Raw genomic sequence first — 72,089 nt, forward strand, 5'->3', positions numbered from 1 at the left:
AGGTGCAGGACCCTGCCCTTGCCTTGGCTGCATTTCAGGAGGTTCCTCAGTGCCCGTCTCTCCAGGCTGCTGAGGTCCTTCTGAAGGGCTGCACAGCCCTCTGGGCTCTCGGCTGCTCCTCCCAGCTTCGTGTTGTCAGTGAAATTGCTGAGGAGGCCTCTGCCCCTTCAGCCAAGTCATTGTGGATAAATTAAACAAGACTGGTGGGAGACACCACGAGTGACAAGCCTCCAACTAGAGTCTGTGCAACTGATTGTGACTCTGGGATCTGCTGTTCTCAATCCACCTCCCTCTCCTCCCATTCAGTCCACTCTTCCTGAGTTTGTCTATGAGAGACAGTGTCAAAAGCCTTGAAGTTGAGGTAGACAAGATCTGCTGCTCTCCCCTCATCCATCCAGGTAGTCGTTTCATTGTAAAAGGCAAATCAGGCTGGTCAAGCATGATTTACTTTTAGTGAATCCATGCTAACCATCCTGGTCACCTTCTCCTGTGGACAGAAGTGGCCTCCAGAACGAGGGATTGGGGTGTGGCTAATTGGCCAGTAATTTCCTAGGCTTCCTTTTTTTCCTTTTGAAACTGGGGGAACATTTGCTTTCTTTGATCTGCAGGCACCTCTCCATGACCTTTCAAACGTGATCATGAGCAGCCTCAGGTATGGCGTCCACCAAGTCTCTAAGCATTTGTGGATACATCCCATCAGGGTCCATGGACTTGTGATGTCTAGGTGTTCTCCAACACTTTCCCCTTCTTGACCAAGGGAAAGTCTCCCTTCCAACATTCCTTTACCCTGATCTCCTGTGTCAGAGATCCCTGAGGGCTGGTGTTGCCAGAGAAGACCATTGCAAAGGCAGTGTTCAGTAATTCTGCCTTCTCTAAGTCCTCTGTTACCCGGGTCCCTCCTTCATTTACTAACAGGCCCATATTATCCTTCCTTTTCCTTTTGCTATTGATATATTTGCATACATCCTTCTTGTTGTCCTTAATGTCCTTGGCCAGATTTAATTCCAGTTGGGCCCTGGCCTCCCTCGTGATAATATTGAGGCTATCACAGTAAGCACACACACACCAATGCTTATCCCCTAACCAGACAAGCAAAGGTTGCTTACATGCTCTTCTAAGTCAAGGGTACCAGAGATGCTGCCTCACTGCTGCTGGACATCAGCACAAACCATCCTAACACAGTGGTAATCAACAACTTAGGCAGCATGTAGAGTCAAAAAGCCATAGGAAATGCTTCTTTTGACCTCTCATTTCAAAACCCAGAAGTGCTGGTCTTCTTTCTTCTGAGATCTGTGTTGAGACTGAATTACCGCACTGATGTGAAGCACCACTTCTAAGTGCTGCTTGCAGCACAGTACATGTGACTGGCCTCCTCAGAGCAAAGGGGTGGGCTGGGCAGGGGAGGAGAGGTGGGAAACAGAGATCTTCTGCCCCACAAAGACCAGCTGATACCCATCCCCTCACTGCAGAACAGGAAAGAAAATGTAGGGAACTATGTCAGATACTGCAATAGCTCTCACTGGGAAGTGTTGAGATGAGTACCAGTGAGGAGAAAGAGAAATCAGACTTCACTAGTGGTCATCTCCATGGCTGAGCTCTCACCTGGCACTTTGAGAGAGGTCCTTGGCACAGAATGCTCACGCTCCAGCACATACTAAGCACTGCTGCACGAGTCCTCAGTGGGAAAACAGTAAAGAAATCCCAGAGCAACAGTAGCCTTGCAAAACTATTTTTCACTGTATCACACTAAAAGCACTGCTGTGAAAAGGCAAGGCAGTACAAAGAGCAATCAGATGTCTGGCCTCATCTAGAAACTGGGCAGCTGTCTTTTCTGTCTTCACCTGAAATCTCTCTGTGCTTCTATCTCCTTCACCAACAAGTCAGATATGCCATGGCACTGAAAGTCACAGACATAGCTTGCAGTCACTTCAGAGTCATAATTTGGCCTCAAGACCCAAAGCCAAGTTACAAAAGGAGGGCTCTAGAATATGAACAACTGCTTGTGCCTACCAATCCCCTGAGAGACAGTGGATGGTAAATGGAAGACTGTAGAACTGGTGGCTACACTACCATGGAGTGTCAGACACAGGAAACCAGACTTTTTACCAGCCTTGCTACATGTGGAAAAAAAAAAAAGAGATCACAGCCAGGTTGTGTCACCTGAATAAAGCTTCCTGGGAGGACATATTTATTATAGTGGAAATCTCTGCCCTTAGGCTTTTCAGTGCCACATCTGCTACCTATTTCATCCCCAAAACATACCTTGAGTAAGGCTTAAGTGAGGTGCAGACACTCTGCCACCTCCCTCTCACACAGGAACATTTCATCCTAGGAACACAGAAAAAAAAAGTTTATAGGTGCTAGGTGGGTTACTTATATTTCTATTTGCTACCTTTCTTTCACCTCTTCTTTGGAATTAGTGATAATTAAAGTGATGATTGCACAGTTGCAGATCTAAAGAATTTGAAGGATATGCAGGAATGTGAAGAAATACAGACAAACAAGCATAATGAAACAAAACAATTAAAAATTGCAAAACAAGAAAGCCTCTCCAAAGGCTGTTTGGTCCAACACCCAGAGGAAGTCAGCCATGGTTGTCTCTTTCATTGACTTCAGCAAGCACTCAATTACCCCAGCAGACTTTCTAAAGCCTCACCACAGCCCTAGCACATCCTTGTGGAACTTAAACTAAGTTTATTTACTTGAAAAGTACTGTTCCTAACTTTAAGTCTCAAGAATTATAACTGCTCACTGAAATAGTGAGTTAGTGTTTTTCCCATACTTGTAGTAGAACAACTACATTACAAAGCAGAACAGTAGAACTTGTTATTTCAAGGCTTTAAGGTCCAAATTCTGCGCCCTCTGATTCACGTGTACATTTTCCATCATCTGCAATGGAAACAGATGATGTGTAGCTAAGTTAAATTTGTATTCCATCACTTAAAACTATCCAGCTTTTTACCTCTCTGTAGAATTTCTTTAAAAATTTAGGTAGAAATATCATTACACTCTCTATTGTTTTGTGGATTTCCAATGATGGCTTAAGACGTAGTTGATGCCATTTTTCTATACAGCTGGGATAAGACTGCAGATTATTCTGCACTGTTGGTTTTCCCAGAATACTGAAAGAGTGCCCTATGTCAACAGATTTTACATTACATACACACACTGATAAAATACTAACAACCTATGCTTAAAGAAGTAAAATTATGTGTGACAATGGTTTTGCCATTATACTTTTGCATATTGTTGAAAACAATACTTTTTAGCCTAAACACCAGCAACATTTTGATCCCAGGAAGTTAACATACCCAAAAGTTAAAAATGGCATTTAGCTGACTTCAGGATTTTTGTAGCGTAAATGAGCCTCAGGAAACAAAATAAAAACAGACAAAAAATGCTGTAAATGGTATTGTGAACTTACATTGATGTATTTCTTATTTCTTGGTCTTGCTGATCAAGAATGAGCTAGCAGGTAAGAAACAGCGGTCAATGTTAAGTTTGTCGTCTCCACTGTGGGAGGTCATGTTACAATACTAAGTTGAAAAAATGCCTTAGAACAGAATTGCTACGTAAGCCTCCCTGGGGATTTACACTCATTAATGTGTGCATGTTAAAAATGGTATTTTCAGTCTATCTTGTGTTGCCTGAGAACCATTTCTATCCTTTTGAAATCTGCATTCGTATTATAACCGATAAGTACCTTTCATTTTTGCATTAACACTATAAATACTGTTAGTATTACTAAACTATTTCTGTTGACTTATTTGTAGAAAGAAAAATATATTATATGTTTATATATTCTTATAAAATGAATTAACACTGGAGAGAGGGCTGAGAGGGGGAATAGTGTACAATCACACAGCTGATGTGTATTATTGAGCACAAATTCAATGCTTGAAACAAAAAGGAAAAGAAAAAAGTGTTCAGTGTTCTTTCAAGCCGTGTCAGATGATGAGTCATAGGATGCTGACACTATGAAGTTGCCAGTATTGGAGTGGCTTGCCATGGACTGGGCAGCCTGCTGGCTCAAGTTATTGCAGATTAGCACCAGCTGGTTGCTCTGAGCTTCTGAGAGGGTGCTGCAGCTCTGGTAGACACTGAAGTTGGTCTTGCGGCCAGGGATGTTCCCTTTCTCACACATTGTCTTCACCATCTTGGCAAGCTTGTTTTTCCCCAGGGCTTGGCAATTGTACCAGTGAAGTGCAGCCAAGTTGACAACGGGTTTGATGGACAGGTAAAAAGGCGCATCTTCGTAGCGCATGGCTGGAGGGCGCCGCTGGGCGTACTCCTTGTAGTCCTGCACGGGGCAGGTCTGCGGGGAGTGCTGGGTGGCGTACACCCGCGAGTCCGTCCCGCCTCTCTTGCTCTTGGTACTCACATCCCCGTTGTCTGGCCCCATCCACTCCAGGTACTCCAATCCAGTCTCTGTCACCCGCAGCCGGATGTCTCCCCACTTGAGGGTGGACCCATGGAAACCCGTGCAGTGTCCAAATGCCTTAGTGTTGTTCAGCCACACTAAGTTCAGAAGCCCTTCAGGATTGTACCTGCTCAATAAGCCTCTTTTGCGCAGGATAAGCTCATCAGCAAAGGTGAGCTTCATGGATTTGTGTGGCTTGTTTCCTTTGCCTTTACACCTCAGCTCTATCTGCTTTTGCTTTAGAGCTTCCTGGGACCTCTTGAACTCCTTATCCCTTGTAATACTGTATCCATACCTGTGCTCTTTGAGATACCGCTCCAGTCCACACTGATAGTTGGCCAGACTGTTTGGCTCATATTCAGACCCATCCTTCTGTCTGGCGTCCACAAAGAAGGATGCAAGATAGTCATCAAGCTCTTTGCAGGGGATGACATAGATCTCACGGGTCTCAGAGGGGTACTTGGAAATGAGGAATTCTCGGAAATTGCGGAGAGCCGTCTGTGTGCTGCGAATGGTCTTCTCATTCTGCTCCCTGCTGAGCTCTGCTGCTCTCTCATCCTGGTCTAGAAGAGGAAGAATGGGACAGAAAAGAGAAGGTAGAAGCAGTGAGTTTATGTGATACACTTTTTCCTAAAACAAATTTCCTCAAAAGGAAAGAACTTAAAATCAAGTTCACACAGAGCACTGGTAAACATCTTTACATACCTGTCACAGGACTGAAAAGCCAACTTCAGTATAACAAATTATATACTATATGATACAAAACTAAGTGAGCTCCTCATGACACTGGGGCAGAGTTTTGTGCATGGAGATTTATGAAAAGCATTGAGATTAAAGGCAATAGACTTTTTACAACAAAGTCAAAATGGAAGGTTTTTCTGTGAATCCCAAAGTTATGTGCAAGGCCCAGACTCAGGAATAAACCCACTCTGAATTTTTTCATTCGTGAAACCAGAGGTTGTGCTAGCAATATTTTTTTTCCTACCAAAAAAAAAAAAAAAGAGCTAAAGCATCATATTTATGACTGTAGTATTTTTCTTTAATCAGACACATTTTTAAAGAGTGAAATAAGTATAGTCAGAATGTACAGTACAAAATAAGGCAGCACATCCAAGAGAAATGACAGGTAAAATTACTACAGAACAATGTACAATTTACAAATGTACAAGAATAAAGAAAATGCAGTCAATATGTTCACATCAGAAAAGAAGGGAAAAACCCATGATTACACAGCCTCTCTGTGTCATCAAACTGTGCCTTGACATAACAAGTACAATTGTCTCTTCATTTTGCAGAAAAATCAAATTCTAGAAACAATTTTATATTTAACAGGCTATCCTCATAGATCCTTATAATCAATGACATATCAAAACACAATATTCAGATGCTACTACTATTATAGCTGTTACTGACAGCTGATTTTCTGGCTGATCGTAAGAGAAGCATAAAAAGGAAAAGCTTTATAAGCTATGTGTGTTTTTAAGGACTGTTTTCTTGGCATGCGCAAACTATTTGTTTGATCAAGAATGCAGCTTAAAGCATATAGGTGGAACTGTTATCCTGAATGTGATAAATCTTAATGGTTTTAGAAAACTAAAAACAAATGCAAAGAAGGAAAAATTCAATTATTTAAATGTTTTCTGGAATTTTATGTGGAACACTTTTGTCCCTCTTCCACTTAACAAGCAGAAGAGGGGGGAAAAAACCCCCAAGCTCTTTTCTATTTGGTCTCATTGCAAAACCTTTACATTCTGCCATCCTTTTAGCAGTGCCATAGCAACCCTCGCTAGGTGTCTCCCACCTGAGATACACACACAAAATGATGAGAGACCAGGTGAAGTTCCTGTTGCCTCTCTGCCAATCAGGTCAAGCTTATGTCAGGCTGTGTAGTGCAACTATGGCTTTGCACCAGTGTTCAGACACTTGCTCCTCTCTTCCCTGCAAGCCTATTAGCAGGGGAGAGGGCAGCAGGGAAAGGAAGGCTCCTTCCCTACCCCACCTGCAGTGTTCCATGTGGTGCAGAAACACTGGAGCAGAGTTGGGCAGCTCCTCCTTCCACCAATCTACAGAGTGCCTCTCAAGAAAGTTCACCCCATCACCTCCATACCACATCTGCAGACAGAGGCATGGAGAATGACTTGCCTCAGGACTTCCCAGCAGCTTATAACCCTCATGACCAGGTCCCATGCCATCAGAGAGAAGCATCCTGCATCCACACCACTCACCCATTCAGAGGGGTTTCTCAAATCTTCTGCAAAGCACAGAGAAGTGGGCATCTGCAACTGAGGCCTTTGGGGGCTTCTGCAGGCAGGAAAAAATGCTGCCACAAAGCATTGAGGTTTGTTTAAACTATGCTCCAGGGGAGAAAGAAAGGTCACCTGACTGATTCAGAAACTGATTTTAATACTGATGTCAGTATTAAAGAGCTCCTCAAAGCCTGCAGTGAAGCCTCATGCTCTAGGCAATGTACATAATAGATCCTTTTAGTGTAGCTAGATGCACGCTGAAAAAAAAGACAGCCCTGTTCAAAGCTCCAAAACAAACATTTACTCTGGTATTTTGTTCATTGCAACCACCACCACTTGTTATAGAACTGTGTAAGTAATCATTGCTTTGACTGACAGCCCACATCCTAAGTTCTATTTCAATATAAACAGCACATATAATGGCTCAGTTTTATAAATGTCATCAATCACTTCTTCTTAGAGGATAACCTGTCACAACACAGCAATGACACCCAGTCAGTCATTTATGTTACAGCATCTTTCCTTAATCTGCAAAGGAAATTGCCCTATCTGCAGCTAACAGTTATAAAACCCATGCTGAATTAAAGATTCTCCCAACAATTACAAAAACAGTACCCCAGAAACACTGCATTCCTGCATTGGTTTGTTGTGTGCTATTTCACAAGGAAGGTGGGAAATGTTAAAAAAGAATGGGTCAGGTTTTCCTGCAGCAACATCAGGAGAGTTACCTCTACTTTGGCTGTGAATCCAGGCTGAAGTAGTAGTAATGGATTATTCTCTTCATACGAGACCACTCAAATATTGGTGGTGTATCACATAGCATGGCATAAATGCTGGGAGTTTCCCATGAAACAGTTCCCAGATGTTTGCTTTGTCTCACTTGGCTGATCTTGCTGAATAGGGACCAAAGCTCTTTTTAATGTTCTGTGGAGCTGGTAGGAACTACTGGAAACACTGGTGGGGATCTACATTAGTTCCCTGACTACTGCAAACATAAGCCTATTTGCTCTTGAACCTCCATTACTCAGTGTATCATCTACTCTCCAGTATCCACGGATTCCAAAATTGGGTAAAGGCACAGAAAAAAAAGCCACCAAGTCCTCCTAGAAAACATCTATATCAGAACATCCCCAAGCTCCAAACTGATGCAGGATAGAAGAATGAGGAGGTGTTACATATGCCTTCACCTTTCTTGTAGTCTTCTGTATGTCCCTGTTGTTAGGCTTGAGGAATACAAATACACTTGTGCTACAGTTTAATTTCTCTCAGCTGATTGGTCAGAACCAATCAACCAAAAATTATTGTCATCATTGATCTATGAAGCCAAGCTACCCTTAGTGTCTTTTCCTTGTCATAATGCAGTCTTTGGAACTAGTAGTGCTGTTACTCCTGTTTTACAGATCACAAGTAGAAGCATAAAAAAATGAATTGGAGATACATTTCCTGAGGTCCTGCCCCCTCAGCTGCATCACTGCACAAAGGACCTGGTTATAGGTCTTGTGTTTCTTACCATATCTCACACCACAGTTTCATTTCCAAGAAAACCAGAGTGTGGCAGAAAAAGACAATAAAACCCACCTTTCTGGGGGGTCCAGGGTAAATTCCCAACTATGAGTTTGAAAAGGTGATGAATACTTAAGATGTTCTAGTTCAAATGAAGTGAAAGAGATAAAGTGACCAGGCAGAGATTAAACAGACAACCTAGTGGGAGCAGATGTCCCAGGCTAGCCCACGACCATCAGATGATCTCTCCCACAGAGGAACAGCTGTTTTCTGATCTTTTAATAATCTGATCTTAACACAGCCAAGACCTAATATTATCAGCAGAGTTATCAAACTCAGGCTTGTTTTAATTTCAGCTCACACACATACACACACTTGGACTCCCTGAAAAGGATGTAACCTCTGTAATTACATATTACAGGAGGAAAGGCGCTTGCTTTCATGACAGACAGATACCGATTGTTAATGTTCAGAGAGCATTTGCACATCAGTGGGAGTCACAAACCTGACTTATTATTTCAAGAAGTCTTAAACTCTGCATATGGTAAGCAGTGAGATCTCACAGATGTACATTAAAAGTGAGGTGGGTTTTCTTGGTGGTAATGACGTCACCAGTTAAATCTTCTCTGCCAAATTTTTGTCCTGCCTAGGAAAATGCCTCTGCAGCAGGCCTGCTTCCACCAATATGCTTGCATTCAAGTGAAAAAGCATCGTTAACCACACACAAAGCATCACATATCTCTATTCTGGAGTGAAGTGCCCTCTCTCCATTCCCCAGCACCTTGTAGGTTGGCTCTTGCCCCTGTTTTGCAGTTACTGAAAAGCAGTAATATCCAACCTTTGGGCCGTGGCAATATGAAGCCTATTAAAACCAGTCAAGTAAACCACAGCCTGCTCCTGCCTTTTTCTCCTGTCCCGACCTGTTTCAAGAAGGTATCTACAGGCAAACAACACTCTCAAATCTACAGTCTCGGTGAGCGGAAGTCACACTGTTGTACAAGGCAGTTATGGTCAAGTCACAATGGGGAACAGCCGCATGAGCCTCTGACAAATGTGCCCCCCTGGAAGCTACTGCTGCCCTGTCAGAACCAGCTGAACGCCACTGTCATACCACGGCATCCCAGAATATTAGCACTTGTTCTGCATGCCAAACTTAGAAAGCTGACAGCTGGTTTTCACCATATCACAAGAATAAACCAGTGAATACCATTCTTATGTCTTGCTGCCAAAAATGAAGGTGAGGGTAAGAGCAGAAGGTGAACACAGCAGAAGTGCCTCTAAACATTTGCAGAAACATCCTGAGATTAAGTAGAAGTAATTGCTTCTGTATTTTTTACTGAATTTCTGCCCTACTCATCTGATGATGTTACTAAATTCTGTTTAACAGTTAAAGTTCCCTGTTCCCACTACATTAAGTTAAACTCCATTTTAACATCTAAAATGTCAAACACTATTTTAACATTTTCAGAAAAGGCTTTCATTGGCATGTAAAATCTGTCATATTAGAGAATTAATTAATATCCACTTATGAAAGACACTATGTTTTTGGCAAAAAAAATTATACTTCTACTCAGTTAACCTGCTCCAATGAAATTATCTGCAAAATGTTATAGGATTCTAAAATTATAAAGCTTTAGATAATATCAAAGGAAAAAGGACATAGACTGCAAACAAATGAGTATGGGAATATTTATTCATTGGCATCTCCATGAAGTAAAGTCACTAAAATAGACTTTAGTCACCTGTACATTTTCTGCAAAGTATAGAGTGGCCTGATAATGAATGCTTACTCAGACACTAGAGCTGATTTCCAGTTTGTGCTCTCTTTCACTACTTTCTCGCAATAGCTTCAAAAGATTTGAGATGCAGTTTGACTGCTGGCAAAGCCAGCAACAAAATACAGACCGATATTACTGGGACTTCTGCACAATCCTTAGATGTCAGAAAACCTGTGCTATGACAAGGGATTAAGAAGTTATGTTCCCCTATGACTGCCCATCTCACCAGTTTTGTTTTGGGTTTTTTTTGCAGTGGATAGAGCAATTGCTAATGAACCGCACAAAACAGCACCACCCTGGGAACTCCAATTTTTACAAGGCTACCTTCCTTCTCTACCTGATGCATGTGACATCTGAGCCATTCCAGTACAAAGGTTCTAAAAATGCATTTTCTAAATAAAATTGTTCCTATTGGTTCACTTCATCTATTCAACTATGCTCCTATCACTTCACTTTATCTGTCTGCTTTTGATTTCATCATGGTAGTGGAAAAGAGAACTGCTGCATTTCAGTTTTACCTCGCATTTCCCTACTTCCACTGAACAATTTCAATGGCATTTTGAGGTATGAGGCCATACAGTTTCCTATCTCCTTTTGAAGCTGTTCTGAGATGCACTGTCATGAACTGCTGCCATGCAAAATGGGATGCATTTCCTCTGTACCCACAGTGGGATATTTACCCAGATCCAACCTCAATTTGACAGGAAGAAGTATACCAACTCCAGTTCTCCCAGGCTTGCCCAACACTGCAACGATGCACAGCAGGATACTATAGCTTGGACACAACATGGAGAACAGCAGAAACAGAAAATATTTTGAGAAACCCATATATCCGGTATTTAGGTGATGTACAGGCAAAATATACTCAGCCGGCAGCTGGAGTGGAATCTGCTATTTTATCTGGCCCATCCAAGTCAGTCACCTGGCCTGTAACTAACCCTGCAACCATTTCCAGGTCTACCTGCCATGCGTCATCCCACTTTTATTTCCATAGCTACTATATTTACAGGAGGTCTGTAAAAATAAATTATTTGGACCTTTATATAATTGACATTTAGGGACTCAACTCTTCATAGAGGTGGAGGATATAAAAGTCACATTTAGAATCTTCAATACTGCAAACTCAAAACCATTAGAAAATGTTTTAAAAAATGTGAAACTCCATTCCTTTCAAAACAACTGCTAGACTTCCTTCAACAATATTCAGCTCTAAGATGTAACTTCTACTCTTTCAGAGCTGAGGTTTAATAAATCAGGTAGTTTGGTAAAATTGGAATGCTGCTGAAGTAGGTAAGTAGGAAAACATTACCTATAATGTGAAGCTGCTGTCAGCTGTATGTTGAGCATGCATCTTTGTATTCAGCCATATAATATTCTAATAATTTCCAAACAGTTAATGACTAACACCATTAGAAAACTCCAGGTACTGGTTTCAGTTTAAAAATAAAGAGACACTTTTTGACAATTATTTTCTTCAGATTAAATATTTAACTTTGGAAAACAGATTTTTTTTTTTTTAACCCAGGACTTCTTAGCAACCTAAAGAAAAGTTGCCCTTTTAAAGTATGCTGGTTACTTAATGCTTTGTGGCAGAAACAATTAAAGGAATGATAGTAATGCTCTACACTACCCTGAGAACTGGAAGTTGGGTGCAGAAGGGATGCACTCATTTTCAAAGAGGACCTGGCTCAGTACGACTGGAAAGTGTTGGATTCATATACTCAGCAGGGTATAAGTTTTTCTCCCAAGTAAGTTTCTAATTCCACAAAGCATATTTTAAGTGTGTTCTGGATTGATGTCCCTATACTTAAGTATTTGCTTATATAGAAATCAACTGTTGTTAACTGTATAGAAGGTGGAACTGAATAATATTTATATGTATATAGTGACTTGATTCAAAAGCTGAAAAGAGGAAAGAAAAGAAGAAACAAACAAAAATGAGGAGAGTAAAACCTTAAAGACCTGAGACACACTTCTTTTATTGAATTCAGTTTATAGTTTGAAAATTGTACTGTTCTCATGGCAAAAGATCCATTTCTGGCATAACAAAACTAAGAGTCTACATTTTTGTTGTCTTCCATCTTTCCATGCTCCTACAGAAAAAGCCAGATTTATAGATGGGCAAGCAGATATCAGAAGCAGTGATTGCTTAGCCAGAATTTTAACTACTGGGCTGGTTTGCACAAAATCACAGGTATAAATTTATATAGCGTTTTGGAATATTTGGCACACTGGAATTTTGAGCCTCTCTGCAGTTGAGAGCCCTGGGGAAAAAGAATGGGAAACAGGGTCCTTTCAGTTCAGTTTTCTCTAAGAAGAACTTTAATGTAAAACATGCAAAACATGCCACCTCATTTCACCAGAGGCTTAGCATGTTCTCAGCTACAGTGTACCACCAGTTTTAATGTCATCACATTTAAGAAAAGCCTTTAATAAGTATAGCTGAGAAAGCAATGCAAGAGGTCTGGAAAGAATGAGCCAGGGCTATGAAGTCTGCCTGCTTTTGGTTCACTCTAGACAGGAACTGAGAAGCAGAACTGGGAAATATGGGAGAGAAATAAAGCTGAGGGGGAGAGAAGAGAGAGTAAGAACAAAGGATATGAGAAAAAACACAACACCAAAGAGAGAGATTAAAACCAGATGAGAATCCTCATCATCTGAAATCTAATTTATATCACTGTTTCAAAATGAGTCAGTCTAACTGGGGCAGCAAGCAGAGAAACAAAGAAAAGGAGAATGTAATAAATATTTTATTACATTAATCATAATAAGCTGCACTTTAAGTCTTGGCCAAAGCATATTCTTAAATCAAGCTGGGAATGTGAGCAGTTTCAGACTTAAGAGCATGAGGCCCACATGACTGTAATTAACATAATAAATCATACTGTGAAACTCTCTACGCAAGCTGACAGCGCTTGGTTGATATATTGCTTATTAAAGACTGCAGACATTTTTCCTCTATTTTATTAAAGTGCCATTGGTAGTGAATAAAAAAAGTACCGCTTTCTATTCTGTCTGAACTATCTACTAGTTCAGCCAGAGGAAGAGGAAATGTGTTGGCAGGTCATGGCATTTACTGCTGGTAATACAGATTGCAGCACATGGACCCCAAAGAACTGCATTTCAATATTTTTTCTCTTACCATCTATAACTTAGTAAAGTACTCCAACTGCCTTGTTAGAGATCTTGATGTATCATTTCTGAAATTCTCTGTTGGTGATTTTGCCCAGCCAGACCGATTTGTTTTTACCGTTCACTGTGTAATGTACAGTAGGAGCGAAGCAAGCTACTAAGGGCATAAATTCTTTGAAGAGCTCACAATTTACAAACCTAAAGGCATAAGGAATTTCCATGCACACTTTGAACACACATATTTCTTTTGTCTTCACTGGCTCAGAAAGCAATATTTGAGGAGCAGCTCTTCACACAGTTCTCCAGAGAGAATGAAGTCTAACATTTCAAGTGAAACAGCTTCTAACGTATATTGCTAGCCTGATTTTCTGTTTTGTGCTGAATTCTCTCCTCATCACACTCTAGAAAAAATGACAACTGAGTTTTATTTTAACCTTTACAAACACAACTCTCATCACATTAAAGGGATGGAAGTTTAAAATGCAAAGGTCCTACAAGACTGGGGAAGACTCAAAGCTAGGCAGAGGGCAGAGATATTAATAGATCCCAGCTTTTGGAAAAAGGACAGCCCTCAAGCACTACATACTGTGATAGGCACCTGCTCACACACCCTGGCTGACCAAAGATCACTTTATTCCAGACTAGCTATGACATGCCCAGGCATTTGCCAAGACAAAGGCTCCCAGGAGGTGCAGGAGCAGCTGGAAATTTTGCACAGTGAGGAGACAAACCTGCAAGAGAAGCACATTCAGACTGTTGCTCATGGCACAGTTAATTTCTTTTTGTCTTTGAATATGTGTTTAAACCTAATTTATCATAGTTTAACTGAGTAAATATTTAGTCACATTTTGCAGCTCTACTTGAGTAAAGTCTCCTTAAGTAAAACGAGGTGTTTCAGATGTTTTCCAGCTATGAGCACACTCAAGAGAGTATACACAAATTACATACCTCTCTGCTGCTCAGAATATTGCTATTATTTTTCTTCTGTATTTACACTGTCAAAATTTTCCAGTCAGGATTGTTATTTCCATAAAAATAATTTGTTCTTCTATATAGGAGATGAACAATCAGTTCCCCTGCTACTGAATGAGTTCATACCAAAACTGACATGAACCAATTATTATAAGAGGTGACATGGTACATAGTTTAATGGATATAACTGTGGATGTGTTATACACATACATGGCTATTTTAATATACACCAGCAATATAAACAGTCTGGTGTATTTAACAATTCTGTAAGTGAACAGTAATGGGACAAGTTATTGTCCAACTGTAAGTTTTCTGAGGACTATCCTAAATGGGAGGGAGGGAAACAGAGACATAAAGCCAATTCTTTATATAAAGAGGAAAAATAAAATGTGAATCTGTTATCAAAAAAAACAAAATGTCTGTCAGCATATAGGCATGAATACTGTTCTGTAATGCTAGGAATAGTGCTCCTGCCTCTTATTTTGTTTTCTTGGATTTATAGTCATAAATGAAGTCCCAAACAAATGGCAACGCTCCATCTGCCAGGAGCAAAGGGCAGAAAGAAACTCCATAATCTGGCATGTCAACATGACTGAAGGACAGAGCCCATAACAATCAGGAGAGGGCTCCAACTTGTGGACATAATGAAATTGCTCCCATACAAAAACATAAGGCTTCTCTGGCTCATTCTTACTGCTATGCTTGACCAGTCACTGTCAGGAAGCAGAAATTAGGCATACACCCAGTGAAAAGAGAAATGAGTATAAACATAAAATCAAAACAAGCTGTTCAAGGACCAGAGATGAACATCCTTATTTTTCACAGGCTTGATCTTTGGGTACAGGTTTCCTGATTGAAATAATACAGCACATTCAGCTGTTGCACTGAGGTGATGTGATGCGGGGTAGAATAGCTCAGAATACATGTTTTACTTCTCTGAACAAAACAGAAGATCAGCTTCTTTCTTTCATTTTTCCTTCCCAAGTACACAGCAGAAAGCAATTGATTAAATATCAATCCATTGTTGTATGGTTTCAAGTGATGTTTTCATCATGAAGACCTATGAATGATGAATGAATAGTGAAAAGCTACAACAGAGCATAGTGTCACTGTGATAGTCACCCTCAGTTTAATCAACAGGAACACATGCAGTATTTCTCTGTGTGTATGGGCATTTACTGTTCAATTAGAGTTAAAGGGATTAACAGGTATAAATTAGAAGTAAGATGCAGCCAATGCACTTAATGATCGATTTATAATTAAGCAAAGTTTTAATAACACAAAGTTTTAATCAGACTCAGCAGGGTCCTCAGCAGCACTTTTCAAAAGACATATATACAGGAAGCCCCACCCCCACTCCCACCATGGGCAGGATTCAGTGGGAACCATGACCTGGGGATTGCTGTGTCTAACATAACATTTGTGTGATCAGCAGCATCCTTCCATTTTTAAAGGGCACCATTGCTGGGCTCTAGACAAAAGTAGACTTATTTGGGAAATGAAAACACAGCTCTGTCACACTGTTCCACAGAGGCCACCAGCCACATTCAAGCTGTTCAAAACAACGAGTGCTGAGATCAGCTTTCCTGTGATCGTTCTGTGGAGTGCCCCAGCAAGAACAAGTCATCAGGGAAAGCAGCCATTCCACTTTCTCCCTCTTGAGGCTTTGATTTAATAGCCTTTTTCAACACTTTCTGGAATGGGCATATGCTTCATTTAAGCATGTTTTATCAAAGAAAGATAGATTTCCTCATGTTTCACTTTCCAGGATCTGAATGTTTTAGCAAGCACTGCTCAGTGCTGTGGCAGCCCCGACAAAATACCTAAAATGCCATCACGCTTCTGTTTTCTTTTCTGGAAAAATTCAAACAAGGATTTCTGTATTCCAAGTTTTTCTCTTGCTTAGAGAGATAGAAAATACACTCAGATATTTTTACTGATCTGTTTCATGCTCAAGCAGATTCTAGGTTCACCGCAAGCACAAAAAAAGAGATAACATAAGAAGGCTCACTAACAGGGATATAATTTAGGTATGAAGAAAATGAGAGAAATGAGTAGTCACTGCATGCTGGCTTCACAGAACAGTTTATGCAAAAATGCCATATTCCCACAGGTGAAAACAACTCTTCCCAAGGTCTACCACTATTAAAATCTTAGATCTTGAATACAAATAGGAAGTAGTCCTTCTGTAGGTACAGAATCATTGAATCATAGAATTGTTAAGTTTGGAAAAGACCTTTAAGATATCAAGACCAACCACCCACCTAGTACAATCACCATGTTTACAACTAAACCATGTCCTCAAGCACCATGTCCACACTGTTTTTGAATAGTTTCACAGGGATGATGACTCTACCACTTCCCTGGGTAGCCTGTTCCAATGCTTTACAGCCCCTTAGATGATGAAATTTTCCCTAATATTCAGCCATAGCCTCCCCTTGTGCAGCTTGAGGCCATTTCCTCTCATCCTGTCACTTGCCTGGGAGAAGAGACCACCACCTACCTGGCTGCCCAGGCTAAACAACCCCAGTTCCTTCAGCTGCTCCTCATCAGACTTGTGTTCTGGATCCTTTCTCAGATTTGTTGCCCTTCTCTGGACATATTCCAGTACCTCAATGTCCTTCTTGGAGTGCGTAGCCCAAAACTGACTACAGGATTTGAGATGTGGTCTCAACACTACCCAAAACAGGGGAATGATCACTTTCTAGGCCCTGTTTAGCCACTCTCACACAAAGCAGAAAATCACTCTCAGAAAGTGCACTGATCTAAACCATAAAGGCCTGCACTCCCTTCTTCTGCCAGCATCCCATTTGAAGTGCAAAAGTAAAGTGACTGTCTGAAGCCTTTCCAGGGTCAGCATCTCTCTTGGCTCCTGTGTTGCATCTCCTCTGTAGATCCAAATCTGACCCTTGTTTCTTTTTTGTTAAGACTCACAAATCATAAGCTGAAAATAGCTTCAAAATGAAACAATTGCAAAGATCACACAAAGGAACAGATCTCTGATCAAAAGCACCATGTTAAATAATCTATTTCCTAAAATTAAAGTCATGTTCAGTACAGATGTGTCAGATTTTTTTTTTTTTGTTCTTTCCTGTATATTTTCAGGACAGCTGGAACCAGGCATTATTTTCTTCTTTTATATAACAGTTACAAACCAGATCACTTCACACAAAACAGCTGCCTATTTAAGACACCCTAGAGAAAGGGAGAACATAGCATCTCAATTATGTTGGTTTGCAAAAATGATTGTTTCCTACTTTTTATTGTGCATTCTATTTTTTTGCTTTTCTGAGTTTCACGTTAGGGTAATGGGGGACAGGGTATATTCCTAGGTCTGAAATGAATTGCAATGCTCCAGAACAAAACCATTCATTGAAATGGGCAGTTTGCCTTCTGGTATCACACACCATCTTCCTTAATACTATTCATGCTATGGTACTTAGAATGAAAAATATATGTTTAAATGAAGAGACAATAATTCTCAGTGATGCAATTCCTCAATGCAGAACTCCAGTAAATATTCTCAACTATTTACCAGCTGGACTTGGCATTCTTTACAAAATTAATCCTTAAAAACTGCTAGGGCCTGGCTGCAAGAGTCCTTTTCTTTCCCTCCTAGCTGCAGGCAAATAACTTTCACAGATTGCATGGAAACAATCATTCTTTCACCTTCCTTCATTACACAGGATCAACAGGCCTATGCACCTTTTGTTGTAGGAATTCAACTGAAAGCCCATCCCCAAACATCTCCCACACCAATCTACTTTCAGTATGAATACTCATGAACGGTTTCCTCCAAGAAGTGTATATATCTGTATCTATATCTCCAGTAAGACTGCTGCCAGGAGATGTCTCTGTGCTGTAGTTCTACTCAGAGGAGGTCCATGCTGAAAAGAGGAAACAAACCCTGATATCAAGGAAAGCAGCATCCTAATCTTTTGTATGCATAGCTTTGTGATAAACACTTTGTATTTAGGACAACCTCTACGTGACAAAGTCCATTGCTGATTATATAAAAGGGCTGGCATGAGCTTTCTGTGTCTAAAACAAATTTTCACTAAAGAAAATACAAGTGAAGTCCTGAAAGGTAATCAACACATTTCTTAAGCACAGTGAAAATCTAAAGATATTGTAATAATTGATGAATTTTCATTTCAGTGTTCTCCTGCAAACAGAACATCTGTAGGAACAGCTGCATAAACAACTCTTGTATTAGAGTTGTTAGTACTATGGGTTAATTTCTTTTTTATAAGTTTGTTTGTCATGCTGCACACCCAGATAATAAAAGCAATTACACAACTACTCTGCCAAGGCTAAACTTGTCCTCTTATTGTTATGGTTCTGCTTTTAAACAGAACTCCCTTGTAATATTATAATGGTAAGTAATCATTACCTAGACTTCTAGAATAAAGATGTCTAGCTAGACTTCTAGAATACAGCCCCCGAAACATAAGATTATAATTTAACAGCATTTAGATGAAGATAATTGAAGGCAGGAGTGGGCTTGCAAATCGCTGCTGCAAGATCAGGCAATTAATCATGTCAATAGCTTACTTTTTCTGGTATTTAAACCCATCATGATGTAATTTTGGTGTTCTAAATAAGCCAGGACCTAGCAACTTAAAAAAAAAAAAAGGGTTTATTTTTTGTAATTATGTATCTCAGCACTTACTATTTTTAGTCCATCGACTAGAGCAGCAATAGATATCAATCATGGGGCCTAAAGAGTCAGCAGTGGTCTCTGAACACTTCAGTACAACACAAAGAGACTGTCTCACCCCTACCCTGTCTCACCCTATATTTAAGGGTTCACTTGACCACATTCAGCAGCACATGTCCCGGCAGATAGGCTTCAAGCAGTCACTTTAACCAAAACTCATCAATCTTTGTATGTAAACCACTAATACAGAGATCAGCAGTTACTTAAATGTGGAAGAACATTATTTAAATAGGAGTTTTGTAAATTTCTTTTGATGTGATTATTTTTCTCATGCTACTTGGCACAGTTCCACTGGGCTTGAAATAATTACAAGGATTAATTCTGCTTTTCTGTATGCTTTATATACACCCCTAAAAAAGGTGTTATTTCTTCTTGTTTGCACTTCTATGGAATGTGCGAGGCTGACACTTTTTAAATAGATAAACAGTGATTTAGAAGTTAGAGCTAAATCTAGTCAAAACTGTCAGTTCATAAAGTGTGAAGAGACTCGTTTCACCTCGAAGTTTTGTAACATTTTGATGCTCATCCAACAGCTCCTAATCCACAAATCTTATATGAGGATCTTGGTTCTCATTTAATTTAAACTCACATCATTGCAGACAGAAAGAAGAGGGGAAAGGGAGAGATCTTACTTCTTCTGATTACAGAAAAATACTTAAAATATTCCATTAAGAGCTCTACATCAATATCCAACAAGCCGCAGATGCACTCTATTTTATAATGGTCATGTTCAGACAGAGACTTAAATAAACACCTGTAACCTACAGGGGTGTCCACATTGAGAGCAGAACAAGAGTCAACTCATGTTAGGTCCCAATTGTGAAAGGTGCAATCCTGCTAACACCTTCCCATGATGGGAGCACAGGAACAGAGCTACATCTTTGCCCAAATTACCAGGCTAAGCCGACTCACCAGCACTGATCTGGACTGACACACCAGTTACAGAAAATGAAAGAATTGAGAGGATCTCAGAGCAGAGACATCAAAGTCAGGAAGGCTAAGCACTGCCCTCAGCACAGACCAGTGCACTTTCAAACATGGGTACTTTTGATAACCACAATGCCAGGACAGTGAGAAGCACTCTGACCATGAGAGGAGAGGTGCTTGTGGACACTCTTTCCCTTCCAAACTCTGAAAACGCCTGTACACAAAAAACAAGCAGTCAGGCGGTTCAGTGATGGATGTACTTGAAGGCATTGTGATGGTACACACAGAATGTAATCTGCTACATCTCTGACAGAAGCAACAATCCCAGTCAATACTTTAGATGATTTTTTATTTTGCATCTCTGCTTACTAGTCTGCATTCAGCACAGTTTGTACATAGGGGTTGGATCCCTTTTTTTTTAATCATGGGACTCTCTGTTCCTTTATTTATAGTGATTCACTAGTGTTGAATCAGAAATGTCCTGCTGCACTGTCTTGTTAATACAAAACACATCTTCAGCCTGAGTCTTCAAGTGGAAATTCAGTATTCTTCACAAATTCTTCAGCAATTTTGTTTACAAAGTAAATCCTACATTTCTCAGAATTAAAAACTTGTGCTCATTCAAAATAAGCTCTGTCCTCTGAGCCACAGTCTCCCTCTATAGCCTTCTGCAATAACACCAAATCATTTCCATTCTTCATTTCAGACATCCAAATGTCACTAATTGCTCTATACTGCATGCACTACAACGTAAAGCATTGTGTTTCTTACTCATCTTCCACCTCCACTGATGTGATATACCTTGGCCTAGCTGGTTCTTGGACATTAAAACCAGCCCAAGTATTAGGAAAAACATAGGACATAAGAGTTGGTGTGAGAAGTAGAAATTGCAGAAATTCCCTGTTCTTCACCACTGCAAAAATTCCTCTCTGAACACAATCAGATCCTCTCAGTTTTTCCAGAACTAAAGAAAGGAAGAAGTAATACCTACATGCATTCTTGAAGGTTTTGCTATTAGAACGGTAAAATAAAATCTGAAAACTCCCAGATGAATGCCCACTTATTAGGGCTGAAATTTAACAAAAAACAATTCAGTATATTTCACAGCGCTAGATGGATGCCTCAACAGAAAAAACAGTGTCTAACCTAACCGAATCTTCATTGGGATGCCACTTCTCTTTTGAGACATGAAAATATCTCTGTAAGGTCCCTAGTTACACATTCAGTTGCCACAGCTTAATCAAAGAGAATAAGTTAAAAAAACCCCAAATAAACATGTTTGAAAGAGAGACTAGTCCAAAAGCATAATGTGGCTTAAACTGGCTTAAGCTAACATATATCATCCAGATTTTTTATTTCATGGTTAATGTCACTCAGACTTTCATGATCTATGGGATTACTATCAGCTGTGTCTGCTATGCAAGGATATGCCACTTCAGCTAAAGCACAAGTAGTATTTCTTGCTGATTGGATTGCAGGCTTTAATGATAACTTAAATAAGGCCTTAGTCCTGTAGACCTTAGACAACCAGTTCTAATGGGACAAAGAGGAGACTTCAGATATTGGAGAGGACAGGGCAGAATTTAAATTCCCTGCTCTCTTTCAACTTTGGTTAGTGAAGCAGGCACTGAGTCTATAAATTAAAAAAACTCTAGGCTTTTTGATGTAATTAGTTCCTGCCTTTCTCTTACATCAGAATGTAAAAGACTCACATCTGTCTGTTTAGAACAGAAAATTTTTACACAGGATAGATAAACATCCTTTTGTAGTTCAATATTGCTCAAATTTTATTTATCATTCAACACTTTCAGTAGATCACTCTTTGTTAGGAGACAATCTAACAAAATCACTGTACATGAGCAACCACCCTAATCTAGTCTTTAGTCTACCTGCAAGAATCTGCTGTGCATCTGTAATAAATTCACTTTCCAACACTGCCCACCTTTTTGCAACTTGAACATTTAATAGTGCCAGCACTTCTTTCCCAAAGGAGAAGGCTCTGTGGAAATGTGGACTTTACTCATGTATCAAGTTTTAGTCACATGTCAATCACTTTATCTTCATTAAAATGACACTACTTCTGAGTAAAATAACAGCATATGACACCAACACTGGACCAGTCTGAGGAGAGGAATTGTGTAATGCTTTTTTGGAACAGCACAAGAAATTTAACCACTGAGAACATAACTGAATAAACTGGAATTTGGACAGTACTCTGAGAACCAACCCATCACTGTCTATGCAAAAAGCAAAGCATTTGGAAGTTCTGAGGGTTGATTTAGGCAGTGTGTGTAATCCAGGTGCAATCCCACTTTGCCCTCAAAGTGAGACACTAGACATGGACCAATCCTGTTTTTGAAACTATATAAATGCAAAATGTTGTGCTGCATCCATTCTGGTAAGATTTAACACCAAACAGTAACAACTGCTGACCTTGTTTGGCTTCTGAGGACCTGGTAAAAACAGTTGGAAGCAGCCTGGATTTTTTAATGGATCTGTTGAAATATCTCTCTCAGATAACACACACCTAACATAGAAAAATTCTGCTTAGGTTTGTCTTCCATTGTCCGAAATTGCAAGTTTGAGACTGAGCAAGTTGCAGAGGCAGGCAGGTAGAAATGAGGTCTACATATAGCAGTGATAGGTTACAAACTGAGGAAGGCAGAACAAGTAATTTAACACACAATTTGGGTTGAGTGGCATCAGGCATCCTGCCTTTCTCATATTTAGCAGTGCAGAGTTGGTTCTAAACCAGATGGAGTTTTGCAAGGGAATTTCCATGAGGGATGTTACGTGACATGACTATTGCAAAATAACATCTCAGAGATGCAGTCATGCAAGAAACAGGTTCCAAAGAAGAATTTTCTTTGCTCTAAGACAATTATCATCCTTCCAAATTTCTAATGTTTAGTAGGGTTTTACTTAGTAAAGCTCTGTATTTAACTTGTCTGTTGTTTTACCTGGCAAGAAGATCTGCAGGCTCTTGTCAGTTGATAGATTTACTAGTCTTCAATCAGATTTCAGGATGTTCAAGCCAAAGTCATGGGTTTTAGCTCCTGCAGTACCTGCCACAAGGACTGCACATAGACAGTTTTTAGCCCTTTCACTGTTTGTTTGTACTCTGTCTGACCAGGCAGTCCAAAGCTGAACTGGCAAGGGAGCAGATGGAGAACTTGCCTTTGCCTCATCTCCTCCTGGCATGGCACCACTAAAAAAGAAGCTGGAAGAGTGAGAACTATCTGTGCTCAGGTCCAGAAGGAGCTGACAAGGTCTGCTCAAGAAACAGATTTCCACCTCCTTCCAAAGACCTGTGGCTAACAGTTATTCCCCATATGGGATAATGACTCAGCAGAAGTCAGCTGTTTTAACATGCTCTTTATCCAATAATGTTGATCTGTTTGTGCCAATTCTATGTGCTTTGGCAGGAGATGAGAAAAATTATGGACACAGTGTATGAGAACTTTCACTGGGAAAATAGAAGAAAACCCATTTTATTATGGATTAAAGTTTTATGGTTAATGTTCAGTTTCATGATTAGGGTTGTACTGATACTTCTTGTGTCCACAGACTGCTCTGATTTATAGGTAATGATTTATAGAAGCAAAACCCTCTCTCCTGCTACTCTTCTTTGCCTGTCCAGGTCCAAGAGTACTCATCTGACAAGATGAAGGAAACACCAAACTCTCCAACTCTAGGCTACACTGTCTGAGACCACTTCTGGTTCATCAAGAGGGCATTGCCCAGTTCGTGTCCTCCCTGACCCACGTACACAGCAAGGTCACCGCATGCTCTCTCTCATGACACAACTGTACCCAAAATGGACCTTGAAAACCATTTTGCCTATGGCTTCAGTACACTTTTTCATGTGCTGGTGCTTAGTTTTCTGAATCCTCTCCCAGGTGTATGTGGCTTCCATACCTACTGACTTATCTGCCAGCAGGACCCTGATGCAATGCAGCACATACACCCCCCGCTGCACCCTCGCTGAGTCAGGCCTGGGAGCCATCCCCAAAATGCCACCACCCCTCTACTCCCACCCAGTGTCCTACCTGGCATCAGCTGCGCTGCTGCCTCAGGGGTGGTGGTGGGCACTGCGTGGGCTTGCTGCTGGCTGGAGCTGACCTCAGGCTCGGTGCCCACCGGGGGCGAGCCAGCCACCTCACCACCCGGGGCCAGCTGTGGGATGGACGGCAGGGTCTCCTCAGCAGCCACCGGTGGCTCCTCCTGACCAGGGAGCTGCAGGGCTGAGAGCGGGATGCTGATGGGTTTCCCAGCGGTAGTCATGGCATTGGAGCTGGTGGCTGGCACCTGTAGGGCAGCCACAGGGCCACCGCCTGCCCCCCACGCCGGAGAGGCGAGGGGTCCCCGGGGTGGCCGCTGCGTGGCCATGCGGGGCGGGCCAGGCGGGGAGGCGCAGGGGCGCGGCGGGTCGGGGTCAGGGCCTGCAGCCGGCTGGGACACGGTTCTGGTGGGTCCCAGGCAGGAGGGCCCAGCCGGGGGCTGCGGTTTGGGCTTGGACATCTGCGTCAGGGCCAGGGCAGGCCCATCGGTGCCGGCCGTCAGCTCCGCATTGGCCACTATATAGTAGTCCTCAGGGAGCTCCTGCTTGATCTTCTTGAGGAGCACGTCACCACCGCCCTCATCGGCGGGCTGCGCCTGGGCCTGGGCCGTGGCAGCCGGCCGCTTGCGGGGGCCGGTGGGAGCACGGTGCGGGTGTGGCTCAAAGTCACTGTCCTCGTCGGTGACAGAGGACTCACAGACCATGTCGAAGAGGGTGGCCTCATCCTCGTACTCCTCCACAGGCTCACCCAGCTCTGACGGCTCGCTGCAGTAGGAGAAGTCGCAGGAGTCACGAGTGCGGGTGCAATCCAGCTTGGCCTTCCCCGGCCGGCCTGGGTAGCGCTCCAGGGGGCTGGCCTGAGCCTCTGATGGCACCCCCAGCATGCTGGGGCTGTCTGAGTTGAAGCTGCGGCTGTCCTGGAAGCAGACACGCTCCTGGGAACCGGCCCGGCAAGTGGCGGCCAGGGGCCAGTGGTAGGCATGGCCAGCACTACAGCCCCACATGGCTGTCAGGTTGCCATGAGCCCCCTCAGAAAGCAGGTGCTTGAGGTTGGGGATGAGGCTGCAGATGGTCCCATGGCTGTGGGCCCAGCTCACCAGCTTGGAGAGATTTTCGGAGGAGGTGTGAAGGCAGTCCTCCATGGTACAGGATCAACAGCGCCTGGCCACTGGGAAGTCAGCTGAAGACACAGTTCAGATCACAGGGTCCTGGCACTGATGGTCGTGTGTTGCCAAGCTCATATTTACTTCTCACCTGCAGAGAGACAGAGCAAAACCCCACTCTTCAGCACTCCCAAAGCATGACCACATTTGCATGGGAAAATGAAACATTTGTATGCTCAGCTAAACCCACCCATTTCACTCTTATCTCATGTCCTTCAAAACATGCCTCAAAATTAAGCCTGGTTTTAAGCAGCCTCATTCTTCATTCTCAGAACATCCCTGCAACATACAACTGAAAACTGCTTTTCAAACAAGACAATTCAGTGTCAGTAGCAAAATGATTAAATCTCTGACAAAATATAAAAGCAGCCCAAAAGATAGTGATTGTGTGTTCATACCTAGGAAATGAAAATTAAACAAAATCTTAACACGTACAATTAATCTTGAACACCAGGGTGACAATCAAGCACCAACTGGATCTGAAGAAATGATGAAGTTTTACATAATTTATGCAGATTTGAACTGAATCAAATATCTCCTTTTCAACTGAATTTAAGAGGTATCAAAAGGAAGGCTCAAGACTTGATTTTTCACTAGAAGGAATAAGCAAACAAGCTCACCTTTCACTGTTCTATACTGATACTCATCAGTAGCTCAAAGGCTTAAGAGACTTTTAAATAGCCTGCAAGACTTAAGCCAGAGCCTTCTTTTAACTTTGAGACTTAACATTTTGCTTTTTTTCATACTGTCTGTTTTCCAACATCTAAATCATGATTCAGTTCAAGAAAAACCTTTGCCATTTTCATCAAAACTATTTAGAAATTTGTCATACAAGATGACAGCAAAGTCTGCATGTTTTTCTTTGTATACAGCCAATGACAGAGAAGTCATCTGCAGTGACCTCAGAAAGCTAAAGTATCTGTGAAGTTCTTCTCATTTCTGCGGGTTCTGTTTGGAGGCTCTCCCTAACCCTCTCTCTGCTGTGTTTTGTGAACATGACCTGCAAGCCTTAGCGTTCCTGTTGTTCTCATTTCACTTTTGTTTTTCATATAGGCAGAAAAGTCCATTACATTTGTCCCAGATCAAAGGCAGCATCCATGGCAATGTTATACCTCATTTTATTCCTTGTCCTCATCTACACAAGCATTTTTAAATACAAAATGAACTGTGTCAAGGCTCAAAAAGACAGACACACGGTGGCTAACTGCCCCTGGTGAATGCTTTCCCTAAAAATCAACACAAATTACTACCTGCCTACCTAGTTGCTTCTCAGTCACCTGTCACTAGTTAGCTGCAGATATGTGATATCTGTGTTTGCTCTGTGCCAAGGGAGGTGAGGAGGCTAGTTTCAACGATTTTGCAGCTTGCACATCCCTGCCCCCTCACTCCTATTCACCAGGCAATGGTTGGTCTATGGAAACCAAAACTGGAAATAAAATAGACAGATACTGCCTATGATTTTCCCCACAAGGCTCCTCCTGGGTTTTTCCACCCCACCCACTGTGAGTCTTTGGTGGGGTAAAGAATGAAGCCAGAATGGGAATTTCTAGAAACTTTAGAAATTTCTAGGTATTTTTTTAGCATCTTTGAAATTAAGCATGGAGGGAATGAATGAACGGGAAGAAGCACATAATTAGGAAACAAAATTGTGTAAAATTCAAGCTTGTTTTTGCAGTAGCTCAAGACAGAGTGCATCCATCCGCAGAGAACAACTGCTACAATAAATTGAATTCTAGGTCACATGAAACAGAGATCTCAGAGCATCACCTGCAACACAAAGCTCCTTGCATGACCAGTGCATCTGTGAAGTACAATAAATGCAAAGTTCCCCAATTTGCAAGTCTTTTAGGCACTGGAGAAGACCTCCTTTTTCAAACTTACAACTTTCATATATCTAAAACTTCTTTTTTGTTATATTTTGTAATTTGTTTTAAAGCTTTTAAAGATCACTCTTAACAGGGGTAAAAACCTCTGTTTCTTCTATGAAATCCATGTTTCTTCTAAAAGACTAAGGAATCCATGTTTCTTCTAAGAGTCATATTCAAAGATATGTACTTAAAATGTACCCTGCCACAGAAGAAACACCAAAACACAGGAAGAGGAACACTATATTCACAGCAAGGCAAAGAAGACAATCTGGAAAGTGAACAGGGGAAAAGAGGGAGAGCTAAAGTCAGCAATACAGTCAAAAGCTGCATCAGAGTAAACCTTCTGTAGTATCATGGAGCTGCTCAGTCATCACACAACCAGGAATGTATCTTGGGAAGACAGAAAGCCCCATTTGGCTAAATGATCACTTTCTCCTTAGGAAAATGAGACAAAGTCTTCCACAATCTGACTGCCATGGTCAAGATTGCTTGTGCAGTTACTCAGAAACACTGTGTCTTCAGTTTGCCAACTGCAACAGAAGTTGCAAATGGCACTTTGGGAGGGAGGGACTCATGCTGTAGAAAGCACAGAAAATGCATCATTATGCCCCTCGTTTTCTGGAGAGTACCTTGTCTGCTCAGTCAGACAGCAGGATCCTGGCTGACAATCTGCTCTTGTTTTCTAAATCCCATTTTAGATATTATGTTAAGTTCTTCATTCAGACTGGCAAGATCTGATAAGATGACTCATGCTTAATAACCTGATAACATGATAACTCTGAAATCATACAGTAACATGATGTAGTTTCAATGTATGAACATTCAATGTACACCGGTATTTTAACTGCATTACAGAAGTCTTAATCTTCCACAGCATTTTTCTGCAGTTCAGAGCCTACAAATATCTAAATCAGAGTGAAGCATGTCTGGGTGCTGGAATTTCACTGCAGCTATCTGGACCCTCAAGGAAGAGTAGAATTTTAAGGCTTTGTTAGATTTTATAACATACCACTATAATGACTAATGTGGACAGAATGTGCGCTGTGCAGGAAAGTGGTATTATTGCAAAACCATGCCTTGAGATCTGTTAATGCATTAAGAGGAACATCATTTGATTTAGGAAAGGCAATATTTTCTATATCTAGAACCAGAGATGTGCCACAGAAGATCCATTTGATGACCAAAGGGCAATAAGAAATAGCAACAATTAAAGAGTAGCCCTCCTTTATGTTCTAAGATGGGACTTGGCTTAGCTACTTTAATGCAGACAAAACTCTTCCTGATTTTGCACAGAGCAGTAGCAAAAGCCCCCTTGTTATGAGAGGCCCTTGCACCAGGCAAGTCCCAGGAGCAATAGCAGTTAGTAGCTGTCCAACATGAACCCTTTCCTTTCTCCCATGAAAAGAATGAACAAACACCACTGGGGAGCAGAGATCTGGCTACCTCAACTACATTTTCTCTTTTGGCTCTTTGCACATGAATGTCGTAGAGTGGAGTTTTGGTCAGGACCTTATGGAAGGCTGCTCAGACTAAAAAGGAATTCTGTGACATGGCTCCCTCAGAAAGGAGGCCAAAAGAGATGAGGATGCAGTGAAAGAACTGAATGCAAAAAATGGGATGATGCAGAGGTATGGAGTGGGAATGGGTGTCCTTCAGCAGTGCCTATACAGTGGAACATGAATTTGGTGGACTGATAGCTCAGAGAGGGTGATGGGTGCATTTTGTTGTAAAGAAGGAAAAAAATCATGTTGGGATTCTGTCCTCTCACAGAACCCCAGGTAGTTAGCAATGGATTGCCTCCCCAGAAGAATCTTAGATAAATTGATTCACACTAACTGGCATCACACATATCTATGTTTGAAACTCTATTACCATTACTGATTATTAGTACTTTCACACTGATTTTTTTCAAGGGAGCAATATAGCCAGGACTACATTAACAGCCCGTTTGAGACACGATGCTAAGGCTGATACTACTGAAAATTTTCTAAACATGCAAGATTCTCAAATAAAAATAGAATGCAAAATTTACTTCTGTTAATAATAAAAAATAATTGTTCTAATCAGACAGCTGTATAAAAACTAAAACCTGAATCCTAAAACATTAAAAGACAGGTGTAAAAAAACCTGCATTTACTCATTTTACATAGCATGGATATCAAACGAATCTTATAGCAGCTGAAACCTGACTTTTAAGTGTTTTTATGGAGAAGCAATGTTTTGTCAGCTTCTATATTAAAAAACAAATCTTAGAAAGCAGTTGGGCTCTGCTTTCTCATAGTTGCAAAAGAAGCTCAGAATATTTCCTCTGTTTTCAGTCTCTCCACCCTGTACAAACTTACTACACTATCACTGTCTGAAGGGGAAGCATTGCTTCATTTTTTGAAAGATCCAGCTTTCCATATTAAAAACACTGTGTATCAAAGGTTTGGCCACCATAGTGTAAGTATCTATCTGATTCAGGATTTTAGCTAATGGATAATATTGGGGCTTCTCTTATTACTAGAATTTCTTAAGCCAAATGTTTAGCCTTGATAAATGATAGAGGTCAATAACAGGAGAAATCCCAGTGTAAATTAATCTACAAAGGCACAGTAGTACTGAAGTCCTCACAAAGGCCTGCTGCAGTCCCCACAGGCCCTGCTAGCCATCAGTCCAAGATCACCTGTATATTTCTCTTGCACAAAGTAAGTTGCTGAAGTAAACTCAGCAGAAGCTGCAACCTTGCCCAGATAGCACCTGCAAATGCTGGGTACCCTAGCCATGCAACAGAGCACCCAGAATCACACCACTGCTAATCACCCTCTCTGCCATCTCCTATGAGAGGACTCCTGCTAACTGTGGAGTTAAGGCTCAGCCTCTTTGACTCAATGTTTTGTTTTCTTCACTGATATTGCAAAGAAGGTCATCAAGATGACAAAGGACCAGGACAGACAACCAAAACAAACCAGCAAACTGGAAGGAATGGGAATAGGTGAGTGCATTTTCTCTGATTTTTGGTTTCTGGAGTACAAAACTACCATGTCAACTCAAATATTATTGCGCTGACTTTCTGCTTGAAATAAAGGCTATGAAACAAGAAGAAGCAGAAAGAGAGAGAGAAAGAAAGCACATAGAAAACAATAGCATCTTATAGGCAAGGTATGAATCAAATAGTTTACCCAGTTCACCATGGGGAGAAGGGGTTGACTTCCACCTCGGATACTAATTGTGTATGTCTCCTTTTGTTTAGGAAGACATGTTTTTAATTGAATATCTCTTCAGGAAAAAGAAGGGCATATATTACAGAGGAAAGGCTCACAAATCCTGGCGAGTTCTGGAAGGCTGTGAGATAGTTTGGCCATGTCATGTATTCTTAAGCCAGTGAGTAATTCTCCAACTATGCTCATTTGTCACTTAACACAATCTCTGAATGGTGTCTTCAAGGGAAAAAGAACCTCTCACCTCAACAAAATCACTGTTTTCAACTTATGTAAGCTTATGCTGTTTGTCTGTGATTTTAGCTCTGTAGGAAATAATTTAGAAATAAATAGGGATATACAGTAGGAACAAAACAAAACCTTCATGCTAATTTTCAACCTCCACAATTCTAGGATCCCAAATTTTACATAAAGTCAGTCATTTATGTGTAGCAAGTGCCTTCCCTCTTGTGGGTCTCAGAGATTTTGTGCTTATATTTAGGGCTTTCTGAAATCTGTAGGAGGTCTGCTGCTGAATAAGCAGGCTTTACTCTCAATGAACCACAATTACAATTCCTATCAATAACAAGCAGCACTAAGAATGCTTTCCTGAGAGAGGGGCTCAGAGGGTAGTAGGAAGAATTTGTTTCTGGGCAAGTAATGCTTTACTCCTTTCAGAAAAATGTCCTGGTTGTCTATCACATTAACTCCACAAGGCTGCAGCTCCTTCTAAGTTGGTGGTTAGTGTTCAGGATGCTTTCCTTGCCAAGTGTGGCACACCTTCAGCTGCAGCTATCATCACTGCAAGCCAGAGCAAAGCAGCAAAACCTGTTTGCTGGAGAAACAACTTCAGCTGGCTGGGACAGCATTTGAGGGTTTCCTCACCTTTTCATGTGGAAGACTATCACAGGATTTTGAACCTCCCAAGGGCCTGCCTCATTCACAAAGTAAAATGATTCACCCATTGACAGCAGAATTGACTAAGGAACAGTTTGGGGCTCAATCCTTAATCTGATTGTAATGCTACAGGCACCACTGCTTCTATTTTTGTAATCGTTTCCCCAGCACCTACTAAACAGATCTGCATGAGCCCTGCTCTTGCAGTGTGGCTGAAGGGTCACAGAGAGACCAAAAGAGCACCAGGAGAAGCAGGTGAAAAGGGAGCAGAACAGATGGTGCAGGAAACTGGATCAATCTGAGCAAGATCTTGTACGTAAGAGCCTCTGCTATTACCGACAGGCCAAAGTCTCAATTAAACTTCCTGAGACTCTTCCTCTTTTTTCCCCCAGCTCATTGTGATTCTTTTGATAATTCCTCAGACATGTTAAATCTTTATCATGAATCCCTGACCAAGCCACCCCCTGTGCTAGTGCTTCCCTGTCATGACTTTCATTCCTCAGAAATATAGGCCTGATTTGGTTGTTCTCATTTGCAGGGTGTAGAATAATCAGAGAACAGTACAGAAATGCACAGGACTGCTTCTTCTTGCTGAGGAAGGTTCTTCTTTCCAAGGACCATGTCTGAAAGAAAAGTGACCTTTCTACAGTTCTTGAATTGATCTGCTAAGTTGCTGAGTACCTCCAACTCCAGAAAAGTCAAAGCACTTGGCAGCGCTATGCTTCATCTTTTTTACTCTGTGTCTTCCTTATGCATCCTATAAAGGCCATGTTCTGCCACACTCTTCACAGAAGCTCTGTAGCACTAATGTAGTCCTGTAAAATATCAACACTCCCCACTATTCACAACTGAGCAGTGTACTGCTGAACCCAGAAGAGATTTTAGGATTTTAAAAGCACCAAATCCTGCTTGTTCAATTCAGTGTTTAGCAAGTGCACCCCTGAAGCTTTCTCTCAAATGACATATCTCATTTTGTTAACAAAGATAATTCTCAATGTGATCTACAACAAAGACCGGAGAGACAACATAGACTCTCTGGCATAGCTTAAAAAAACTGTGTTCCTTCAGACTGACAAATGAAAGCAGTTTTAGGACTGGCAGTTCTGCAGACTTACACACTGTTAGATGAATTGTCCAATGACCATTGCGTACCCCTGGGTTAGTGAGCTGAGAAAAGTGTGGCAGGAGCAAACATTCAGTTGTACTCATGTTTTTCTCCACTAGCAGCAAATGGAGGTTATGTAGCAAGAATGATGATCAGTGCAAAATCCATCCTGGATTTCCAAGCACTTGGAAAACTGTAACTGTGATTTGTGTGAATTTGGCTCTATCTTCCACTGAGGTTATAACGGGTCTGACACTGAACTTTTTCACATCTTCAAACAAACCCCATCCTTTTAATAAAGTATCTTTCAACAGCAAAGGCAAAATGCATGTTTCCATTTTTAACATTTTTACTATTGCACTGTTCCTCACTCCTTGAATACAGATAGGACTACTGTTGCACAGAAAGAAACAGCTGTTGCAATGCAACTAAGCTATTCACCCTCAAATTTGCTTAGAAGCGCTTAATATCCACTGAAGACTCCACTGAGTGCAGTGGCCATTGAACCAGGTCCAAAAGGTCTTATCTATGAGGCTGAACTTATTCAATGAATAATGTCACTGCAGCCACTTGCCTTGATATATGAATTTTGGACAGGCTAGAAAGATGGGCTGAGGCCAATGTATGAGGTTCAGCTAGACCAAGTGCCGAGTCCTGCACTTTGGCCACAGCAACCCATATAGTGCTACAGGCTATGGGCAGAGTGGCTGGAAATCTGCCCAGTGGAAAAGGATCCAAGGATGTTGGTCAACAGCGGCTCAACATGAGGCAGAATGTGGCCAAGAAGAACAATGGCATCCTGGTCTGTATCAGCAATTGTGTGGCCAGCAGGAGCAGAGCAGTTCCTCTGTACTGGGCAATGGTGAGGCTGTGCCTCAAGTGCTGTGTTCAGTTCTCGGTCCCTCACTACTGGAAAAACACTGAGGTGCTGGAGTGTGTCCAGAGAAGAGCAAAGGAGCTGAGAAAGGGTCTGGAGCACAGGTCTGATGAGAAGCAGCTGAGGGAGCTGGGGCTGTTTAACTTGGAGAAAAGGAGGCTGAGGGGAGACCTTTTCACTACAACTCTGCAACTCTAAAAGGAGGACGTAGCCAGGTGTGGACTCTTCTTCCAGACAACAAGCAAAAAAATAAGAGGACATAGCCTCAAGGGGCTGAGGTTGGACATTAAGAATTTCTTCACAGAAAGGGGTACTAAACATTGGAATGGGCTGCTCTGAGATGTGATGGAGTCACCATCCCTGAAGGTGTTTAAGAAAAGATTGGATGTGGCACTCAGTGCCACAAGTATTATACTTGATGGTATCAGAGATCTTTTTCCAACTAACTGATTCTGTGATTCTGTAATTTTGATTCCTGTTTTTTGAAAAGACCAAACTGATGAAAATATGCCTCTACACTCACACAAATCTTTCATTGTTGTTCTTAATAAGATTTTTTTTACCTCAGATTAATAAGATCTTAATAAGATTTTTTACTTAATCCCTTTAGTAATCCAGATTCTCCTGCTTTCAGTTCACATTTTGTCTACCAAAACATAAAAATCAAAAAAAAAAAAGACCTCTTGCTCCATTTTTCTCAACCCAGTATCTCTTATAAGTGTTAGAAATTCTTGCCTCTACTTTTAATGACTCCAACCTGTGTTTTACTCAGAGCTGGCATCATCACTGCAGAGCAAGCTGAGCAGGGTGCTGAGGTGACAACAGCAATACTATTCTCCAGAGGAAAAAAATGGCCCTGGTTTTGCTTTTGCTACAAGTGGGTTTGCAATAACCAAGTAGGGATTCTCAGGTACACCAGTACTCAATGCAAAGTCTCTGGGGTAAAACATGCTCTGAAAAGAGACAAAAATCATAGTGACAGGAAACTCTGCATCCAGTCAACACCCTATTAGTTAAATAGCTCTTCTGCAGCAGTGCCAGGGTGAAAACCTGATATTCATGATGCCTCCATGAGCACTCAATATGAGTGTCAAAGGCAACATCAACATAAATGTGATGGTGACAACAATGTACATTTCTACACTATGCAACCAGTGCTACAACACAAAGGAGCACTTCAGAAGATGCCTGTGCATCAGGATTAGTAAAACATAGCAGGGAGTTTTACTGTAGCCTCAGGTAAATCTTGGCTACCTCTCATATTTTATTATCTATATGTTCAGTGAAGAATTTTTAAAGAAAGAACACATCTTCTGGGAAAGCATTTCTGAAAAGTATATCAACAATAAGATTTTAAAGTCCTGAGCACTTGAAAAAATAATCTCTATTTTACTCAAGTTACCAGGGAGCTTATCTATCACAGATTGGTTGTTTTGTTTCTCAAAATTTGTTCCAAAATTGCATCTGCCTTCACACATTTTTCATGATAACCTGAGACTAAAACTGGATTATATCGAAGACTCATATGTCTCAGCAGTTCAGAATCATTCTTAAGTGGAGAAATTGCACCCCATGTTTGGAAAATGTTTCCTGTGTTTACAATGAAGTGTGTGTACCCTCTCTAACTTTAGAATTAAAGTTAGAAGAATCAAGCACACACAGCCTGAAGGCAAGATGTTTTCCCTGGCTCTTTGTTTTCCTAGAAATTATATTAAGAGAAAGTCTGCACATGATTTACTGAAAAGAAAACAGAAATATTAACACTGACTTGCACAAAAGTTATGAAGACCAAACACCCCCATCTTCTTACAGGGAAACCAATGCCTTCAGTTCCAGCCCAAACAATTTAAGTATTCCATGCTATTCCTCACAAGCAAACATGAGCAGCTTCTGTGGATGAAAGGCTTTACTGTGCCAGATTTTATCTGTAAGTTTTATTTGTAGGATTTCTTTCATTTCAGAGCTTTTCTAATCCATTTGAAAATCGGAATAGTGCTACTATAGCAATACTGAAAATATGCATTACTTGGCTATAAAGTGCCAGTGAAACGACACTATTAACCACCTATGAAGAACGGAGGTTGTTTCCCAGAGAAATTAGAAAAACTGTAGAAACTCAGCATTTCTGTGTAAGGATGAAACTTCACTTCCTTTATTAGAATTGAAGGGTTTAGGTTTTTCCTTTTTTTAACAGAGTTGGTTTTTGATGTTAAATGACACTCCAAGGACACAATTCTCAGCAAGAAAAACATTCTGAACTGTCTTTACAGTGTGCTTCTTGAAGTATCAACAATTATTGTTATAATTGAACTATTGGCATCACTGTGAGGTCCTGTCCTGCAGCTGCTTTTAAAAATCTTTTAAAAAACACCCCAGTCTCTGAGAAAAGAGTTGTTCTTGGCAAACAATTTTGAAAAAAATACAGGAAGCCTAAAGATAGCAGAATATTCCATGAACAGGCTTATGTCCAACTGTGTATAACAGATCATATGCAACTGAGTCCCTAATAAAAGTTCCTAGACCTGACTTTGACAAGATGTAGAAAAACCAGTGATATAAAAGCTGCCCTAGAAATGAGCTAGCAAGGATTTGCATTCAAATGTAAGCCAGACAAAAATACAGGGTAACATCCTGTGGCTGACAGAGGACAAAAAGAGTAGAAATGCTTCACTCAACTATGTATCAAGTTTCCTTTTATTCCTAGAAACATACCTAGCTGTGTGCCTCTAACATAATATCACTCATCAACTGAGATTAAAATGAAAATTAAACCAAGGTTTAAAACAGATTATATTTTAAGATCACTGTGATAAATTCCCTGAAAGTATGCAGAGATCAATGGCTCATGATGCTTACCCACATACAGGTGAGGGGTTGGTGGTAATCCCACAGGACAAGCAGCCTGACTACTATTCTCTTGATTAATAAGATGAGGAACAGGACATCCAGAGATCTGAGAGACTGAGCCCACCCAGGCCACTCTGCATACCACCAAAAAAACTTGCAGGTCTGAGTTCAGTGGGGCTGGAGCTATGGAGGCTTCAACAGCTGTACAGGAGCCCTTTGGCACTGGCTGGCTCAGTCAACGCAGGCCTCAGTTCTTACAAGCATTTATGTAATCAAAAGCACTGAATGGCATGTTCAGAGGTTTATGTAAACTAAATATCTATAAAATCTGACCGTGAGGATCTGAAAACCTAACAAAACTCTAACTAGGCAAGTACTGGTGCTCTGGCCAAAAGAACTAAATGTGTGTTCTCAAGCAAGCACAGTTCTTATTAACAGCAGTGCAGGATTTGGCATGCACAACATGTAGATTAAGGGAAGGTGCATGATTAAAAAAGAGAGAGAAACTCTAGAATATTCAACTGGCATGCAAAAGACTTTGGAAGAAGAGCTTTACCTATTATGGGGGGCTCTCAAGTCTTACAACTATGGTTTATTTCCTCTTAAGAGACTCAAAACCCAAGCTGTTCAAAACAATGTGCTACATACACTGCTGAATGTTTGGCAAAGTAAGTGAAAACAAGACTGAATAAATCATGTGACCAGTAAAGTGGAAGCAGGTGTGTAAGAAAAAAACATTCATATATGGTTGGATGTATTGTTATATATTTGCATGACAAATCTTCATTAACCTGTGAATGCCCCATTCCTAGAAGTGTTCAAGGCCAGGTGGGATGGGGCTCTGAGGAACCCGATCTAGTGAGTGGCATCCCCCTCCATGGCAGAGGGAGTTGGAACTAGATCTTTAAGTCCTTTCCAACCCAAACCACTCTATGATTCTGTGATTCATTAAAGTCTGTTCTTGTTATACTTTATTAGTACTGGACTTATTGCACAAAAATAGATGAGGAAATTCCTTCCAAAATTACCCATTTCTGTTCATACTGGTTTATTTCATTAGAGTGAAAAATGACCCTAGACAAAATGCATGCTAGTATAAACAGCTAAATAAAACCAATTACAAGCAGGATAGGAATTTATTGTAAGGTAATACCTCCAAAGCAAACCTTTAACTTCCAAGAAATGGATCCTGACAAACTTCTTAGTCTCCAGAAAGATAGTTAAAAAAAAAATCAAAAATACATATTTTTCCATGTGTGATCCTCCTCTCCTCTCCTCTCCTCTCCTCTCCTCTCCTCTCCTCTCCTCTCCTCTCCTCTCCTCTCCTCTCCTCTCCTCTCCTCTCCTCTCCTCTCCTCTCCTCTCCTCTCCTCTCCTCTCCTCTCCTCTCCTCTCCTCTCCTCTCCCCTCCCCTCCCCTCCCCTCCCCTCCCCTCCCCAATTAAATAACAATCAAACAAAATATTTATTAAAATACAGTATGTTTCAAAGAAAACAGGAGGTGTTTTACTATACCAACTTGACCATGTTTCTAACTAATTATTTCTTGTGGTTTCATTTAGTCCAGCCTTTGACTAGCATTAGTAGAAAATATACAGTCTTTCAGCATTCAAAAAAAAACCCCAAAAAACCAGAACCCAACACACCTTTATCCCACAAATACAAGCTGAAGTGTCATACTGCACAGGCATTCCAAGGACACTGATATCAATCTCTAACTTCTTCTAACTTTCTCTAGATATGAATAACCTATAATTAATGCCAAACACTGAAAAACATGCCAGGAATAACTAAGGATCACCCTGTGGGAAACACAGAGCTTTCTAACATACTAATTCTTAATCTAATCTTTGAAAACATTTTCTACAAGGACATGCACAGATTTGATACTCATTATTCAACTGTGTCATGGAGTATATTTGCATTTAAAACCAGTCAGATCTCTTACACAGACATCTGGACATTTCTTGTTTGAAGAAATAAAACAGAACCTAGAAGAGCTATTTTAGAATTATAGTGGGGAATGACACAGGATCTTATTTAGAAATTAGAACTCAAAATAAAAGGGAAAAGGGTGAAAAACAACATGCTGACATTTTTACAGGATGTAAGTGTACTGAACTGCCCTGACCAATTTTCTTAAATTTCTGCTGACATTTTTCCAACTGGATTTCACTGGCAGTCCACTTGGACAGTTTCATGTCCTCTCAGAAAGACTTATTTCAGTCAAAACTCCTGATTATTTTCTTGTATGTTGAGTCCAAAACAGAAAAATCTGTACTGTGAATTCTTGTATTGATGCTTCACAGCACTCCTGAGGTGTCTGAAAATGGGGCTGGTTCCTTCTAGCTGTGAAGTGTTATCATTGGGATACAGCTGGGGCGGGCAGCAGTGAAAATTACTGCCACCAAACTTAGCAGTGATGGTGTTGTCACATCTCTCTATATAGCAGCACTTTTGAATTTGCCAAGGCAAGACATCCTCTAACCCTTCTGCAAACTGTCAATACTGGAGCAACCCCAGAAAGAAGTCAGAGGGACAATTACCCCTTGCCTTACACCATATCTGGGTCTGGAGCTGAGTTTCACCTTGTTTTGCACTGACAATATTTCACATTTACCTGCTGGCATCTCAGCAGTCATTGTGGTTCATACAAGGCAGGAGAAAAGAGAATCCTCCAGATCTGAATGCAGTTCCTCTCATAAGTTCACACACACTTCCACCTGCCCAATTGCAAGTAAAAGGTACATGTTGGCACAAAAAAGAAAAATAGAAGTGCTGACTGAGTATTACCACTGAAAAATGTCCCTGCTGTGTTTAACTTCTAGACCCTTCTGATGCTGTCAGTGCAGTCTGAGATTTCAATAGCATTTCTATGAGACTGCATTGAAGGGTCAGAGCAAGCTGGCATCTCCAGCCACAGTCCCATGATGTGTACAAAGCCAAAGGCAATGCTGTGAACCAACCCTTAGCAAAGCAACCTCCTATGTGGGGACTTTGCTGGTGTGCCAAATCGAAGGGCACATTTCACTTTCTGTCCTGGGAGGCTCAACATGCCACTGTCCTGGCTAGACAGAAGGGTGGGCACAATTTCTGACCCACGATTTTCTGCAGCAACAGAAAAAGAAATTCTGCCACACACAAGAGGTGAATGCACTTAAGTCTTGTAGGACAGACAAACATGTTGCTCCTTGGGTCATCTACACTATGAACAAGATGATCTTTCTACAACTGGCTTTTAGAATGTAACCATTTCATTAGAGCAGAAATGAAAGTACTGAAATGTTGCCTCCGATGAAGCATGAATGCTGGCACTTCTGTAACTGTTCCTCTTTGTAGCCATGTAACTGCCCATGTACACACAAAAAATGGCACAGAAAGAAAGCACTCAAAGGCTTTACATAACACAAGACATCTGAGAAGATATCTGAAATTACATTTGCAAAGGGCAAGCACCACAGTTTTGTAAGACCCAGCAGCAGCATGAGACCAAACTGAACAGGTCTGTTCTCCCTTTAAATGTCTTTTATGAAACTGCTTTTAGACCAGTTAAAAACATGAAGTAGGTCCTTCAGTTTGGCCCTCAGAGATGGAAGTGTGTCCACCTTTGTAAAAACCAGGTTTCATTTCAAGCTGCACCATAGCACACTACAGAGGAGTCTATTCCTGCGGTTGCTAAAGCAAGCAGAATGCTGAGGAACATGAAGAGAAATTTAGCCTACTTGCTGTCTGCCAGACTGGAACAACTAGACTTAGGAATACATCTAAAAGAGATGCAAACTAAAATAAAGCCTCTCACAGCATTTTAAAAGGCCTGTGTTTAGAATAGCTGTGCAATACAGGGATAAATCTGCCAAAGACAAAAAGAGAAGAAATTAAAATCTCTTGGCTGTACAGTTTTGGAAGATGATAGATAGGGAAAAGGCAGTCAAAAGATGTCTCTCTCTCTGTAGCACAGCTGTGCAAATTAAACATGTCATAGCTAAGAGCACTGTGTTTGGTAACTAGCCATTAATGTTTGTTTGTTTGTTTGTTTGTTTGTTTGTTTGTTTGTTTGCGTAAAGCTTCTGGTTGTTCTCATCCAGAGTCTAGTCCTACAGACTGGGCAAGATGGACAGTGCAGGGCAAGGGTCTGAAGAGCAGCCTCTGGGACAAATACAGCATTTGGCAGGCAGGACTCATTCCGTGCCAGTAACTGGAAGTGATACTTGAGCCAACCATGTGAAGATTCAAAACATGCAGAAGAAATTCACTCTGGCATTGCTCTATAGTGCAGATCACTCGGGCCAGTGGCAACAAGTGAGAGCATTGGAAGATACCTTGCCACTAGGCAGATGGTGCTTGGTGAGACTGACCTGTTCACCTGGGTGGCTGCAAATGCTTATCACTCAAACATGGTGCAAATCTGAACCACAGCCACCACTGGGCAGCATCCAGTGATGGGGCTGTATTTATTAGCTTCATGCTTTACTAACAACCAGTTCACTTCCTTTACTTATGGAATATTTGTGAAGCTAGTAATGCACAAAATCTATGGCACCAGCAGTTAACATTAGGAAAAGACTGATTTAAGAAATTAATGTAAGCAAAGGCTACCAAAATCCCCAAAACACAGATATATATTTAAATGAATGTCCATAAAGAAACAAGTGGTCATTTCTAAACCACTGCACTTAGCTTCTCAGTGAAACAGAGCAGTGCTGTCACCTGCCTATGCTTTAACAAGTGCTTTCACAGAAAGTTAGACTAACTTTAAAAACTTCTACTAAGAAATACACTCTTAACCCGGATGTTTAAATCAAATACACACTGCCAGTTTCAGCAAAGGTCACATGTGCCTGTAACTTTGTTAATTCTTCCTCATATCATTTGACTGCTATGATTTGTAGCCATCATTTGAAGTAGTTTTATCATTTGGCATAAAAGTATGCAGAAATATATGAGCCATCTAGATCCATCCAGAAGGACTGGTAGAAGGTAATGTGAAGGTTTCCAGCATGCTTCAATGTCATCAGCTTCCTTCAGCCCCTGCACGTGCTGCTGCCATGCATGTCACTGTCAAGCGGCATTCCCAGTTGACAGTCATATGCCAGATCCTGAGTGATGCACAGTGAGGGCACTGATTTGATCTTCCTTGTACCTTCCCATTAATGGCACACTAAATTCCTTTGCCACTAAGGTTAACAAACAAGATGTAACTCACTAGTGTGATAGTTGCAGTGTTTTGAAAGCAGAGGAGGTTTTGGTCAGGTGCAAGAGCTGGGGCAGCATGTGTTCTCCGTGCTGTGCAGCATAGAGGGAGAGATGGGAGCTGTCTTGGTGAGCCTGGCATGCATAGATGCCTGCAAAATTAAATTCACAATCCTTTTAAACCATTCCAAACCACCCTTTCAACAGAAAAATCAAGACTGCCCTTTACAGCAGTTTCTAGAAAACATACTCTGTTAACTGCGAAACATAAGCTGGCAACCAGACGGACCAAGGGTTTTATTTGCAGCAGCAGTTCCTGAAAAACTGTTCTCTTCAGCAGTCTCAGACTTCCCACTCACAGCCCACTCAATCCCCAGCATGCACATCAGCAACCTTTATGAACACAAAACAAAACAGAATAAAACAGGACTTTGTCAGAACAAAAACTGTCTTGCTACAATTGTCCATCCAGTTACTCTGTACTGCTCTAGCATAACAAGCAAATGCATCCCATAAGAAAGAGCAAAATAACTTTCTGCCAGCAAAATGCAGGCATATTGTTTTGCAAGGACAAACCTGGTGGCTTGCATGCTGCAAGCGCAGTAGAGTGCATAAGGTTCACATGCACTACACACATCAAGCTGCATTTCATGACGAGCATCAGGCAGCAGCAGGTAGCCCTTGCATTGCCCATTTTTAATTTTTGCTGTTTAGCTATAGCCCCTTTCTCCTGAAGATATCACTAAGACACCAGCCTCAAAAAGACACTGTTGATTGTTGGTCTCTCTTCTTACTAGGAAGATACTATTGTTTTAACCCTGTCTGTGGGGAAGGGTTTTTTGTGTCTTACTTCCACCACAGGGGTAGCTGCATGAACAGTGAACAGAATCAAGACAGACTATTGTAAACTGCACCATTCTAGAGAGAACTGTAGTCTTCTGTCCATAGAATCTGATTCAAATTTTGGTTTTCTCTTGAGAGATTTATACCAAAATACAGTAAGCTCCTTCAGAAAGCACCAGTCCTGAGCCACATGGCTTTTGAGGAAAACTCAGTTTTAAAGTTCCACCTCATCCTCCCACCTTAACACCACTCTGGCATCACCTGATTATCTGGTGCACTGGATAGTTTCGTCTGATGAAGTTAGATTATCTCTAACTTGAGGGGCGGGAAACTTCTTTGTATTTTTTGAGTTGTTTTCATCCTTCTCTCATTCTTTTTCTGAGGATATTACTCACACCTATTCTTCAGAGTTCTCAAGCAAAGTAGATTTTCAAAACTTGAGGCTTTTTCTCCTCCTGATTCTGATACACATATTCTGATAATGAACTACCCCAAAACTTGAGCTAGCAGTGCCCTGGTACCCAGGAGGGCCCCCGTGTCCTGGGGTGCATCAGGCACAGCATCACCAGCGGGGAGAGGGAGGGGATTGTCCTGCTCTGCTCTGCTCTGCACTGGGGCAGCCTCATCTCGAGGGCTGGGGGCAGCTCTGGGTGCCACAACACAAATAAGGCACAAAGGTAATACACAGCATCCAAAGAAGGGCCATGAGGATGGTGAAGGATTTGGAGGTAAAGCCATATGAGGAATGGCTGAGGTTACTTGGTCTGCTTGGCCTGGAGGAGACTGAGGGGAAATCCCACTGCACTTAAAACTTCCTCATGAGAGGAAGCAGAGAGGCAAGTACTGATTTATTCTCTGTGGTGACAGTGACAGGACTCAAGGAAAAAACATGAAGCTGAGTCAGGGGAAGTTTAGGTTGGATATTAGAAAAAAGGGTTTTCACCCACAGGTTGGTTGGGCACTGGAAGAGGCACCCCCAGGAAGCAGTCAGCACAAAGCCTGACAGAGTTCAAGAAGTTTTTGGACAATGTTCTCAGGCACATGGTGTGACTCTTGGGATGTCTTGCACAGGGGCCAGAATTTCCGCTCAATTATCCTTGAGGGTCCCTTCCAAGCTACATATTCTGATTCTGTCAGTCTATGAAAACAGTCTTCCTGCAGTTGCCTGCCCTCAGAGCACAGAAATACTAGCTTCTTACAGCAGCTGATCATAACTGCTGCTTTTCACTGTCTTGATATAAAATACTGGGAGCATTGCACACTGCAGTCAACTACTAAATGCAAACCTTGCTTTTTAATGCCGAGTTATAGCCTTAGCAGAGAAAGCAAATTATCCAGAAAAACACAAGTAAAGGAGTGGTTTACAAAACAAAAAGCTTTTCTCAGGCAACTCCTATACAGAAACTCCAGACAGCACCTCCCTGCTCTTCTGACACCAGGCAGATTGTGTGAGTATCAGATGTCTGCTCTACACTTCTATCAGATAAAATAAATAATACACAACTAATGCAGAATATCAGTTTCATTCTGTTCCTACTTACTGCATGCATTACCTTATCTCTAGCTGAATGCAAAACATCTGCCCAAACCCATCACTGGAGACTGAATTAAATTTCCTTGGCAGTAATATTATTATATATGCAGCATGTATACCTAGTGCTGCCTTTTCTATTTTCTATCTTAAGCATCTTGGAAATGTAAAAGCAATTCAATTTGTAGCCTACTCAAATACTTTCTACCAAATAATCTAATGGGTCAAACCATGTGAATAATGGTAATGTCTCTTTCTTTTGTCAGTCCTCTGACAGAAACCAGGAAAAAAAAATACATCCCACACAACAAAACCAAGGCATTGTTTCTCAAATAGCGTGTCACATTAGTAGAAATTGTACTTTGACAACCTCCTGAATTCTCAGTTCCTTAGAGTATAATTATACATTCAGCAAAAGTGATACACTTCTATTATTTTTGAGAAAGTGTCTTGCACAAGCAAAGTACAACTAAAAGTAATGCAGCATTTAACACAAATGAAACTAGAAAGGATCATGCTTGAACAACAGTCACAAGAGAAAACTGCTGGACTGCTGATGGCTGTGAGTCTTTCAAAGCAGTCATTAAGTAGAGACAAAAGGTGAATCAAGCAGATGAAAATGACCTATTTAACTTAATTTACTTGACATTCAATAAAACTTCAACAATATACCTCATGCCTTGGGGAGAAGGCATTAATTCTCACAAAAGCATTATGCAACGGGAACAGTGGACCTTCCTGATGCATGAGCAGGACCTTGCTGCCAGAGGGCTCTGGCATAAGTCATGGGGCCTGTGCTGGATTTGGGCCAGGTGGAGTTGATTTTCTTCACAGCGGCTGGTAGGGGCTGTCTTCTGGGTCTGTGCTGAACACAGGGCTGATAATATAGAAACAGTTTTGTTATTGTGAAGTACTGAGTCTTTGAACACCAGGCCCTGAGCCAAAGCTGACCTCTAGATGAACCCTGCAACCAAATGTTATATGATATTTGTATCCGCTCATTAGCAAAATATGCATGATCATTAGCATTATGGTATTTGTATCCCCTCATTAGGAGAATATGTAGTGTGATAAGAATGAATTTATCTTTTTGTGTTTAGCGGCCAGACAAGGTCATGAAGTCAGACATCTGGCTTAATTTGTAGGTATATGGTCAAAGCCAACTCCATTGGTTCCTCCTTGAGCCCTGGCCATGCTTTGGGTAGAACCCAAGAGAGGATGAAACCTTATGTTTCCACACTAGAAGGTACATAAGATTGTTTATTCCACAATATAAAAGCCAGCCCCTCTCACAGCAAAGATGGAAACCTCACTTACAAGTGGACACACCATGTAGGATTTCCCAGTTACCAGGAGTGGCCCTCCAGTCCTTCACCATGACCAGGACTCCCCAGGTGATATGTGGATCTGGATGTTGGTAAAGTACTAGGGTAACTGGTGATGTATCTTTCTTAATCACTACAGGCAATCTTTTGTAGTAATGATTAAGTGCGTTGCTTAGCTTATCCTTTTGTAATCCTTGGCTGTGTTGAACTACAGTAAATTACACTTCTTCCTTAGAGTTGGTGTATGTGTCTGTTGTACTGACCCTGCCCACTGGCAAAATGTATTGCTGGGCAGGGCTTACACAGAGCCAAGGCCTTTTCTGCTGTTTGTACGTCCACACTGGTGAGGAAGTTGGGAGTGCATGGGAGGTTGGAGGAGACACAGCTGGGACAGATGACCCCAACTGACCAAAGGGATTTCTAGACCATGTGACATCATGCTCAGTACATAGAGGTGGAGGGAAGAAGGAGAAAGGGAGGAAAATTTGGAGTGATGCCATTTGTTTTCCCAAGTAGGCATTACAGATGATGGGGCTCTGCTCTCCTGGAGATGGCTGAACACCCGCATGCTTGTGGGAAACAGTGAAGTAATTCCTTTTGTTTTGTTTTCCTTGTTTACATGGCTTTTGTTTTCCCTATTAAAAAGCCTTTATCTCAACCCCAGAGTTTTCCAGCTTCTATACTTCCGATTCTCTCCCCAGTTCCACTGGTGGGGGAGTGAGCGACTGACTATGTGAGGGCTGGCTGCTGGCTGGGGTGAAATCATGACAAAGGCCTGGGTCCCACCCTCCCAGTTGCTGGTTGGTTGTGAGGAGGCTTTTACACCAGCCAGTACTGCAGACCTCTGCTCAGCCCAGTACCAGAAACACTTTTCCTGGGATACCCATCCTGGACAAAATGGGCAAGACCACAGGAAATTCATTGCACCTACAAACTGCAATGTATAAATCTGACAACCCACAACCCCAGATAAATGTTAGGCTCCTCCACACAAAACCCCTGGTCCCTCTGCACATCCAGGATGTTCCCACCTACTACCCCCACCCCCTATTAAGGCTACCAAAGGCTGCCCTAATTATATGAAAAGATTTGTGTGGTACCGTCAAGGCAACCCTGTGTGTCCTGAAAGTCTTCCTACTGACTTGCCAAGCCAGTCCCCAAACCTTGATAATGACACCTGGGGGGGACAGGGCAGAGTTTCATTTAAGCAAAGACTCCGGTTTCTTCCTCCTCCCAGGAGTCTCAAGAGCCGTATGCAGATGCTCCTCTGTGTTACTGAGAAGTTTCTTCTGAAGAGTGATGGGTACACTGATCACCCTGATTTTTTCTGAAGACCTACAGTCTCCAAAAAATAAACAAATAAACCCCAGCTCAAGTGAGAAAAAAGGACTGGCAACTCCCTTGGAACACATTAATGAAGATCACTGCCCAATGGCCATTGGTTGTGGAATAAAGGACATTTGATGAAAAGGAAGATATAACCTAATATTACAAATTTATCCCAGCTATGCTGAAGAGAACAAGCAAACTTATCTTCCAACACAGCACAATGTAGTCAAGTAGTGAAATTCACAGGTGGAGGTAGACAAAGACCAAACAGCTGATGTCTACATGTGCTCACTCAGACTTTCTGCTTTTTCATTGTACTGGGACACTGGTAGTGCATCAACAGTAATGAAGTAAAACAGAGAGCAATTTTCTTTGCTCTCACCTTGTTGAAAGGCATATTCCTTGTGCCCCATGTGGATCTCACTGCTGCAGATAGGGCACTAACATCAGGGCAGAGCCACAAGGGAAACTGCTGCAAAAGGGAAACCAAAGCCTTCCACTGAAGGAGCAACTTCTCCTCCACAGGGGAAAAAAAAAATCATGGATCCCACAGGACCTGTCCTGAGACTTTAAAATGCACACGTACATGATGGATTTATACCTCTTTCTTTCATAAAGCCTGCTAAAGTGGTTCCAGGTTTTCACCTCCCCCATCTTTACAGTATTATCCCATGTAAATACTCCTGCACCAGTTAAATGGTGTGTAAACTAAGCTAATCAAACACAGCCAAACTGTTTAATCAGTATTTAGGAGGTCAGCAGAGGTGACACAGTTTTAGAAATGCCTGACTGGAAAGAGGTCACTTAGCTTTACAGAGTTAACTATCCAACAGGTAAGCGCTGAATGTTAACACACACAAACACAAAATGCAATGGTTAATCATGCACATCTTTGATATGTGGATCTGAGGTGCTAGTTTTCTTTGACTCCTGGCTAGACCAAAACAAATTTTGGCCATCTTTATGGGACTGTTCAAATGCATACAGCAAACACAGCATGTTAAACGAGTTGCAGCATATTGAAGAGAGCTCAATTTAAGTGCAGAATGTTACTTGCAAATAAGGGTCTGGATGAATAACCAACCTCCATATAAACTACCTTCTGCTGTATTTCAGTTTTGCCTCACTATATCATGGAGCTGTTGCAAAACAAGACTTATTTGCAATGCTCAGTATAATGCATTCTCTTGCGGCCAAAAACAAATGGTAAATCCAAATTTACAAATTTTTTTTCCCCTCTACCAGGCCACCTTTTTTACTTCCATACATGTCAATGCATTGCTAAGAAAGGCTACTGTACATTGCTATACTGAAATCAGTCTCATCATTTCTGAATGGATCTATTGAACCAGAGGAAAAAAGCTAACTGAAGGGTAGATTATTCAAGGAAAAAAAACCAAAAACGACCAACAGGGGAAAAATGCTTTGAACTTAATTATCTAGTAAAAACTGCAAGCACTACTTGACTAGTGCTTCTGTATCTGAGAGGTTAACTCACCTGCATTTTGCTGCATAGTACAATAATGCCTAATATATTACAGGAATGAGCCCTTAGACTGTTTATGGTGAGACAAAGGGGAAAAAAATCTACCTCCTGTGTGTTTATGCATATTGCATTTATAATTTTCTGTCATTCTTCACTCATCCTCACAATAAGTAACTTCTGTTCCTCAAATCAACACAAATTTGCGAAAACAGAATATCTGACCCAGGTCAGCCCAGCCAAAAAATCTTTGTCACCAATATTTCAATCAAATCACACTGCCTGTTCAGCAAACTTGGCACTGTGCCGGATTTTTAGGCTGATGCCAAACACCAGATCTGACAAAATGGGTGGAATACTACATTGCTTGTTTAATTCATAATATTGAGTTCAGAGAAAATTTGTCATTTATGGGGTCCTTACCTGTACACTGCTATGAAGCAAAACTGTGTGCAGAAAATGGAATTCAATTGAAAGAGGTCATGGACACAAGTAATTTGCATGAGGTTTTTTTGCATGTCTTCGTTTGGAGACACTAATTTTAATCTATAAAGAGAATCTACATTGAAATGCAACTTGAAATCTAGAAGATTTGGAAAATATCCACCTGACAGTGGATAGTTAATAATAAATCATTATAAACACAAAACACAACACTTCTTTTTAACTTGCTTTTTTCTACAGTTGTTATAGTAATAGTACTTTCAGAAATCAGAGCTGGAAATGTTAAACTTGAGTGGTTTGAAATTAAGTCATCAGCACTCATCAAGTCTGGTAAAATTGCTAGGATACGCATATCCGGCAGAGACTATGCCAACCACTTTACGGAACAGTTTCAATTGCAATTTACTGGTTACACAATAAATGTTTGCCTCCTGGGTTTAAAAAATTAACACTGGCACTGTAAGAGCTCAGTTTTTAAAAGCACACCCTTGTTTTTATAGGTACAGATCAGAAAATTAAAAAAAAAAAAGACACCAGACATCATTCTTCCACCTAAGAGAGCCAAAAAAAGACAGTATGAAATCTAAATTTTGAACAGGAAATACTCACTTTCCTCATTAAACATGAAAAAAGGGAGAGTCAATAAAAAGATTTCAGTTACAACAAAATCTGAGCAAAGATTTAACCTCAGAGTGTAGAGTGGCATGACCTGGTATGACTGTGGACAGCCATAGGGGACAATCCACATGGTGAAAAACAGAAAACATTCCACTGCATGAGTAGTTGGGCATCTTCTGTACAAAGCCAGCTCAACAGCAAGCATCAAAATCTCACAGATCAAACAAAAATAAAAGAAGAAAAAAAATGCCAGCTTCTACATTTTGAGACAGTTCATTAATTTTTTTCCATCCTGCAATATTTTGCAAATTCCAAGCTATGACATTTGGAGTGTTACCAGCTAAAATATGCTGGCTCCTTATGGTGTGTTGCAGCAGATTTTGCAAACTATCACAGGGCGATGAGGGTTTTCTCTACAGCTTTGGGAGAACACTTGTAACATAAATACACCCTCTCCCCTCTGTATATAGACTGCAAAGACACCAGCAGTATAGAAATTACAGTCTGTTACTTCAGGTTTAAGGAGAGGAGACAAACAGAAAAGTTATACTGCAACACCAAGCACCTACCAAAAGCTAATCTTTTCCTAATTTTGGGAAAAGATTAGCGCTCTCATTCTAGAAACTTGCTGTGTACAACTGCACAGAAATACCTGCTGTAGTCCAGGTAAAGTATAAATACCATGCCAGTGTGTGGTTCAACAAAACAGAGGAGGTTTCTTATTGTTCCAGTGCTTTTCTGCACCAGCATAACAGATATCAGCACTGTGGCAAGGACAAGGCTGAAGATATGCCAATAGAGAAGTGTTTTCATTTCACCACAGTGCTTTCCTCTTTATGCCACTGACATCCCTCTGCACACCTATTCCGATACCACACTGGCTAATGAGCTTGTTTTGATGCCTAGCCCTGACCTTCCCTCCTACCAAAAATTGTCCCCCATCTCATCCACATCCGCCATAGGGCAAAGTTACCTCCTTTCCTTTGCACAGCATGTTTTGTTTACCAAAAAACCCAAACAAAAACAAATTTAAAAATTGCTCCCCAGCTTGTAATGTCAGCATTTTCCTCACCTAGCAGAGCAGAACCCTACATTTTACACCTCATATCCTGTCAGCTCCAGCCCAGATCACCACCCTGCTGAGATGATTTTGAAATTTGATTCTGTCTTCCCATATCTTTGTGTCTCTTTCTGGCCTCATGCTCTGCACAAATGCAATACAGAGGAAAGTGTGTTATTTCTTACACTTTCTCATTCAGGAAAATACTGGATAGGGCAGATTCCAGCAGAACCACAGCTCACTCATCCCATAAGTCAGACACCTGCGCAAGACCTCTCTCTTCTCTCTCATCTGATGACGGAATGTCATGTACATTCCATCACGTACATGTTTAATAGTAACAATAAAAATAAAAATAATAATGCATAATGATAAAGTGTATATACCATGCTAGTAGACCATATTATATTTAATAATACAGAATATAGAACAGAATTTCAAAATAAAATTATATTAATTATATGTATTATTGATCTTACATATGTACATGTATTTTTAAATACGTCTAATGTTATATTTCTATACTATTAATATTTATATATGACACACCTTTACATATCAATAAAATATAACAGCAGCTATTTTGGGTCACTATGAAGAACGTATTAAGTGTCATTTAGAGTTTGTAAACTACAGTCCTTGACCATGTGGAAATTTACACCTGCAAAATAAATGTCTGGGTTCAACAGAGCCATACTACAAAATCTGTTTTTTTAATTGGAGACAGGGAGGGGGAGATAAAGACTTCAAGCAGGGTAGCAGTCAAGCTCTGGCCTTTTCCGGGCAGCTGTTGTCTTGGCACGGCTCAAACCTATCTTGGTTTACAGCTAAGAGGTTTTTGCCCTGCTCTCCCTGCCCACTACTTGGGTATCCCTTACGACTTCCCAACACAAGAAGGGCAGGAAAGTGACTCAGATTTGAAAACACCTTTGGCTAGAGCCGCATTAAAATAACACTGTGGTCCTTCAATAAGTAACAACTTTATTTGAAGGAGAGCTTACAAATGGTTACTCGCATGAAGGGACACCGCTAGCAAATGGCTGTATTCATAAACTTTGCAATATATGAGAAAGAGGAAGAAAGAGGATGGGGGAAGAGGGGAAGAGAAAGAAAAAGAAAAGAGATAGAAAGAGAGAGTGAGAGAGATCACTGGTGCTGGATCCAGCCAACGGGGGCCTTTGATGTTCTAAGTCCCTCATAGTGTAGCTCGATGTCCTTTTCCACGTTGGTTGCTTCGGGCAACCCCCCCTCCATGGTTAAATAGGGCGGGGGGAGGCAGCCAATTTATATGTAAATGAGGAGTATCGGGAGGAACAAAGACATTACAAAGACTCTGGGTCTAGCGTAAGGGCGGAACAGAACCGTAGTCACCTCAGCATCACTCTAATCTGGTTGATTGCAGCAATAAGGATCTTCCAGCTCCTCAGACACACCACCCACACATTTCATGGCATGTCTCATCGTGTGGCTCCAGTTGCTTCATTTAATTTCACTTTATTTCATTTGAAACCTCTAACCTACTAGATCATCAGTGGTTTTGCTTTTCTCCAGCCTTAACCCCATGAGGATAGACAGTAAAACTGGAAATGACTAAAACCAGTTGCTGTCAACTTTAAATATATTTTGAAAAAAAAAAAAAAACTGCTGTAGAAAATAATTATATCTTGGACACCTTTCTTGCCTATTTTTTTCTTGGAGATGCAGCTGTTCGTAGGTCAAGGGACTGAATAACCAAGCTTTCAAAGCACACACTGGTTATGCAAGAAAGCTTTCACTGGACTAGATGAGAAGTCTGGTGTACATTTGGATGTTTGATCACTGCTATATGGTTATGTTCCTGTTTTCAAAAAAATATTTGAAGGTATTTTTAATGCCTGATTGTCCACACTCATCAAAGACACTCACTTTACTGAAGATCACAGAGGAAAGCAATAGGGCGGATTATAAAAAAAAAAAAAAAAAATTGATGAAATAAAGCTGGAAAGAAAATGGAACAGGAATCTCTTTCCTCCCTTTATCTCTTCCAGTTATCTTGGGTACTGCTTGTAAAACAGACATGCAAAATATTTAAGGTATGATGACTGTTTTTAGAAAATAATTGCCTTGAACAATAGAAATAAAAACTTGCAGAAGATCACAGTACTCACTCAGTGAATACCATGAATCTAATCCTGTGATTCTGCACTTAGAGGAGAAATTTTGTTCCTGCAACTTTTCACAGGACTGAAATCCTAAGATGCCCAAGTCCAACAAAACTCATAATGTCTCTGAGCTAACATTAGTAAGTGAACAAAAGTTTGAGATCCTGCCTGTTCCTAAACAAAAAATAAGAAAAGGGAATGAAGTGCGAAAGAACTCTTCAGCAATACAAGGACCATGATAAAAACTTCAGTGTCATTTACAGTTTGTAAACCACAGTCCTCGACCACGTGGACTCACTTACCATGCAGACAATGTGGAAAATACCTGTAATTGAGAATAGCCCTAGATCACGCAGAGTAATTTCTTAGCACACAGTCAGGCAAAGCAGAGGCTCTACAAAGATCAAACTAAATCCAGGATCTGAGATAGGTACTTACATCCATACGATTCTCAGAAGAAAACACATCCTAATTGTCTGTGTATGACTGCGGCTAAACTACAACACATTCTCACCATGCTGAAGGCACTTACTATTTTGTTTCCTTTTTGAATGCTTAAATTCCAACAGTCATATGACCAAGACCTTTTATTTACTTCAGGAAAAACACAGATGGTCAGTGTCAGCCAGGAGTGTCATCAGGGAATCTGTGAGGTCTACTCGTTACTACAGAAACAAGAGAGGACTGACACCCTGTAATTTCTGTCTTGCAAGAGAATTCACCAACCTGACTAGTAAATAAAGTTCATAAATCAACAAAACAGAACCAAGGCCAAGTAAATGAAGATGAAACAGCTGGGCTCCATTGGTTCTCTTCATTATTCAGAGTAAGGTAATCTTTTGAGTTCCTTTAACTTATTATGCAAATCCATAATGGAAACATTTTATACAAACTAACACTCATTTTTAAATGTTTTTCACAGAAAGGGACTAGAAAAGCCAACAAAAATTTGCTCTACTTTTAAATCACTAACCTTAATCTCACCCTGTTTTACTTTGCAAAAAAGGTGTGCGGCAATAAGCTTTGGAAGCAGAGCCAATGTTCAGCCAGTTACACTTGAATTACCAGATGTACAACAATCCTCAGGAGGACCAATTGCCACACACATTTCTGCGAAAGTGCCTTACAAACAGCAGCTAATTTTCACACCACCTCTCTGAGCCCTGCCTGGATGGGTTATCATTCCCAGCCCAGTCTGGATGGGTTATCACTCCCAGAGTGCAGATGTGGAAAAACAGTGGCACCATGGAAATGAGTGCCAAGTTTGGGATTACACTTAAAACTTTCAGACCTCTTCTGTCTGCATTTTATGACTAACAGGGAAGGAAGGCAAAGAGGTTCATAAGGCTGGGAGACTGGAAATACCAAAGGATGTTGTTGCTGAAGCTCTAAGTCTCCATGGAGCTGTAGTGCGTGAACACATGGACAGCTGAGTCAAACTGGCACCAGGGTGAGGTTCAGTGGCCTCTTAAGGCAGATGCAGCTGGTGACTGCCAGGTGTGAACAGCTAAGGCAGTAAACTGCTGCTCCTCTAGGAGCTATAAATCCATTATCACTGCGTGAATGAAATAAAATTATTCTGTGCTTTTGAAACTTTCAGTAAGCTAAATTATAGAAAGCTTCCTGGTGTAATACCAGCTAACAGTGCCTAGATGCATAAGTACAGGAGCAATGTCAATATATATTTGGTTACCAAAAAACCCAGCTTGGTAACAATGGCTAGAGAAGTACTTGAGCTGTAGTTTCTCCACACGTTTTAAGTTACTTTCTGAACACCTAGCTATTTTAGTGGAATACAGAGAAAAATTCTTCTACACTCTTGAGATGATTTAGTGGCAACAGCAAAAATAGTAACTCCATGGTATATCTCTCTCACAAGTTTTACGCTGTATGTAAGACCACCTATCATCCCCTCAACACTTTTTGTTAATACTAAACCACAAAATATCTTTTTGCCAATTCTTTTATCCATTACTTTTCTGGATGCAAGGTTTTTAAACTACCCGATTTTTTTGTTAGCTTACCTATGAAGGTTTTCAAAGAGCTGATGAACTTGAGCAAAAGGTTAAAAAATTGCTTTTTGATCAAAGCCACAGGCAAAAGGGGAAGATGGGCACTGGGCATGATTTAGACAGGTTGAGCACCAGCACAGGACAGTAGGTGAGTGAATGAACCACGTGATTTCCAATTTTTGTGTGGCTTTAGAAGTGAGCAAAACTGGTTTAGCCAGACCTGAAATGACATTTGAATAATCAGCCTGAGACAACCGACAGATTCGACCCCCAGGGCAATTTTTCCCAGCTTCTGGTAAAGCTAGTCAGTCAGACAGGTCTGAAACCATGCACATGGTGCTGTGGGGCAGACGTGCATCCCCAGTGTGGTGCTGGCTGAGGTTATTAGGTTAATTGCACAGCCACGTGAGTACAGCCCTGTTGGTCTGAGCCTGAATTATATAGAGGAGAACTGAAGAAGCCATGAGAGAAACAGGAACTGGTCATTCCTGACCTAAAAAAGACCTTTTGGGGTTATTCTGTTTAAAGAAAAAAAAAATTAAGGAAAACAAGCCTAGCTCCTTAGCTGAAAAGTTGCCATCCAGAACACAGCAAAGTGATGTCATCATTTGTTTCATGCAAATTCTCACTGCTGCTATCAAGCACACTAAGTGCTTAGTCCCATTTCTCTTCAAATCAACAGAAAAATGAAAAACATTACCGTTTGTGCCAGTTCACAGTCAAGCTTTAGCATCTATCACAGTTTTAGCATTGCAACACCACTGCCAGAGGTTGTATTTCTGAGAACAGTAAGTGGCAGAATGGCAAAGAAGGCAGTCAAAAGCAAACTTTACCAATTAACAATTCAAATGTTGAAAGCCAGCCACATATAAGGATATCATTTTTACTGAGTGTATTGTTTTGCTCCTATGACAGATCTTCACTCACTTGAATGGAAATAGCTGTACTCTACATCTAGTACTACTGAACTGCCAGCTGCATTCAGGAGATATTTATAACCACTAATGCTGTAGATGGAAGGTGAGTTTTAATGTATCATAGTTTCTCCTCTGGCTGGAGAGCAGCTCTCTGTCTGACGGCTGGAACTGAATTGCAGAAAGCTCAATATATCTCTCCATCGTTTTCACTCTTTTCCTTTGCATGTAACCATCCTTCCAAGCTTGCTTCTGTTTTCTGGCTTGCCTTATTGCTCCTGCCTCGTCTCGGCAGCAAGCCAAGTTAGTGTGGAGCTGCCTTTCCCAGTGCTCTCACCCCACTGCCTGCTTGGGCTGGGGATCAGAGGGACCCCTCGGAGCTCCCCTCCGGGACGTGCCAGGGATCTCGAACCTCACGTGGGACCAAACCACACCTCCAGGCACTTGGCCCCCGGCCCCGTTCTTATTGCCGCCGGCAAACCCCTGGGGCCCCAAACCATAGTCCCCCGCGTCTGCCCACCTCTGTTTCAGCCGGGAACTGGGGGTGGGAGAGGGGCGGGGGCTGTAAGGGTCACTTTTTTTTCTGCAAGAGGATGCCAGGCGGGCCGAGGGGCTCCACTCACTCCGTATGTTGTGACAAACCACGACCCCTCAAGAACCGCTGCCTCCCCCCGTCCTTTATCGGCACGCCCCGCGCAGCCCGGGGAGGCACACCGAGCCCTGCCACTGCACAGCGCCCCGCAACAAGGCCGGGGGACCCGTGCCTGTGCCCGGTGAAGCTTCCAAGAGAGCCCTTGGCCGCGCACAAAGAGAGCGAGCCAGACACGGGAGTATCGCCCTCCCCCGCGGCGGGCAGCGCTGGATGCACACACACGCACCCCCCGCACACGCATCCACAAACACGGTGCGGCCGGGCGGGTCACGTACCTGCAGGTGCCTGTCCGTGGGAGAGCGGGGCGGGGAGCCGTGCTATATCGCCCGTATTGCATGGGGGGATGAGGGCGATATCGCTCGGGGGTTGGGGCGGGGGGGCTGCTCTGCTCCCTCCGCCCTCTTCCTCCTCCTCCTCCTCGTCCCCGCGGTGTGTGTGGGGGTGTGTGGTACTCCGCGCCGGAGGAGGCAGCGGCGGGCTCCGGCTCCTGTCAGCCACCGGAAACCGGCGCCCGGTCCCCCGCACCGCAGGAAGTGTGCAATGGCACACCCGCACACCGGCCCGGACTGGCAGCGCACCGCAGGCTGTGTGCCATGGCACACCGCACACACACAGCACCGCACACACACCGCACAGCACCGCACAGCACGGCAGGCTGTGTGCCATGGCACACCGCACACACACCGCACAGCACCGCACAGCACGGCAGGCTGTGTGCCATGGCACACCGCACACACACCGCACACACACAGCACCGCACACACACAGCACAGCACCGCACAGCACGGCAGGCTGTGTGCCATGGCACACCGCACACACACCGCACAGCACAGCACGGCAGGCTGTGTGCCATGGCACACCGCACACACACCGCACAGCACCGCACAGCACGGCAGGCTGTGTGCCATGGCACACCGCACACACACCGCACAGCACCGCACAGCACGACAGGCTGTGTGCCGTGGCACACCACACACTGCATATGCACCACATCGGGCAACGCAGCCCAAGGCTGGGCACAAACACAGACCTTGAGGGACACCCAAGGGACACCTGCCCCGCCCGGGGGCAGAGAGGGGGTTGCCGTGCCTCTCTGCGGGGAAACAGACAACTGCAGCTGCGTTCCCGGTGTTGCCATGGGCAGGAGTGAAAACAAGGAGAGATGCATGCGTGTGAAATGGGGATGTTTTGCAAAGGAACACCTCAGCTGACATAAAATAATGTAATTCTCATTCTGGTGGTGAATTCTTGCAGCACTTCACCTACTCAAAAGTGAGTGTGTCCAAACAGCTGCTACTCTGTTGTTTTGTGCAGATACAGAAACATTCGATTTATTGTTACTTTTTTTTTTTTTAATTGGCATCTGCCATGACCTGTTAATTTTATGTGGACTATATACATACGCATGCACACATCTGCATACATGCTGTGCCTGTGTGTAAGACAATAAAAACTGCAATTTTTGTGTTGTGAAAACCTTCTTAACTTGCTTGCAACTAGAGACCCTATCAGCAACATTGGTCATATTTTTCTTGCAATTAATCACAGGAGGGCTCACTGTGTGCTTGCAGCATTTTCTCTGGGTGTTGGTTCTCCCACAATAAACCAGGCACATGCCAAAGCAAACTTTGCTCATCTCCTCAGTTGGGCTTTTTTTACCCTGCATCACTCCAGAAGGAGACAGGCCTGGCTATCAGGCTTCTAAGCCGGCTGCTTCATGGCCCAGAGGTTTTCTTTCCTCATCTTCCTTATGCCAACATTTGCAAAACTTGAATGGGCTAACACATGCTTGCTAGCTACGATGGCAACAATGCTTACACAAGAGTATAATGGAGGCAATCTGGAAGTGTATTCATGCCAAAAGTAATGCTTTTTCCAGATTTGCCTGTGAGGTGGCAGGGGAGTTTGGTAGCAGCATTAACCTTGCCTAGGGAAGATTGCCATCCCTTCTGCTATTGTTATTTTCAGTAGGGTGTCATGGTCATGGTGCTGCAACTAGCAGAGGTCTATAATACTTAAATAATTAAGATTTCAGTAGTAGATTCCTAAAGACGAAGAACCCTAACAGAAGGAGTAATTATTCCAGGGAAAGGAGGGAGAGTCTGCCTCCATCTGTCATGATCAAATACATGACACCCTGCTTTCACATCTTGCTTTTAAAGCAGGGGCCCATAGTTAAAGCACTGGCAACATTAAGAAAAAGACTGTGTTCCTGGACTCTGCTGTGCCCACAAAATCCTTCCAGGGGCAGGAATGGTCTGATTTTCAGGAATATGCCCCCACAGGCCATCACACACTGCTTGTGGGTCAGAGGCTGCATGGGTTGTACTGGTTGAAATCAGCGCCCTGTGTGCCTCTAAGATGGGGCTGCTCAGCTGTCTTTTCAAGACCAAATAGTTACACTTTCACAAGCAACAATAAGGAATTACTGAAGAGGAGGCCTGCCTTCCAAACAAAAACTCCTCAACTCTGGGAGCCCTATAACCAAGCACATCATCTGCAATCAGGAAGCACAAGGGGCTTGCTCTTCAGTGTTGGTCTTCAGTCTTCATCACTCCTTTGCATTCTTTTTCTTTTTCTTTGCTGTTCTCTACTTCTCTCATGCTCTTCAGTGGCCAAAGGACAAAGCCTCCCTCCTCCTCCCGCCTTCTCCCCATCTCTCTCTTCTCCTTCTTCACTTCTTCATTGTTAGGAGCAGCCACAGGTCACATCATATGCTCTGTTGAAGAGGTCAGCTAAGCCTAGAACAGCATCACCAGCACCTCAGCACAGAATTGCAGTTCTGGATGTGCTCGTTTTAGCTCACTGCCTGTGTTAGTGATTGCACTGGGAGGGCAGCAATTGTATGCACTGATGTTCCCAAGCAAGAAAACAAGGTTTTCTCCGGGAAGGAAAGCTGCTGCTATTGACCCAACAGGACTGCGCTGGCTGCTGCAGAGTGGACAGACAGAGAGGAAGTTCTGGCACTGCAAAGCCAAGAGACTGCTGAGGTGAGGAGTTATTGCTGGCCATTTCCCCTATTCGTTACTTGGAATAAAACACAACCAGGAGACATCTGACTTGGTTGATGTGGACACCTGCTGAGCAACTCTCCATAGATGGTCCACATGTCCAGGTAAGGCAGCAGGGTCCTGTCATTAATGCAGTGGGCTGAGAAAGAAGATGTATCACATCCTCATCCCAGAAATAGCATGGATTTTATTCTGTGACCTCTTACAATTCACTAACCCATGTGCTTCATCAATCATAGCAGGCTGTGTGGCAAGGGTGAATTGTCTCACTCCAGATGCCAGTGCCAGGAAAACTAGGGCTCATGGTGCTCAGTGGAAGCTCATGTTCTCCCCTCCAGTACTCCTGGGCAGTCTGCCATCCCATTAACACTCATGCCACCAGCAGACCAAAAAAAATGGGCAAAAGCATCTCGGATCCCACAAGAGCTGATCCTTCTGCAGAGAAACATTGGCTGTGAAATAGGGTGTACAAGCTGCCAAACAGGAGGGAATCACCACTCTCCTATTTGGGAACACCTGACTGTCTGCTTGAAGAGACGCTCCTGGCAAGTGACAGCGACATCAGAGCAGAGATGATACCACCTCACAGAAAACGTGCAGGCACGAAGTGACCACATGGCTTTGTTGTGAAATGCTCAGCTTCCCCAGCATCCCTCCAGCACCACATTGGTCAAGCTGAAACAGAGCAAAGCTTGGCTTTTCCCAGGGATGTCCTCCACGAGATAAGATGTGCACTGACTCGGTCTGGGCTGGTTCCCCTTTTGATCAGGACTGACAGGTGGGCTGGATTCTGCTGAGTGGTTTGTTTCTGCTGCCCAGCTCTGCCCTTCTTTTGACTCAGGCAGCAAGGAAGCTGAGTCACACCCCCACAGTCTGTGCTCTGGCCATGCTTGCTCTCTCCTACCCAGCTGAGCAGGGTGTGCCAGCACCCACACAGACCCTCCCTCAGCCCCCATCACCAGTCATGAGCCTGACCTGGTGCCAGAAGCTTTGCCAACTGAAAAACAAAGGTGAAGCACTACTCCATGTGAAACCCCCCAGCATTCACAGCAGGAGGAAAGCTGGCCTGGGAGGAAGACAGATGCGATCAGAAAATACTTCCAATTTTAGCAGAAGGCTGGCCATACACTAAGGACCTACCACCTAGAGTAGCTGGGATGAGAATGAGAAATGAGAAAGGCCAAGAAAGGTCTGTTTTACTAGCTGTAGGTTTGAAATCAGAACTGATTGTCTCACAGGAAGAAGGGCAGGATCAAGCCACTGCCACAACAGGCTTTTTTTTGCAGCAGTTCCCCACAGACTGCTATTAGCATGTCTGCTCCAAGGGCTGCTCATCATGGCTGGAACCAGCCGAACGCAGATCATGAACTAGTTTTTAAGGGTGTGCTTCTCAGGGGAACATGTGCCCAACAAAACTAGCTTCTGCTGTACAAAAAGTTAAGTTGGAACCACTTTTGAGTCAGAAAAAAATCCTGGCACAACAATTATCTTTCTGAAAAAGGCAGCCCCTTGAAAAAGCAGTATGAGTAAAAGATTCATCTTCCTTTCTAGACTTCATTTATCATGATCCAAGCAAGACTTTACTCCATCAGTTAGCTGGAACATGGAGACAGTAGTATCTATAAGGTCCCAGAAAGTCGTAGAAGAGGTCAGTGCCTGGCCAAACCTTGTGGCGTCCCACAGTGCCTCTTCCTCTTCTGTAACATTGTGAGGGAAGCAGCAGGCAGCCTTCCAACATGCAGGCATACAGGTGGTTCTTCACTGAGGCTTCCTCAACCTCAACATCTATTGCAAAGGAATGAACACCAAAATTCTGGGGAGCCAGCTTCCCATCTCAAGAGCCTGTGTGTCAGTCTGGAATACTGCAGTCCCCTCCTAGAGAATTAAGCATGAGCTAGACCCACCTGACTGACACACTTCTCTGGGTGAAAGGTCTTGGTGAGAAACAGGTCAGTAATAATGGGCTGGTTCCCTCATGGGACATCAGTGCTCTTGAAGGGCAGAGCAACAGGTGGATCTGTGGGGCAGTGCAGCTTACAAACACCCAGCTATGAGGACTCAAGGTCAATGATGGAAGGTGGTACCAGTTTCCTCCATGACTGCAGGAAGACAAATGGTCTGACTTGCAGAGAACTGGTGTGACGAGTGGAGCTGGGCTATTACAACACACACCTGAGATAGTGGTGGTGAGTAAATAAGGAATCCTTCTCTCATGACTGTGAAGAGGGCTTTGTATCCCTGTGTTTTCAGTTGGAATGTAGCAAGACCTGCACTGGTGTAGGCAGGGTCAGAATGAAATCCATTAGGTGCCTCTTTGGACACCAGTTTTCTGGTACTAAACTGGTCGGCTGCTATTGGGAAGTTCCTTTGAAAATTGCAAATAAATATGGAAGCGAATAAGTTGCTTGTCTGTGGGGTTGTTGTTTCTGGGTTTTTTTTAGGTTTCCTGTACAAAGCACTGGAACTGTAATGTTTGAAAAGCAAATTCATTTACTAAGGCAAGGCAAAGCAGTATCAGAACATGTTCCATTTGTTTAAGAGTGGTCCTTAAAGAGGAAGATCAAGCAGGCAACTTCTTCCTCACACCCCACAGCTTCTCTTTAGTTAATGTAAGGCTTTTAAAGCAGAATCTGTGAAATATCATATCTGTATTCCTGGAACATCTGTAATTAAATACACACAATATTTCAAAGCAGAGCACTGCTGGTGAATTTGCCCTTCACTTACCTGCCAGTCCAAAATTACTTGTGGGGGCACTACATGATGCCCTCATCATGATGCCCATGATTTCATCACTTTTGGAGAAGATTTCAGAACAAACTCACTTTTAGTAGACCATGGTCCTTCAGCTCTGTTGGTCATTCACCACAGCATCTAGTTGCACTCTGCTCAGCAGTATTTCAACACTTGTAATCCTGCTTTTAACACTGACCCAACATCCCTGCTCCGTAGGTTAGAAACAAGGGCACTACAAGAATCCACAAGAGAGGAAGGCATTCTTCATTCTGGGACACTAACAGGACACAAGCCCTCAAGGAGCCTGATTCAAACAGGAAAGCTTGAGGAGAGTGGTCTTCTGCTCCAGCCACCTGGATTGCTGGCAATCCTTTGACTGGATTGATAGGATACATGTTGCAAATACTGCTCTGCCTGACCAGGGCAGGGCAGACTTACACAGCTGTAGGAGCAGGCATTTTTCTGGTCATGTAGGTAGCACCTGGCTGAATTAAAAGGGGTGACCAGGCAACGAGTGTTCTGAGCTTGTTTCTGAAGTAGAAGGTTGTGTGGGATAACCTGAGGAGCAGGTTTTCAGCTATCACAGTGCACTGTAAAGGTTTTGTCTTTTTCCAGTAATCACAGACTACCAGAAAACTCCTTCTCAAACTCCCTTTGGAGGTTCAACACCCAGCCTATAGAACATATGAGGGCATGCTCATTTTCCTTTGGAGATCCTGAAGGAACGTGGGGGAGTAAGTACCAGAACTAAAGACCACCCAACTCACAGTCACTGGATTTGTTATGACTGCAGTTATTCATCAACTCTTAAAAAAAAAAGAAAAAAAGAAAACCAGCACAACAAAATACCTAACTTCAGGTCAAGGCTACGATCAAAGAGAGTTAGAGTGTGATTGATTAAATGCAAAGCAGATAACAGCTTATGAAAGCTTAGAGACATGGTAATGCCCAGTAAAAACACCCAGCTTTTAGGTCACTTCTAAATTTTTCATACCCTGTCTGGGGCAGCTAAAAAAACTGACAGAAGAAAACCTGTTAGTTTTCTCCACTGAGAACCCCAGATTGCCAAATTAGGCAGCCACATTTCCTTCACATGTGCATGATGCTGAAGAAAGCAGTGCATACATCACAAGGATGCTTCACATTTACACCCAAGCATATCAGAGCAGAACTAACTTTCTGTTGGTCCTTCATTTGTTAGTTTTGTTACTAGGCTGCAAGTAACAATTACTGTTAACCCAGAAAAAGTATATGAAGATCAGTCCACAAGGTGCCCTTGGAAATTCTATACTGTTTCACGAGAGGCTTGAAACAGCCCTGAAAATCCAGTCTGTGTGTATTTAGAGTTGTGAGCATATAACTCTGTTTTATATTAAATTCCTGTGGGTTTTGGTTGAACAGGATATATCTGTGGCAACAGCAGGTGAATGTCAGCTCTTGGATGAAATATACAGGTAGAGAAGAGCAATTTAAACAAAAGCCTGAATAATTAGTATGGAAAAAGTGTGAAGTAACAGCTCAACAAGAATCCCACTTAAAAGCAAGCAGGAGACTTGGCACTACAAGTGTGTGCTAATTATATGAGAGAGATTTGTCTGAAAGTACAGTATGTAATTTCGCTATATAGGATAAGGACATTGGACTTTTTCTGTCTAAGAAACTGTGATGCTTTCAGGTCTCCAGCCTGTGGCCTAAGTTATTACCTAATGTTTACCTTTAAAACACAGAGAGTAGATTTAAAACATAACTGGATCATGTTCTTCACCCACCCACACTGCTGGCTGTGAGTTCCTGGGCTCACAAAAGCTCATTTGCTCTGCAAATGGCATATGAAGGCTATAGCAGACCCATAGTGCATATATTTCTGTTCCCCTCAACACTGGGCTGTGAGGGCAGAACTCCTATTTTACAGCATGCCTTAAGGAGCTCACAGTGCAAAAACAAGAAGATGGAAGATGGGGAAATCTTTGCAATGACAGAACTGGAATCATGCAGGAGCTGAGTCGTGGTTCTACCAAAGAAATCCTGGAGCTATTTCCAGCCTTTCATGCAGTTGCCCACCTGTAGGAGGCTGACAACGGAGTCTCATATGTTGTGTCTTTGGGAGGCTCTACTTTTCTTCAAAGAGAAGAAAATAACAGCAGAGAAGTTTGTAAATATTAATATGGGGCATTATTTACTTAAGATATCTGACTGTCACAGGAGCATTTATTCCTCTGGAAAAAAAAAAATAACCAACTGAGCCACTGTTTCCTCCCAAGTTTTCTGGGTTGAGGCAACCATGGTATTATTTTCTTCCCTCCCTTTTGGCCTGGTAAATTTCCAAGTCTGAGAGACGTATTTCAGTGAATAGATGTGACCTAGACACTGCTTTTACAGTAAAGTCTGGATCTCAAAATCCCCCTCTATCATATTCAGCTGTTTAGTAGAACTAGTAAGGTATGTATAAAGAAATAGCTGACAGCATCCTTCTGGAGAAAATATTACAAATAGTATGAAATATGTTTCTTGGTGAAAAAAATCCATCACACCTATTTTGTGTTGTCCACCCAATACTACATCCCTCACAAACTCTCAAAGTTGTGACAAAGATCATGATTGAAGAAAATGGTATTGTTGTTATCCTCCACCCTGCTAAAACTTTAACCATTGATGAAAAGGTCTGCTTTCAAAGTTGTTGCTCATGCCATGCAACTCCTGTGAGTGGGAGAAAGTGAGAACAGGTAAACAAGCTCAAAATTACTGCTCACATTTAAGAAATTTGATAGAACCCACTTTTCCTTCCTTAATTCACTTTCTAGTGAGGTAACCATAAAACCTGAGTTTAACCATGCCATGCCAAAAGAGTGTGCACACTTTTCCGCCTCCTTGGTTGTTAGGTTCTAATGTGCAGGCTTCCCAGTCCAACCTTGTGATCACAATTTCATTGCAAAAGCTGTCTTTTAGCACTGAGTAGCAAATGGTAGACATATCAACTGCTGCACACAGACATGTACAAGTGATGTCACCTTTGCAATGCCAAGTGCTTTCTATGCCCCTTCAGGGCCCAGCTATCACTTGCAGCTCTGCAGCCTTTGATCCAAGCTGCTGTGTCAGTCTTTCTCCCTTCTCCTATCTATGCCGTTGCCTTGGCCTTCCACTTGCAAATCTCAGTAGATTCTCATAGAAAGCAATTGCTCATAGTCTGAGAATCTCATTTTCTTCCCCTTGTGTTTTCCATCTGTTTTGTAACTTTAGTTTGTATTAAGGGGAAAAGCAAGAGTTAGCCAATAGAAAAGTAGATAATAATCATGTAAATGACCCGTAAGCATTACCAACCATAAATATGAACATAGTGGAGTGACTGACACACACCACTTGTGACTGCTTAAATGGGATCCTGTCAGCACTAGCAGCATCATATACAGGAACAACCAAGGGGTAGATTGGCTGGCTCCTAATGCCAAGGGAAGAGCTGACAGAGGAGAAAGCCTGACAACAATAATTATAGTCACTTCCCTCATCTTCACTGTCCTGGAAAGGACACTCTTCTGGGGGCCACATTGCTTCATTATTTGGCTGGATACTTGTCAGGCACTTCTTTTCTTTCTATTCTTTTTCCCCTACAGTAACTTCAAGTTGAAGTATGGACCCCACTGATAAAATTCTGTGCAGGTCTCAAGAGGTATGATGATACTATCCCCAGACAGTTGGCAAAGTCTTATTCTCAGCCCCTAGTAGAAATGGTGGGAAGCAGAGCTACAGGCTACCCCAGTAAAAGATACTGACTATATATATTATTGCTTGCGCTAGTTATATTTAGTTAATTAGACAACTAAATATAACTAATAATTAGAAAACTAAAATAACTTTGCTATACAAAGCACCACCTTATTCTTAGACAGAATGATGCATAAAACTAATAGATTAGAACTAAGCAAGACACCGTTATATACTATGGATTACACAGACATTATACGAAGATTCACTGGTTTTGATTTTTGCCAATTTTTAAGCATTCAGGCTAAAACTCTTCCAAACCAAGTCTCTCCCCAAAATATTACTCTCACTGATTATTTCAGTGGTTCAAATAAATATGACAAGTCCTGGTGCTCTGTCATCTAAAAGTACACATCTTACCTCGTTCCTGCTCTGGAGCGGGGACTTTATACCGGGAATGAGGGAAGGGAGGTAAGAAGCTGCGGGGCACAGACACAAATTTTTAAGTTGCTGCAAACCTGCTTATCTCACCCTATTCCACACTTGACCCGTGCTTTAAGCAGAAAAAGATCCTGGTGCACTTTGGCGAGTCTAGCCCCTAACCAAGTCTGCCGCAGGCCGGGCAGCAGGGCAGGGTGGCAGCGCCCGGGTGCCGCGGGGCCCCCGCTGCGGTGTGCTGCCTGCTCCCTCTGCTGGAACCGCCTGCTCCAAACCCCGGCGGAGCACCTGGAACTGCTGAACCGGGGAAGGAAAGACGTCTAGTCTAAACAGAGCCCTTGAGCATATGAGGGTGACATTTCCTGCGCAGTACGACGAGCCATCAGTTCTGTTCACTAGTGTCAGCAGCCTGCAGATGGTGTCTCTCATGCACATCTTGGAGCCGTTCATTTATTATTACCCCAAAAACCTGCACCTTTCTCTCTAGTTACTCACAGTAGCAAAACAATCACAGTTTTTTTAGTCACTTCATTTTTTTGGGCCTCAAAATCAGTAAAGTGAGCAATAGAGTAAAAAGAAACACACTTTTGACCTCATGTAAAAATCCTTTACAGAAGGCAAATATCTGCAATAATTCCTCTGCTATAGCATCCATTGTAGGTCTTGTCCTAACAGTGCATAGCAGACTTTTTCAATAGTTCAAGATCATCAGCCTCTCAAAATAACATCTGATAGGGATGGTAAATTCATACAAGCTTTGTGTAACCAGTATGGGGCAGAAAAATACTGTTGTCTCCCAGTCAGAGGAAAAGTTAGTGCTGACTTCAGCTCTTACAATACACTGGAAACATGCTGTGCATCTCCTAATCATGGGATAAGAACTCATGTCTCCTTAGACATCAGGTAATTTAAAGATGAGAATACATGATAAGTAATAAAGTTCTCTTAGGTTTGCATCTTGCAGTGACACAGGACAGTTTGCAGTCAGAAAAAAAAAAGTGGAAATTAAAAAAGCTGTTCTTGAAACACGAGAATTTTGGGACATAATTGTTTTTTTTAAGCTTTACAGGAAGTTATTTTAAAAAGCAATGTTTGCTGTTGGGTATTGTAAAGAACCTGAGTTGTGACTTCTGTAGCAATTACAAAATCTATTGATCTTATACTGCATCAGCAAAAAATGAGGACTGGTGTTTTAAAATAGCATGGTAGTTACATAAGAAAGACCAGTATTCTGCTAGTATTCAAAATTTAACTAAAGTAGCATCTTTTCAAGACTCAATGTTAGCATCATATCACCTTTACTACTAGAATTTCCTGGCATGAAAGCCATGAATAGCTTTAGCTTATCTAAAATGAAGAAACGGAATTACCAGAAAATTAAAATGATCTGGATATGGGCTGTGCACAGGAAATAGTAATATTCCTAGAGTAAGATTTTTGAGCGCTTTAGCAATTCTGTTTTGGAATATGCTTCATCGTTTTATCCACGTGGTAAAAATGCTAAATCAGAATCTGTGATTAAATCTCATACACTTCCAATATTTGAATCTAACAAAGAATTTAAAAGAATCTGTATCTATCCTAATTTCAAAATATTGAAGCACTTTGCAGTAAAGGACGAGGCTGATTAACTGAAGTAGAATTTACTTTTCCAATCCATCTGTAAAAACATTTCTGAGGAATTGATTACAATGATTAACTTAATGGATAACTTTTTTTTTTCATTATTAATCTGTTCTCTTCCGACTCCATTTTGAAGTGTGTTAAAAAAGGTTTGGAGATGTTTTGAATAGTGATCCTTGTGGAAATCACACTTACAAAGAAGTGTAGCACTTTAACTTTATGAAAGCTCTGACATTGTCTTCTGTCCAACACTACTTAATCAGTAAATACATTTTCTGGAATGAGAAAACACTCTGTAAGAGGAGCAAATTACATCAGATGTTGTATCCTGTTACTTAATGAAATTATTAGATTATGACTGATTTAACTAAGAAAAGACCATATGGCTCCAATCTCTCAGGGGAGATGAAACAAATCAGGTTATTTTCCTACCAAGTCCTCCTGGTGCAAGCAGTGCCCATTAGGAGACGCTGCTCAGCCATGCGCAGAGCACAAGTCCAACGCATTGACTGGATTCTTTCTGAAGAGACACTGGCTGCTAAAATGTCGGTACGTGGTTAATAAAAGCAGTGTAACCTTTTGCACTCTTCCTGTTCACAGGATGCAGGAGTGCAGAAAAATCCAAGCAGTTCTTGCCTGCACTCTCCCCTGAGCCACAAAAAGCTGAAAGCTCCTCCAACCCCAGATCACAAAGCCAGAAGCTGCTCTACTCCCCCACCAGCAGAGGCTTTTCTGGGACAGCTTTTCTGGCATTCTGGTACCTGCGTCCCTGGACAAAGGCCTTTGTCCCTCACCTGTGAACATCTTCACAAAGTCGGCACTCGACATGCTCATAACCACGTCAGCTGTCACGGGAGGCTTTCCGAAGCCAGCGCTCCCACCCTCGTTCTTCAGGTCAATATACCAAGTGCCTCCACCATCGCCTGGACAGAGAGTGAAGCGAGGTGAGAAGGCAGCAAGGACTGCTGTGCCCTCCCTCTCCGTTACCCCCGCCAGACGGGGCGGCCGTGCGCGCTTGCAGCGGTTCCGTGGCAGCCCGCACGCTGGCGGGCGCTCTGCAAGGAGTCACCTCTCGTCCCCTGCGACGCCCCAAGCACCACGGGCTGGGGCCACGGGCAGGAGAGCCCAGAGGCTGCGCTTTGCTCACAAAGCTGGTGGCAGCTGGCGCTTCCGCCGTGGCCCCGAGAGCGCCCTGACCGTGGCCACAGCAGCCCCGTGCGGGACAGAGGCAGCGCCGGGACAGAGGCTCCGCGCACGGCGCCGGGACAGCAGCTCCCGCGGCCTGCTCAAGCGGGCCGCAGCAGGAGCGTCAACGGGAGCTGGTCTGCTTCGGGACCAGCTTCCAAAGTGTTGCTGTCTGAGAACACCCAGTGCCTTTTGCCAGGCAAGGCTGCACAAGCGATGGGCTTACCAGAGAGCTCAAACTGGAAGACACCCTGAGTACTTCTCACGTACTCTTCATTCACTGCCCCTTGAATAACTCGGAACGTCTCTGCAACAGGACCCGACGGTGCGGCTGCAGCAGATTCTGTCTTAGCCTTGGCTGCATCTGCTCCTTCCTGCTGGGATCTGCTTAATTTCTTCTCTTTGAATGCTTGGGCAGCAGCTCCAATAAATTAATTCTTCTGCAAAGGCTTCTAAACTGTAAATCAATTAACTACTTTTGTTGCCAACTCTCTAAACAAGGGCAAAAGTTTTAGAAAGGAGACATTGTTTATTCTGCCGGAGATGCAGAGACTTTCCAAAAACCAAGCCGACCAAGGATTAAAACGTGAGGGAATTCACACACTGAAATCTATATCAACCTGCCCATCTAATACATAGTAACCCCTGCCTACTGCATAATTGCTTAACTTGTGCAACCTTATTGCAGTGTCTCTGCACCTGCATAGGCCTCTTCGGGAGTCTCTAGTGGTCCCTGCTGGTCGTTTGGGGAGATGTCCCCTACTCAGTTTCAAGCTAAGTTCAGTTCAGGACGTGCAGAACTTCAGACTGATTGTCAAGGAAGATGTCATCTTCTCAGACAATTGCCAGGCAGGTCATAAAACACAAAAGCTTTCCATAAACATTGAGCAACATCTGCTTAACCCACCTGATAGCATCTTTTTGTATTTAAAAGAGGGGGTTAAAGGAGAGAATGATACCATCAACTTCCATCTGGATCAGAGATCAAAGAATGGGGCAGCAAAATCTGCTTCAAGATTCAGAGCTTAAAGATCCAGACAATTCTGCTTAAAATACAGAGAATTCTGTTTAAACACATCAACTTGATCAGCATTTTACTTTACCACAGTGAACATGCACATTTAACAGTAAAAGAAAGCTTTTCCAATAAAGGAAAGCTTTTGCAATTTACAAAGCCAATCAAGTGGAACAGCCCCTTAAAATGCTGTTGAAAGTCTCTTAGGTATTTTCAGTATCAAAAAACTTAGGTCTGTTCTGTGACTCCCTACAGAATAACCTGCACTGGGAGCCCAAGGAACTAACCTGCACTGGGAGGCCAAGGACTGTTCCCTGGCAGAACGGTCCTAGTGTGACTGCTCAAGGAGTATTTCCACCAGAAAGGAACACTTCCAAGTTTGCCTCCTCTGCTCTGGCCTTATCCCTATTTTGACACTCCTATAAAAGCAGTTCAGCACTCTTAGTTGCCCTTCAACTTGACATAAACCAATTCTGGAAAAGCAAAGGCAATACTTTTCTAAAAATACCCCAAAACTTTCCTGCACACATGATGGTGTTTTCAGAGACGACTGCGGGCCTGAAAGATCATCCCACTGTCGCCAGGACACTCAGGGCCCAGCTGACAGTGCTCCCTAGCACCTTGCTCGCCGCCTCCTTCCGCAGGGGTATGTTTCCTCCTGCCCTCCGCGGGCTGCGGCCAGCTCAGCCCGGCCGGGGCGGGCAGGGAGGCGCGGCCGGCGGAGGCAGCAGCGGCAGCGCGCCGAGCGCGGGGCCGGCGGGGGCAGCCGGGGAGGCGCCGCCGCAACGCGGCACGGCGGCCTTGCCCAAGCCAAAGGCCGACGGGCGAAATACCAACGTTAAAGGAGTAGTTCCCGAAAGAGAAGGGCGCTCCACGTTCTCCTGCGAGTAGCTGCGGGGTCAGGAGCCAGCTGCGGGTGAATGCTGCACCGTCGGAGGGAAGGGCATTTGGGAGAGCAGAGGGGTATCCTCACCCTGCCCCCCGGGACCCTGAGGTTTCTGCAGCGTACAGAGCAGAGCCCTGGACTGGAAGCACACATGCAAGGGTGCTCAGCCCACGGTAAATCCGTGCTCCCCTGCTCAGCACCCGGAGTGAGGCGGGGCGAGCTGCAGGGCTACCGCGCAGGCACCGGCAACACCGCTGAAACCCAGCGCTCGAGCCTTCCACCTTCTGCAGCGTCTGTTCAAACGCTTTCTGCCCCTCATACTAAAAAAAAAAACCTTCCAGGAGGTAAACTGACCCTCCTGATATAGCAAGACGCCCCATCATTTCAGTTCCCCTATTATATACTGGAGGAAAGAAAAAACAAAAACCAAACAATAAGCAAAACAAACACTCTGGGGGGAAGGGGAAGATGGCTGAACCATGACACCCAGGTGTTTCTCCAGCAGGTACCTGTGAACATAGGTGAATGGCAGCTCTGTGCACACAGTCACTACGGCTCACTTCCATGGAGAACACCGCAGGCACGAGGCATACAGCCTGGGCATGCTGATATGGCAGTCAAGTCGTGTGTTGGTCATTTGGGCCGAGTGGCTGCAGGGAGAATGAAGGAAAAGCATACCTGAAAATCTTAGCAAAGCACTGTCACTTCCATCTGTGCAGGATGTGAACTCTGGCAAAGCAAGTGGCATGGAAGACATAACATTTGGAAAGTGTTCAGACAGCCCTTGGCACCTTTTGCCTGCTCACACCTCAGTCATGCAGGAGTCTGCAGCCCTGCAACATTGTGAACTGCAGTGAAGGGAACCAAGAACCACCATTACATTAATACACAGACTAGTTCATCTGCTCAGGGCTCACTTTGATTTCTGTTGAAATCTGTCTCAATTCTTCCAGCAAGTTCAGACCTACCAGGTGATTTCCCCTTCTGCCATCAGCTCTCAGTGAAGCCCTCTCAGGGTAGTGCACAGAATCTCAGTGGGAGCTGAAAGGGGAAAGACAACCCAAAGGTGGAAGATTTGCTAACCACAGTAAGAGGTGGTCAGGATGGCAGCAGAGAGAGGACAAGGAAAAGTTACATGTGAAGGGCACGGAGGAGGGCTGACCTCGAATTTATTGTGAAATAAGAGAGGTACTAGGGGAGAGGATGAAGGACAGAATAGGTGAGGATCAGTGAACAAAGACACAGGATCCTACTGCAGGCTATCTAATAAACAGGGAATCATAGAATCATTAGAGGTGCAAGAGACCTTTGGAGATTATCTACTCCAACCACCCTGTAAAAACACGGTGACCTAGCGCAAATAACACAGCCTCCATGGGCAGCCTGTTCCAGTGCTCTGCCACCCTCAACACAAAGCAGTTCTTTGTCATGTTTCAGTGGAATTCTTGGGGTTTGGTTTATGGCCACTGCTCCTGATATTCTGTCTCAGGGCCCCACTGAAAATAGTTTGGCACCACAGTCTTGGCATCCACCTTAGAGATATTCATATGCATTAGTGAGATCCCTTCTCATTCATCTCTGGACTCAACAGGCCCAGCTCCTGCAGTCTGCCCTCAGAAGAGAAGTGCTCCAGGCCCCAAATCACCTTTGTGCTCCTCCACTTGACTGACTCCAGTAGCGCCCTGTCTCTCTTGTCCTGAGGAACCCCGAACTGGACACAGAACTCCAGAAGATGAGATGAAGGCAAAACTCCAGTGATTTGACTGCAATTGGCAGGAGACCAAAGCAAAATTTCACGCACACGGCGGAGAACGAAAGGATACCGAAAGCCTTCCAGATCCATCTTTCATCCCGCGTAGGCCTTTCTCCAGTCTCAGGTTAGCTCGCATCCCCGAGCCCGCTACCCCTGCTGTGCCCACGGCCCCGGCCCCTGCCCCGCCCCGAGCGGCTGCGGCGGCTGCGCAGCGGAGCGGCCCCGGCCCTGCCCCGGCCCCGGCCCTGCCCCAGCCCGGCCCGGCCCGGCCGCCCCCCGCGCCGCCATGCTGCCCAACACCGGGTAAGGTGTCCCCGCCGCGCCGGGACGGGGCTGCGCCGCCCTCCAGGGGCTCTCGAGGCAGGCGGGCTGCGGCCGGCGGCCGGCGGGGGGTTCGCTGGACACCCCTGAGCGCTGTCACCCTGCGGGGCGTGCGGGACTGGCAGCCGGCCGAGGGCGAGGAGCTGTAGCGGAGGACACTCGTGTCCGCGCCGGCCTGCGGGGCAGA

At 42.8% G+C, this 72,089-nt stretch overlaps 2 protein-coding genes across 2 annotated transcripts in view; one reads left to right on the plus strand and one right to left on the minus strand.

The window, feature by feature from the left end:
• Positions 1 to 3,871: 3,871 nt before the first annotated feature.
• KIAA1958 lies at positions 3,872 to 24,900 on the minus strand (the record flags this gene model as incomplete). The annotated part of the gene is made up of 2 exons (XM_084225397.1): positions 3,872 to 4,983; positions 23,748 to 24,900. The coding sequence occupies 2 exons, from the start codon at positions 24,898 to 24,900 to the stop codon at positions 3,938 to 3,940; spliced, it is 2,199 nt and encodes a 732-aa protein (XP_084081523.1). The 3' UTR covers positions 3,872 to 3,937.
• Positions 24,901 to 71,788: 46,888 nt separating this feature from the next.
• Positions 71,789 to 72,089, plus strand: part of HSDL2 (hydroxysteroid dehydrogenase like 2) — an 18,150-nt gene continuing 17,849 nt past the window's right edge. Inside the window, exon 1 of the mRNA XM_084224844.1 lies at positions 71,789 to 71,884. Coding sequence (XP_084080970.1) covers positions 71,868 to 71,884 — 17 coding nt within the window. The 5' untranslated portion in view covers positions 71,789 to 71,867. The remainder of the gene's footprint in view (positions 71,885 to 72,089) is intronic.

The sequence above is a fragment of the Fringilla coelebs genome (assembly GCF_963513975.1).
Source record: "Fringilla coelebs genome assembly, chromosome: Z".
Classification (NCBI taxonomy): domain Eukaryota; kingdom Metazoa; phylum Chordata; class Aves; order Passeriformes; family Fringillidae; genus Fringilla; species Fringilla coelebs.